Genomic DNA, 72,089 nt, shown 5'->3' with positions numbered 1-72,089 from the left:
ACTTTCCGGTGCCTGGGTAATAGAAACCTGCAGTGCAGAGCATAGGTAGATGGGGGTGGGATGAAGCAAAGCGCGCTCCATGTGCTTTTCTCTGCAATCAGACCTCTGCTATGGGCTATACAGGTATGTATAGATTTTCTTTTTTGTACCCTGTATTGCCATAGTAGAGGTCTGATAACCCTGAGGGGGTGACACATTCCCTTTAAGCCAGAGTTATCAAGCAGTTACAGGGGAAACAGTGACCTCCTGTGACCGGAGATTAGTTCTGCAGACAACAATATTTTCAATTGTACATTACTAATACAATAACACAGGAGTTGCAAATTACATGCAAACGGTTAATGGTAGGTGACGGTCAGCGGCATATTCCCCATCACCTTACATGCCACCCCACTAGAGGCTGGCGTCCTCAACAACTCTCCCCATACAAATTCATCTTGTGGATAACACTGTGGAGGTATACCAGCATTGCACCTGGCCGTCCTGTGCAGAGTCGTAGGACAAGGAACGTAGGGCACATTTATTGGAAGAGGGGCTGCTGGCTGTGCAACTCCCTCACCAGGTGGCAAGTCTGCATCGGCCGTGGTCCCCGTTGGTGTTTAGACAGGGACAACCCACCATTCTTCATCTAAGGAGGGTACTATTACAGTCAAAATACGGGTAGGCACCTCCTTCTCGGCCAGGGGCTCTTCAAAAGTGCAGCGTCTTAACATGTTACAGTTAAGGTTCCGCGAGGGTCCCCCAGTCCCTACTGGCTCTACCTCAAACCGGAGTGGCAGAGTCCATCCTCCTCTTCACCGTATATGGGACCACCTCGGGCCACCTCCCACTGCCTCTGCCTCAGTTTGTGACTCACTGGATCTCTCTCGGACCTCCGGTCTTTACATTTTTGGCGTAGTCGTCAGGATCCAGTGCTTGTCATGGACAGAGGCGAGGGAAGAAATGACTCTGCCGCACCAGGAGCCCCCCGCTGGTAGCGGACCCCTGGCAGCCGCGGCGACTTTGGGAGGGAATGTGCCAGTAGGAGCTTTACTCCAGCACATGCCGAAATACGACGGGCGTAACATAGTGTTGCAGGATTGGGCTGAGAGGGTCCGGAGTATTCTGCCGAGCTGAAGGAGCTAAAGCTGGAGGTATCTAAACTGAGAGCTGGGCCTGTCCCTACTCCCACGGAAGGGCCACCCGCCGCGTCCTCTGGAATGGTGGTTCCACAGTCTGCCAAGTCATCCTCCTCGAATGATTCAAGCTCTCATCCACAAGGAGCAGTCACCTGCTGGAGGTGTGGGCGTCAGGGACACATCTAGATGTCTGCAGCCCTGGAGCCTCCTTTGCCGGCATTAAACTCCCAGCCGCTGCTGTGAGAGGGCGAGCAGCAGCGGCCCACCCCCCACAAAGCCCTCGACAGGATGAACAAGATTTGCTCGCATGCAGTCCAGTGCCGGAAGCAGAGTTTGAAGGGCGGAAGATGAGATGCTTGGTTGACACGGGATCCGAATGTACCGTAATGCCCTTACAGGTGTACGAGAGGCACTTCCGTCAACTACTGGTTCCCAAGGACGGCTGAGCGATACGACTTACAACCGCTAACAATGGCCAACTGACCGTGAAGGTGATCATGTGGATGCAACTGAAAATGTTTGGTCAAGAGCTGGGTCAGAAAGGAATTGTGCTGGAGGACCACCCTCCTAGAAGAGGGATGGAGGTGACACTTGGAATGAATGTTCTACGAGATTTAAATCATCAGATGTATGCCAGTGAGGGACCCCGATACTGGGCTCATGCTACCCAACATTGACCCACACAGAGAATGTTACACCGTCTAGTGCTGAGCTGCGATCTCCTGAAAAGTGGGGTGCCTGGTCCGAGTGCCAACGCGGACCACGATCTCGCTAGCGCCCCGACAAGAACTCTTAATGCTACCGGTGGGGGTTGTGCAGAGACTAAATGGGCTTGAACTACTACTCGAACCAGCCCCAGAAGTCCTCATTAACCAAGGCGCATGTGGCCCGGTCTCTGGCGATTGTGAAGAATGGTCGGGTGCCGGTCAGATGTATCAACGTTTTAGAAGAGGCTGTTACAATTCCTGCTGGGACCATTCTGGCTGAACTGTTCATGCCGGCGGGGAAGGTGCCTGACAAGGCAGTGTTTGAACTGCGCCCAGATGAACAATCTTCCTGGACATACGTGATCGAAGTAGGCCGGACCGAACCTCCTACGAAACAATGGAATGGTCGTGTGATCATGGACCAGATGGGATTAGATCGTGAGAAACTGACCCCCGTGCAATTGGAGCAGCTGGAGAGGATCTTGTGGGAACATCAAGAGACCTTTTTGTAACATGCGGAGGACTTCGGTTGTTCCCAGACGATTGAGCATGAGATTCGCATGGGGGATACCCCTCCTATTAGGGAACGTTATCGTCAAATTCAACCGACACTCTATCAAGAGGTGAAGGGCATGGTGGCCAGTATGCTTGACAACCAAGTGATCCGAGAGCCAGAGTCCCTGGGCGGCCCTGTGGTCTTGGTACGGAAGAAGGATGGGACCTTTCGGTTTTGTATGGACTATCGCAAATTGAATGCTCACGCGGTGCAGGACGCATATCCATTACCTCGCATAGAAGAGTCTCTGTCGGCATTGGGTCGGGCCAAATATTTCTCGACGTTCAATTTAGCAAGTGGCTATTGGCAGGTACCAATGGCCGAAAAAGATCAGGCCAAGACGGCGTTTGTCTTACCAATGGGGCTCTATGAATTCCACCGGATGCCCTTCGGGCCCACTAACTCCCCGTGAACTTTCCAATGCCTGATGGAACATTGTTTAGGCAATCTGAATTTTGAATCAGTCCTGATATATCTAGATGACATTGTGGTGTTCGGGACCTCATTTGAAGACCATCTTGAGAAGTTACGTCAAGTTCTCTGGCGGCTCAGTTGCTGCGGCCTAAAAATATAACCAAAGAAGTGCCAACTGTTACAGAGTCAGATTGAGTATTTAGGCAACGTGGTGACTCCGGGCGGGGTGCTGCCCACGACCAGTAAGGTCATAGTCATGCAGGAGTAGCCACCTCCCCATACCCTGCGAGAGGTTCGGGCCTTCTTGGGTTTAGCGGGGTACAATTGGCAATTTGTACCTAAGTTTTCACAAGTAGTGAGTCCCCTGAATGAGCTTTTAAGAGGGATGGCGCAGGGCCCCCAAAATCGGGGACCCCAGCAGCAAAAGACATTTGAGGAGGTGAAGGCCGCCCTAACGAGTGCTCCATTGCTGGCGTATGTCTGGTTTGATGCTCCTTTCCTGTTATACACCGATGGCAGTCTGCATGGGCTGGGGGCGGTACTAGCACAAGTGCAGGATGGTCACAAGCGAGTAATCGCCTATGGCAGCAGGTCTTGAAGAGACACTGAACGCAACCCAGCTAACTACAGCTCATTTCGCCTAGAGCTACTGGCCATGGTGTGGGCGATGACCGAAAGCTTTGCCAAGTATTTAACAGGAGCTAAGGTGCTAGTCATGACTGATAATAACCCTCTGGCTCACCTAGAAAATGCAAAAGTGGGAGCGTTGGAGCGGCGGTGGGTTGCTCGCTTTGCTAAGTTTAATTATCGAATTAAGTTTCGCTCTGAGCAGGAAAACGGAAATGCGGATGCACTGTCAAGGGTGCCCCTTGGGTCCTCGGGGGAAAATGTTGATGACCAGCTTGAGGACACTGAAACCCCTGACTTGTGGCAGGTACCTATCTTCTGAAGTGTGGTACGTTCAAGTGGGGTGGCATCAGGAATGCCGTGTGTTCTGGGAAAAACACCCTCGGATTGGGCGATAGACCAGAACGAGTGCACAGACATTACACTAGTGCACACTTGGGTACCAAATGGAGTCTGGCCGCGTGCAGAGGACAAGACTCAACTGTCCGCGGAAGGAATAAAACTACTGTGACAGTGGGATAAGTTGTGTGTGGAACAGTGCCTCTTGTATCGTAAGGTGTACCTGCCATCTGAGCTGCAGCATCGGTACCAGCTAGTAATCCCTATGGGGATGGGTCAAGTGGTTGCTCACGAGACGCATGAGAAGGTGAGTGAAAAGACACTCCAGTGGCTACAGCGAGTCCTCTATTGTCTTGAATTGGGAGGGATGGTGACAGAAGTGTGTTGGCAGTGTCGGGTCTGTGGGCTCAGGAAGAGTCCTGAGCAGTGGGCACCCGCACAGTCTATTAAGACTTCCGCTCCCTTAGAGCTTGCTCATGATTGACTAGGTCCTGATAGGATACTCAATGTCTGGGTATTCCTATTGATTGGTAATGACAGACCACTTCACTAAGTATGCTGTGGTGCCGACAAGAGATCAGAAGGCGGAGTCGGAGGCTGAGGCCGTGTGACATTTTATCCAGGTGTTTGGGTGTCCGCAAAGAATTAACTCGGATCAAGGGGCATGTTTCCAGGGGATGTTGATGAAGGAGCTGTACCAGCTGTATGGCATTGCACCGTTGAGAACGACACCTTACCATCCCCAAGGTAACAGAGCTTGTGAGCGCCTTAATCGGACTCTGTTGCAGATGTTGAGGATGTTAGTGGGTAAACAGCAGGGACGCTGGCCTGAGTATCTCCCCGAATTGATGTGGGCCTACAATAATAGAGTGCACAGCACTACTGGCTACTCACCACACATATTGATGTTCGGGAGGCCAGGGCGGGACATTAAGGATTTGAGCATGCCAGGTCCCCTCTCCAATCCCCCTCGGACCGCATCAGAATGGGTTTGAGAACATCGGTGGCGACTAAGAGTGGTGCATCAGGTGGTGGGTGGTCGACTCATGCACAGGATGACTTTGAGTGGGGAGGTGTGTCAAGGACACCAACCTCTAGTGGGGTGGCATGTGAGAGTGTGACCTGTAATAGCAGCAGGAGAGCATTAGGACCCTGTGGGTTTTGCCTGGCTGAGCAGAGAGCAGGGGCAAACTGGGAGACCCTGTGTGCTGTGAAGCAGACTGCTGTGTGAGACACAGTAAGCAGAGTCTGAGGAGAAATGTGAGGATTGAACTTCGGTGAGACTCTCTCCACAAGCTTTCCTGTCGGGGTTGTTAACCCTTGTCCCTAGGGAAGCAGTGTCCCTGCTTAAGAATGAGTGCTGAGCTGGGGAAAGCTGTGTGGCTCTTTGGAGTTTTGTGGCAGTCCATGTGGCGTGGACTAGGGACTTTGTGTTGAACGGGCTAAGTGGCAAGGATTCGGAAAGAGATAAAGGATACCATCTCTGTGACGGAGCGCGTGGTCGGTGACCTGGGAAACAGTGAGTGACCGGGAGAGGAGAGACAGGGTCCGGTGCCATTCACATTGAAAGGATACTGACAAGCCTGGTGAAGAGTTCTTCCCGGACCATAACCAAAGGCTACAGGACTAAAGTCCCCGGCATGTGGCCTTGGCATCAGCAGACAAGACAAAAAAAATTTGTTTTTATTTGGCACCAAAGTTTTTCGGGACTAGCTGCAGCCACCGTGAATCACAGGCCTGTGAGAGACCACATCTGAGGTTAACGGTACCGTAACTTTAAGATACCCGGGTATCCCTATACTAGGGGTATAAGAGCAATCGGTGTAGTATCATGTATTGTTATTGTTAATTTTGGTAGGTTTGTACTCAGTGTGCCTTTTCAGGGATTCCCATAGAACACCCTCACTAGATTGACACTGTGTTTAGTTAAAATTGTTCCAGATCTTTAGCGTAACTCACATAACCTGGGAACCTTGGGATTGGCACATTGATTTCAGCTTTTGCCGAGTGTGTGTAACTAGTAGAGACAGTGTCCTAGGTAAAACCTGAGACTGATTCATTCAATACTGAATCGTAGTCTAACTCCTGTTTCAGTAAAGAAAGTGTTGTTTATTTCTGTCTCTGTCTCAGTTTGTGACTCACTCGATCTCTCTCGGTCATTACATGTGCACGCTCCCACTGTAATCCTCATGGTGGGCCTGAGCTCAGGAGTTACCGACCCCTGTCTGGTCGCTGTGTCGTTGCAGAGATGAGCCTGCCTGGATGATGGCTGTTTGACCAAGGGATGACAAGTTTCTAATCGTAGACTTGCATGGACTTGCCGGAGGGCCTTCCGGGTGCTTCATGGATGTTGGATCCCGGGGATTTGGGCTCAGCGGATGGCGCTTGGTGGAGAAGTCACATGTCCTCCTTCTTCCAGTTCTCACCTCGCTATCCTAAAATGGCCACCGAACCAACTCGTTTCAGTCAGGCACTTCCTTCCAATTGTCTACACTGCCCCCTGGCCTGGGGCTCTGTCTGGTTCTGCCCAAAATGTAGTTCACACCAGCAGAACAGAGTCCATTTAACATAACTCAAGTCTTTGCCAGCAGAATAGCTGTTTCTATTTCTCCTCACAGAACCCATTACCTGTCTCTCAATAAAAATCCTGCACAAACCAGTTTAAGCCAGTCATCAAGCAGGTGCAGGGGAAACAATGACCTCCTGTGGCCGCAAGCTAGTACTGCAGACAGCAATATTGTCAATTGTACATCTATATGTATAATCCTCTTATCCCGTCTGTCTGTCTTTCTGTCCAGGAAATCCCGCATCGCTGATTGGTCCGGCCGCGGCCAATCAGCGACGTGGGATTTCAGAAAAATATGGTGGCCGTTAGCGGCTCATCTGCAGGACGGAGGTCAGCGGCGATGCAGCAGGGAGATGACCGGCGCTAGCCGCTCATCTCCCCGCTGCTGGCAGCACAAGTACCCCGACAGGCGGCGCCGCTCACCTCCATGCAGCTAACGTCGGGAGATCAGCGGCTTGGCCCGCTGATCTCCGGAGGGCAAGTGTGAACGGAGGACCGGGGAGCGGCGCCACCGGTCAGGATACTTCTGCGAGTCGCCGCTCATCTCCCGCCTTCTCGCAGCGGAAGTAGCCGCACAGGCAGCGCCGCTCCCCGGTCCTCACTAATACGACGCTGATTGGTCGCGGTCGACATCCGCGACCAATCAGCGATATGGGCGGCAAATTTAAACCACGCTCTGCTGATTGGTCGCGGTGGCCGGCCGCAACCAATCAGCGATTTTGGTGCCAAATTTAAACGCCGCTCTGCTGATCAGCGAGATTAGCGTCAAATTTCAATAACGCTCTGCTGATTGGTCGCGGCCGCCATTACACATGCAAACGGTTAATGGTAGGTGGCGGTCAGCAGCATATTCCTCATCACCTCACACATGGCTCTGCTCCCCGCACATTACACACTCGGCTCCGCTCCGCACATTACACACTCGGCTCCGCTCCGTCCTCCTCTATAATACTATACATCATCCAGCACAGCAGAGTCCTGCAGACACTGAGCAGAGAACCCTGGAGCTCCGCCCCTGATCATGTGACTGATCACATGACGGTGACGTCACACAGGTCCTGGCAGCACACGGCGGTGCCGGCTCTGCAGGTGGAGGTGTGTGTGACTCTACATAGTATATAGGGGAGAGAGAGCGACAGATCCTACACTGTATATGGGGGAGAGAGAGCGACAGACCCTGCACTACACATGGGGGAGAGAGAGCGACAGACCCCGCACTACACATGGGGGAGAGAGAGCGACAGACCCCGCACTACACATGGGGGAGAGAGAGTGACAGACCCCGCACTACACATGGAGGAGAGAGAGCGACAGACCCTGCACTACACATGGAGGAGAGAGAGCGACAGACCCCGCACTACACATGGATGAGAGAGAGCGACAGACCCCGCACTACACATGGGGGAGAGAGAGCGACAGACCCCGCACTACACATGGGGGAGAGAGAGCGACAGACCCCGCACTACACATGGGGGAGAGAGAGCGACAGACCCCGCACTACACATGGGGGAGAGAGAGCGACAGACCCCGCACTACACATGGGGGAGAGAGAGCGACAGACCCCGCACTACACATGGGGGAGAGAGAGCGACAGACCCCGCACTACACATGGGGGAGAGAGAGCGACAGACCCCGCACTACACATGGGGGAGAGAGAGCGACAGACCCCGCACTACACATGGAGGAGAGCGAGCGACAGATCCCGCACTACACATGGAGGAGAGAGAGCGACAGACCCCACACTACACATGGGGGAGAGAGAGCGACAGACCCCGCACTACACATGGGGGAGAGAGAGCGACAGACCCCGCACTACACATGGGGGAGAGAGAGCGACAGACCCCGCACTACACATGGAGGAGAGAGAGCGACAGCCCCCGCACTACACATGGAGGAGAGAGAGCGACAGACCCTGCACTACACATGGAGGAGAGAGAGCGACAGACCCTGCACTACACATGAAGGAGAGAGAGAGCGACAGACCCTGCACTACACATGAAGGAGAGAGAGAGCGACAGACCCTGCACTACACATGGAGGAGAGAGAGCGACAGCCCCCGCACTACACATGGAGGAGAGAGAGCGACAGCCCCCGCACTACACATGGAGGAGAGAGAGCGACAGACCCTGCACTACACATGGAGGAGAGAGAGCGACAGACCCCGCACTACACGTGGGGAACAGAGAGCGACAGACCCCGCACTACACGTGGGGAACAGAGAGCGACAGACCCCGCACTACACGTGGGGAACAGAGAGCGACAGACCCCGCACTACACGTGGGGAACAGAGAGCGACAGACCCCGCACTACACGTGGGGAACAGAGAGCGACAGACCCCGCACTACACGTGGGGAACAGAGAGCGACAGACCCCGCACTACACGTGGGGAACAGAGCGACAGACCCCGCACTACACGTGGGGAACAGAGAGCGACAGACCCCGCACTACACGTGGGGAACAGAGAGCGACAGACCCCGCACTACACGTGGGGAACAGAGAGCGACAGACCCCGCACTACACGTGGGGAACAGAGAGCGACAGACCCCGCACTACACGTGGGGAACAGAGAGCGACAGACCCCGCACTACACGTGGGGAACAGAGAGCGACAGACCCCGCACTACACGTGGGGAACAGAGAGCGACAGACCCCGCACTACACGTGGGGAACAGAGAGCGACAGACCCCGCACTACACGTGGGGAACAGAGAGCGACAGACCCCGCACTACACGTGGGGAACAGAGAGCGACAGACCCCGCACTACACGTGGGGAACAGAGAGCGACAGACCCCGCACTACACGTGGGGAACAGAGAGCGACAGACCCCGCACTACACGTGGGGAACAGAGAGCGACAGACCCCGCACTACACGTGGGGAACAGAGAGCGACAGACCCCGCACTACACGTGGGGAACAGAGAGCGACAGACCCCGCACTACACGTGGGGAACAGAGAGCGACAGACCCCGCACTACACGTGGGGAACAGAGAGCGACAGACCCCGCACTACACGTGGGGAACAGAGAGCGACAGACCCCGCACTACACGTGGGGAACAGAGAGCGACAGACCCCGCACTACACGTGGGGAACAGAGAGCGACAGACCCCGCACTACACGTGGGGAACAGAGAGCGACAGACCCCGGACTACACGTGGGGAACAGAGAGCGACAGACCCCGCACTACACGTGGGGAACAGAGAGCGACAGACCCCGCACTACACGTGGGGAACAGAGAGCGACAGACCCCGCACTACACGTGGGGAACAGAGAGCGACAGACCCCGCACTACACGTGGGGAACAGAGAGCGACAGACCCCGCACTACACGTGGGGGAGAGAGAGCGACAGACCCCGCACTACACGTGGGGGAGAGAGAGCGACAGACCCCGCACTACACGTGGGGGAGAGAGAGCGACAGACCCCGCACTACACGTGGGGGAGAGAGAGCGACAGACCCCGCACTACACGTGGGGGAGAGAGAGCGACAGACCCCGCACTACACGTGGGGGAGAGAGAGCGACAGACCCCGCACTACACGTGGAGGAGAGAGAGCGACAGACCCCGCACTACACGTGGAGGAGAGAGAGCGACAGACCCCGCACTACACGTGGAGGAGAGAGAGCGACAGACCCCGCACTACACGTGGGGGAGAGAGAGCGACAGACCCCGCACTACACGTGGGGGAGAGAGAGCGACAGACCCCGCACTACACGTGGGGGAGAGAGAGCGACAGACCCCGCACTACACGTGGGGGAGAGAGAGCGACAGACCCCGCACTACACGTGGGGGAGAGAGAGCGACAGACCCCGCACTACACGTGGAGGAGAGAGAGCGACAGATCCCGCACTACACGTGGAGGAGAGAGAGCGACAGATCCCGCACTACACGTGGAGGAGAGAGAGCGACAGATCCCGCACTACACGTGGAGGAGAGAGAGCGACAGACCCCGCACTACACATGGAGGAGAGAGAGCGACAGACCCCGCACTACACATGGAGGAGAGCGACAGACCCCGCACTACACATAGGGAGAGAGAGCGACAGACCCTGCACTGTATATGGGGGAGAGAGCGACAGACCCTGCACTGTATATGGGGGAGAGAGCGACAGACCCTGCACTACACATGGAGGAGAGAGAGCGACAAACCCCGCACTCCACATGGGGGGGGGGGGGTAGAGAGGGCGCAACAGACCCCGCACTAGACATGGGGGGGGGGAGAGAGCGCGACAGACCCCGCACTAGACATGGGGGGGGGGGGGAGAGCGCGACAGACCCCGCACTAGGCATGGAGTTTAGGTAAACAGTGACACTATAAATAAAACTATAAATTCCAGTATATATACAACTAGCTATTGAACCCGTTCTACGCCCGGGTGGCGAGCATTTTTATTGGTATATGGTCTCCCATGCTGGTATGTGCTGCTCCCCTCCTGATATTTGTGCTGCCCCCATCCTGTCCCCACCATCCTATCCCGGTGTGCGTGGCTCCCCTCATCCCCAAACTCGGTGTGCGTGCCCCCCCCCCCTCATCCCCAATCCCGGTATGCGTGGCTCCCCTCATCCCCAAACCCGGTGTGCGTGCCCCCCCCCTCATCCCCAATCCCGGTATGCGTGGCTCCCCTCATCCCCAATCCCGGTATGCGTGGCTCCCCTCATCCCCAATCCCGGTATGCGTGGCTCCCCTCATCCCCAATCCCGGTATGCGTGGCTCCCCTCATCCCCAATCCCGGTATGCGTGGCTCCCCTCATCCCCAATCCCGGTATGCGTGGCTCCCCTCATCCCCAATCCCGGTATGCGTGGCTCCCCTCATCCCCAATCCCGGTATGCGTGGCTCCCCTCATCCCCAATCCCGGTATGCTTGGCTCCCCTCATCCCCAATCCCGGTGTGCGTGGCTCCCCTCATCCCCAATCCCGGTGTGCGTGGCTCCCCTCATCCCCAATCCCGGTGTGCGTGGCTCCCCTCATCCCCAATCCCGGTGTGCGTGGCTCCCCTCATCCCCAATCCCGGTGTGCGTGGCTCCCCTCATCCCCAATCCCGGTGTGCGTGGCTCCCCTCATCCCCAATCCCGGTGTGCGTGGCTCCCCTCACCCCCCCAATCCCGGTGTGCGTGGCTCCCCTCACCCCCCCAATCCCGGTGTGCGTGGCACCCCTCACCCCCCCAATCCCGGTGTGCGTGGCACCCCTCACCCCCCCAATCCCGGTGTGCGTGGCACCCCTCACCCCCCCAATCCCGGTGTGCGTGGTACCTCTCACCCCACAATCCTGGTATATGCATGGTCCCCTCACCCCACAATCCTGGTATATGCATGGTCCCCTCACCCCACAATCCTGGTATGTGTGGCCCCCTTATCCCTTTCACACTGTACACACATACAAAAAAAAAAATAAACAGTTATACTCACCTTTCTTCTCTGTGCTCCAGCGCTGCAGCGTCCTGTTCTGCCGGAGGCCAGGGGTGGAGTGCGGTGCCTGAGCACCACGCTGTCCGGCGCCATTTTGCTGAAGACACACTGTAAATGTGGCGCCAGATAGCGCTATGTGCACGCGCTGGTCAGACGCCTTCACTCCGCCCCCGGTCTCCGGCCAGAAGAGAGGCGCCGCGGCAACGCTCCTCCCGGTCAGGTAAGTATGGCGCCGGAGATCGCGGGATGCGTTGTGTCTACGCATCCCGCGATCTCCGGCGTCATACACCTCCTCTTACCTGTAACGTCTGGATGCCTGCTTCTGTCCGGAGCCAGACTGCGCGTCGCGCATGCGCAGTCTATCGAGGCTTCAGACAGAGGGACGCATCCCCGGTTATATTATAGATAGTCATTCTTTCTTAGCAGATCAGAAAGTCTCGGTCTCTTGGAGTTCTGTCTGCTCCTCTGTGTTATGAATCTATAGAAGACTTCTTACTTTATCACACATTACAGATTAGCAGATAATATAATAACCGCAATAACAGTCATCAGTTTTTCTGTTAGTCTATTTCATAAATCTCCCTGTTTGTGATTGATTTTCCTCTCTGTTAAAACAACACCGAAGACAAATGTTTTTTTCTAAGTGTTGGAATAATGATTATTATTGTATATTGCAACAACTACTATTTCCTACTGTTTAATAGTGCAGGAGCTTCTGTCTCCAGTGTTATATTGCCAGTAAAGCAGTGTTAATAAAAGTCAGTTCCAGCTCTCTGTGTGTAGCTGCAGCACATATCACTTTCACTTTGCAAGCCGACAAGATGCTAAGATCCTAAGCTATAAGAAATACCAGTTGTAAGCTGTGTTATCTTTGTTCCTGAATTAATATATATTCACTGTGGAACAACTGGACAGAAAAAACACTTTGGTAAATCCTGCGACTCTCCAACACTGAAACATCTCATCATCTTTATAATAAAGGATCTTCTGTTGTTTTTTTTTTATATTTTTTTTTTTTCCTGACTGACCCAAGAATGATGAATAAGGACAAAGATAAGATTATGGAGAAGATATTAAACCTCACCCTGGAGATAATCTTCCATCTTACCGGAGAGGTGAGAGGTTGTGATGTCATCACATGACATCATTATCTATGGGAATAACAGGTGATATGACCGGAGAGGTGAGAGGTTGTGATGTCATCACATGACATCATTATCTATGGGAATAACAGGTGATATGACCGGAGAGGTGAGAGGTTCTGATGTCATCACATGACATCATTATCTATGGGAATAACAGGTGATGTGACCGGAGAGGTGAGAGGTTCTGATGTCATCACATGACATCATTATCTATGGGAATAACAGGTGATATGACCGGAGAGGTGAGAGGTTCTGATGTCATCACATGACATCATTTTCTATGTGAATAACAGGTGATATGACCGGAGAGGTGAGAGGTTGTGATGTCATCACATGACATCATTATCTATGGGAATAACAGGTGATGTGACCGGAGAGGTGAGAGGTTCTGATGTCATCACATGACATCATTATTTATGGGAATAACAGGTGATGTGACCGGAGAGGTGAGAGGTTCTGATGTCATCACATGACATCATTATCTATGGGAATAACAGGTGATATGACAGGAGAGGTGAGAGGTTGTGATGTCATCACATGACGTCATTATCTATGGGAATAACAGGTGATATGACCGGAGAGGTGAGAGGTTGTGATGTCATCACATGACATCATTATCTATGGGAATAACAGGTGATATGACCGGAGAGGTGATGGACTCTGGAAATGTCTGTAGTGATATTATTAATGTCTCCACACTCAGGATTACACAGTAGTGAAGAAGACCTCTAGTGATTGCTGTCAGGCCCCTCTGTCTGAAGGACGGGGAGGACCCCTGAGCCCAATCCCGGGGCCTCCACCTCACCCCCGGATACATGAGGACATCAATGACCAGAAGATCCTAGAACTCACCCACAAGATGATTGAGCTGCTGACTGGAGAGGTGACACTGCTGGGACATTATACAGGACGGCACTGGAGGATTCTGGGTGATGACGGTATCATTGTGTGTGTCAGGTTCCTATAAGGTGTCAGGACGTCACCGTCTATTTCTCCATGGAGGAGTGGGAGTATCTAGAAGGACACAAGGATCGGTACAAGGAGGTGATGATGGAGGAGCACCGGCCCCGCACATCACCAGGTAATAGACAGGACTAAATCCACACGGCCTATAATTCTCTGTATGTAATAATGATGTCAGTCCTGTCTGTGTCTCCTGCAGGTCTCTCCAGTAAGAGGACAACCCCAGAGAGATGTCCCGCTCCTCCTCCTGCACAGGACCATCAGGTAGATGGAGATCTCCCCTATGATGTGTAGACGGCTGTGACCTCCTTGTGTTCAGTCTTGTCTTCTCCTCCAGTATTAGATGTTTTATACTTGTGTAATGAGAGCGGTGGAGACGGCAGGATCACAGCTGACCACAGACATGGCCGGATCTTCTCACCATTATTCCCGGGGACTTCTCCAATCATCGGGGACTTTTACAATATTTGTTTTGCAGCTTTTGGATCGGGATAAAGATCTGAACAATATTAATGCTCCAGAGAGAAATGTGAGGGGCGATCAGCGGTGTAAAGAGGAGACTCCTACAGATAATCGCTCAGGTGAGTAGTGACCACGGAATAAGAAAAGAAGAGAAGTCACAGATCCTATCGTCTTAGTCCTCTCCCCCCACCTATCGTCTTAGTCCTCTCCCCCCACCTCCGTCATAGTCATCGTGCAACTCATCCTGCAGTCCGGAGCTTTAATTTACCAGTGAAAACCAGATTTTAATGTTATATGGTTTAAAATTTTCAATATCCTGTTCTATTCTTTTGACAGATGATTCTGGTATTATACAGAATACAAACGAAGAGCATCCCATTATCCCAGATATACCCCCAGCGCTTCCCACCCAAGATCTGTCATCTGATGCTTTTAAACATGACCTATCTATCGCTTCACTGCAGAATGTTGAGCAAACTGAAAGCTACATGAAGGGTGTTCAACACCAAAGAGCTGGCAAAGGGGAGAAGCCATACTCATGTTCAGAATGTGGGAAATGTTTTACTCTGAAATCACAGCTTGATAACCATGAAAGAATTCACACAGAAGAGAAGCCATTTTCTTGCACCATATGTGAAAAGTGTTTTATACAAAATTCAACTCTAATAGTACATCAGAGAACTCACACCGGAAAACCATTTTCATGTCCAGAATGTGGAAAATGTTTTATCCACAAATCAAAGCTTTTTAAACATAAAAGAACTCACACCGGGGAGAAGCCGTTTTCTTGTTCAGAATGTGGGAAATGTTTTGTTCACAAATTTGCTTTTGTTAGACATCTGAGAATTCACACAGGGGAGAAACCATTTTTATGTTTAGAATGTGGGAAATGTTATAGCAGTAAATCACTTCTTGCTGAACATCTAAGAATTCACACAGGAGAGAAGCCATTTTCATGTTCTGAATGTGCAAAGTGTTTTATTCGGAAATCACAGCTTACTGCACATATAAAAACTCACACAGGGGAGAAGCCGTATTCATGTTCAGAATGTGGGAAATGCTTTACCCAGAAATCAGATCTTCTTAGACATCAAATAATTCACACAGGGGAGAAGCCATTTTCTTGTACCATATGTGGGAAGTGTTTTAACCAAAAATCAGTTTTAATTGTACACCAGAGAATTCACACAGGAAAACCATTTTCATGCCCAGATTGTGGAAAATGCTTTAGCAACAAATCAAATCTTCTTAGCCATCAAAATACTCATACAGGGAAAAAGTCATTTTCATGTTCAGAATGTAGGAAATGTTTTAATCGGAAATCACAGCTTACTGTACATCTAAAATCTCACACTGGAGAGAAGCCATTTTCTTGTTCAGAATGTGGGAAATGTTTTACCCAAAAATCAGATCTTCTTAGACATCAAATAATTCACACAGGGGAGAAGCCATTTTCATGTTCAGAATGTGGGAAGTGTTTTAACCAAAAGTCAGCTCTAAATGTACATCAGAAAATTCACACAGGAAAACCATTTTCATGCCCAGATTGTGGAAAATGCTTTATCAACAGATCAAATCTTCTTAACCATCAAAATACTCACACAGGGGAGAAACCATTTTCATGTTCCGAATGTGAGAAATGTTTTAATCGGAAATCCCAGCTTACATTACATCTAAAATGTCACACAGGGGAGAAGCCTTTTTCTTGTTCAGAATGTGGGAAATGTTTTGTTCACAAATTTGCTTTAGTTAGACATCTGAGAATTCACACAGGGTAGAATCCGTTTTCAAGAAGGGGGCTGGAGGCAAGGAACCTAGATGGAAGCCCCACATGACCGAGAGGGGACAGGAGGGTGTAATTTGAAATAAAAGGATAGGGATTGGATATAGGTTGAGGTGCGGGCATTTGAGGGGGGAGGGGGGTAGATAAAACAGAAAGGGTGGGAAGAAAGCATTGGAAAAAGTCCCAGAGACAAAAACATTGGAGAACGTCCTTTTGTGTGAAGACACTTACCAAGAAGATGGAAACTGTGGATTCCTTGATCAACAGACTGAGGGAGGCTGCCAGATCCAGAAGTGGAGGGTGGCTGGAGTCCCAGCTGTCCGGATTGCTGGGGAGTTATGGGGCAGAAGCGCCTCCGTCGGGGGCCAGCAGGAGAACGAGGCCCCCCGTTAGGCTTTCTCCGGACACGGTTAGTGCGGGCAGCAGGCGCAGGCCGCGGAGCCCCTCAGGGGACCCTGCGTCCGGCGAGCGTGTTGTCGGAACACCCCATCAGCGTGCTCGCCGCGGCAGGAATCCGCCTAGCCGCCCTGCGGGCTCCATCTGCAGTGTGTCGCAGTCCTCAACTGAAAGACCCTGGTCGGCTGTGGTGCGGCCTGCTCCGGTGTCACGCCACAATACCAGGGCCCAGGCTGCGCCGGAAGCAAGGCCCACGATGCAGCCACGTCAGCTTCCGGTGGGCGGGACATCACCGTAAGTGCTAGCAACGTCACTTCCGGAACCGGCTTCATGTGACGGGGCTACTCAGGAAGTCATCGACGGAGAAATGAAGACGCCCCCAGTGCAAGAAAAGGCGCCAATTCAAAGCGCCGGGACCACATAGGACACGGAGTGGGGGGCAGCAGCAGAAGGACCATTCGCACGGCAGGTACACTTGGTGATGCTCCAGTCGGGGTGCCTGCTAGAAACATCGGGACAGGGAAGCAGCAGCGGAATTTCACGGGCAGGCAGCAGCAATTTGAAGATCTGCTGCCTGGCTTGATGCAACACATTCAAGGCGGTGGAGCGGCGGGCATTAGCACTGGGAACTTGGAACACGACAGGCCGGACACGGGAGTCAGGGTCTGGAAATCGAGGAAGGTCACGGACGGCAGGAAGGACCAGAGCCAGGATTGACGGAGGTCAAGCAGCGGAGACGGTGGCGAGTGCTGAGGTCCCCCCTGGTGACGAGGAGGCCAGGGGCGCGGGCCTTGCGCTGCAGCAGGAGTCGGACGGATCGGAGAGTGGGGAGGATCTAGGTGAATCCAGGCGTCGTCAGGACACAGGAATTTCGGCTGGCAGGTACACAGCACTTGCGCAGCTGGGTGAGTTTGCTTCTATGTCTTGTTTGTCGCCCACTGGGTCATTACTGTATGAGGGAGTTAATAGGCGGTTGGCGGGGCCCAGCGGGCAAAATATTAGGGCAGGTTGCGGGTCAGACATAATGGGTCTTAGAGACATTTTGTTTAATATGTCACAATTCTTGGCTAGAATAGATAGTGGGGGAGTTTATCAGGGTGGATTGGCACCCGCGGCAGCGGTGCCTAGTCAACCGGTGTCTTTGCAGGCGGGAAGCGAGACGGGCAGGTCTGGGGTCAGTGCGGACGTTATACCTTCTGGGGTATCGGTTTGTGTGCAGACGGAGAAGGATAAGGCGGATAGTGTTAGACTGGACGATAGGGTATAAGGGGAAGTTTATGTGTGCTTTGAGGGACCGTTGGGGGCACACCTAAAAAAAGAGGTAAAGGAAAAAATTTGGCGGGATGAGTATGTAGAGATTTTTTCCCTTCTTCCATTGGAAAAGTTTAACCTGGATAAGGGAAAAATGGATGAGAGTAAAAAAGAGGAGGAGGAGAAGCGTAGGTGGAGGTTGATTCCTCAGACGTTTGTAAATTGGTTACAGGCTTTCGCAATATTGGCTAGTGTTATTGGGGAGAAAGCTCCTGATAATTGCTCAAGCTTATTCTGCTACCTTGATGCTATTGGGGAGGCTCATAGGACTTATGGGGGTCAGGCGTGGTTAAGATATGATGAGCAATTTCAGCAGAGAAAATCAGTTCGACCGGAGATCAGATGGGATCAGAAAGACATTGGGTTGTGGTTGAGGGTTATGGCCCCAGTGAGGTATGGGCAGACCTTTCACGGGAGCAACAGTAGCGGGAATCAATCAGCGGGACATGGGGGAGGTAGTCAGGGGGCGCAAAACATTAAAAAGGAAGCGGGAACTTGCTGGCAATTTAATGACGGCCAATGCAAGTATGGGAACTCCTGTAAATTCAAGCATGTGTGCTCCCATTGTAATGGAAGTTCACATGGAGCATCAAAATGCTTTAAGAGAGGAAAAGGAAAGCCGTCAGTGGTTACCGGTCAAGGGGGTTACTCCGGTGAGGGTTCACGCGATGGCCCCCTTTCTAAATAGGTATCCGGATCAGTTGAAGGCTAAAGTTATTGAGGATGGGTTTTTGGATGGTTTAAAGCCCCCGTCTCACATAGCGATATCGCTAGCGAGATCGCTGCTGAGTCAAGGTTTTGGTGACGCAACAGCAACCTCACCAGCGATGTCGCTATGTGTGACACTTTGCAACGATCAGGCCCCTGCTGTGAGGTCGCTGATCGCTGCAAAGTGTCCTGGACCATTTTTTGGTCGTTGGCCTCCTGCTGGCCGGCACACATCGCTGTGTGTGACCAGCGGGACCAACGATCAGGCTGGTATCCATGGTAAACATCGGGTTACTAGGGGCACGCGCGCACTTAGTAACCCGCTGTTTACCATGGATACCACTCTGCTACGGTGCGCGGGAGGTTACCGCTCACCTTAGCAGAGTCGTATCCATGATAAACATCGGGTTACTAAGTGCGCGTATGCCCCTAGTAACCCGATGTTTATCATGGATACGACTCTGCTAAGGTGAACGGTAACCTCCCGCGCACGGTAGCAGAGTGGTATCCATGGTAAACAGCGGGTTACTAGGGGCACACGCGCACTTAGTAACCCGATGTTTATCATGGTTACGAGCCTGCTCCTGCTTCAGCAGCAGGCTGGTAACCGGGAGCAGGACATCGTGGAACGATTCTTTCCACGATATCGCTGCTCCCCTGATCGCTGGTGAGCCTGCCTGTTTGACAGCTCACCAGCGATGTATTAGCGACGCAGCAACGATCCCTGACAGGTCATATCGTTGTCGGGATCGCTGCTGCATCGCTTAGTGTGACGGGGCCTTTAGAATACCTGCTCCTGATCATGTAGTCCCTTTTTTGGTTAAAAATTTAATGTCGGCTTACCGTTATCCAGAGGTGGTTAGGACGAAGTTAGCTAAAGAGGTGGAATTGGGCAGGATGGCGCGACCGTTTCAGGAATTGCCTAGCAACAAGGTGATTATTTCGCCGTTAGGAGTGGTGCCCAAGAAAGAGCTGAATAAGTTTCGCTTGATTCAGCATTTGTCATACCCTAAAGGGCTTTCAGTGAATGATGGCATTGTGCAGGAGTTGTGTTCGGTCGAATATACATCTTTTCATGCGGCAGCACAATGGGTACGGAGGTATGGGCCAGGCTCGTTGCTAGCTAAGACTGATATTGAGTCTGCTTTTAGGTTGTTGCCAGTTCACCTGGATAGCATCCCATTGTTGGGATGTTTTTGGGAAGGGGAATATTATGTTGATAGATGTTTGCCAATGGGTTGTTCAATTTCGTGTTCTTTGTGTGAAACTTTCAGTAGTTTTTTAGAATGGGTAGTGAAGGACCTGGCTTCTGTTAAGTCGGTCATTCATTATTTGGACGACTTCTTGTTTATAGGTCCCCCGCAATCAGTGTTGTGTAGGAATTTGTTAGGTACTATGGAGTGAGTGGCAGAGCATTTTGGCGTACCTTTGGCAGTAGAAAAGACGGAAGGCCCTTGCACAACCCTAAGTTTCCTGGGCATTGTAATTGATACTGAACGGATGGAGTGTCGGTTACCAGATGATAAATTGAGTTTGCTTAAACAGGAGGTCGATAGGATCGGGAGATTGCGCAAGGTGACACTGAAGGAGTTACAGTCATTGTTAGGGCGTTTGAATTTTGCGGGCAGGATTATGCCAATGGGCAGAATATTTTGTCGCAGGTTGGCTGGAGCGACAGCAGGAGTGCGGGCTCCGCATCATTTTATTCGCTTAAATAAAGAACACAAGGAGGATCTGAAGGTTTGGAAGTTGTTTCTGCAAAATTATAACGGAAGATCGTTAATACAGGAGGAGTTTTTGAGCAGTTATGATTGTGAGATATTTACGGATGCTGCAGGAGGTGCTGGTTATGGGGCATACTGGAAAGGACGGTGGAGTGTAGGTGAGTGGCCGAATATGTGGAAAGAGAGGGGTCTTACGAGGAACTTGGCATTTTTGGAGTTGTTTCCTATTGTTGTGGCGGTGAATATTTGGGGGGAGTGTTTTGCCAACAGGAGAATTCGGTTTCACTGCGATAACATGGGAGCAGTATCGGTCATCAACAGTTTGTCGGCCTCGTCGCCACCTGTGATTAGGTTGCTGAGGGAACTTGTACTTTGTTGTCTTAAGTTGAACGCTTGGATTACAGCAGTCCATGTGCCTGGTGTAAAAAATTCCATAGCAGATGCCTTGTCTCGTTTTCAGTGGGATCGTTTTCGGGCACTAACACCAGAGGCAGAGGACGTGGGTCAAGAATGCCCTTCGCGGTTGTGGCAGATGGTTATGGAGGAGCGGGACGGTTAATACAAGAGTCTTATCACAAGGCAGACCTGGGCATCATATGAGGCATCGTGGCGAGTATGGAAAAGTTGGATCCGGGAGTGGGGTGGAGTGGAGAGTGAGGTAGATAGAGAGACGGCGGTGTTGTTTCTGCTGGGAAGGGCGGCGGAGAGCAGATGGTCGGTTTCAAAAGTTGGCAAGTTTGTGGCAGGATTAGCATTTGGTTTTAAATTGCTGGGTATGAAGGATGTTACGAAGGCCTTTTTGGTGAAGCAAGCTTTGAAGGGCTTTAGGAGAGGAGGTAAAGTGTTGGATAAACGTAGGCCGGTAACCTTTAGTATCTTGGAACGTTTGGGTTTGGTAATGGATAAGATTTGTTGTTCATTTTTTGAAGCCGCATTGTTTAGATTGGCTTTTGCATTGGCATTTTTTGGTGCGCTAAGGGTTGCTGAATTGGTGGCATCAAGCAGAAATAAGGTTGGGGGTTTGTTTGCTGAGGATATGAGCGGTCGAGATGGGGGCATTGAATTTTGGATAAGACGGGGGAAGACAGATCAATTGGGTAGAGGAAAACGTGTGGTCTTGGGTGAGGTTAAGGGATCTTTGGTTTGTCCTAGGTCATGTTTAGTGGCTTACTGGCAGGTTTGGTCAGGGAGGAAGGGCCCATTATTGTGTCATGAAAATGGTGAATTTTTATCACGTTTCCAGTTTATAGCGGTGTTTAAGGTATTGCTGAGTTGGGCCTTAACTCTGAGGTATATGGGTCACATTCCTTCAGAATTGGCGTGGCTTCGGAGGCGGATGGTTTGGGGTTAGGCAAGGAAGTGATAAAACGCATTGGGAGATGGAGTTCCGATCGATACCTATCTTATGTAAGGAATTAGGCATTCGGTCTAATGTAATTTTTCTTTTTGGATTTAAATATTTTTGGTTGTCTTGTTGCAGGTCGAGTCCCGTTGTTAGCGTGGATTATGGGGCACTCTTTTGTCCACTGGGGGGCGCTGCGGGCGGACGTGAGGCCCGACGGTAGGCAATTGGGCTTCAGCCGAGAGCAAGTCGTGGTTCGGTGGTTGGGTTTCCGAGGGATGGTGTGGAGAAGAGTACTGCCAGAGTTCCATAAAGCAGCTCGTTTGGATCGGGCACCGGATATTTTAGTGGTGCACATGGGAGGGAATGATTTGGGGGCTCGACCAGTCAGGGAATTGATGAGGGACATTAAAATTGATCTTTTAAGGCTATGGACATCATTTCCTGAGGTGTTGACTGTTTGGTCTGAAGTGGTGCCCAGAAAAAAATGGAGGGAGGCCAGATCATTGAAGGGAATTAATAGGGCACGTATAAAGTTGAACAGAGCCATATCAGCTTTTGTTAACAGGAATGGGGGAGTAAGCGTACGACATCTTGATCTGGAAGCGGGAGTTGGAGAATTTTGGGCAAAGGATGGCGTGCATTTGAATGATATAGGCATCGATTTATGGGCACTGGCCATACAGGGGGGGACTGGAAGGGCTTTGGCGGTGTTGGGGCGCTCACGAGCCTGAGGTGGTCAGGGCTGTTCGTTTGAGGGGGGGGGGGGTTGGGGTTCTTGGAGTTGGCACGGAAGTGTCGGTAAAAAAAAAGGAGATTATAAAGTTACAGGCATTGGCTTGATTAAGTGGGGTGATCTGGCATTTTGGTTTTGGGGGCTCTGGACGGGGTTTTTACCCTGGGAGCTTTTGGTGCCCTTGAGCTGGTGTGGTACGGCTGAGGGTAACATGGTGGTTCAAGTACTGTTTGGTTTATGCCAGATCAATTTTTAACTCCAAGAACCCTTACCCTTGTATTATAATGTTTATATGTTAATATTGTTGTTTGTTAATAAAACGGCCGCTGTGGCCAAATTTATCCAAAGAGAAAATTACAGGTGAGGTGTTTTATTTGGTATGGGTGAAAAAGGGAGGGGGGATGTGAACAATGGAACCCGGGTTGGCCGTACACGGTCATGTACTTTGTGGAAAGTGTTTTAAGAGAAAGTCACTTGTGATTGCACATCAAAGAATTCACACCAAAAAACACATATCCAACAGTCAAATCTCTTTAGACATCATGGAACTCACAGGGAAGCAGACATTTTTATAATTGTTTCAGTCATGTCCCAAGAAGGACAACATCTACAAGGAGTTTGTATGTTTTCCCCGTGTCTATGTGGGTTTCCTCTCACACTCCAAAGACCTACTAATAGCGAGTGTAGATTGTGAACCCCGATGGGGACAGTGATGTCTGATTGTGACTCATCGGTATAAGTAGATGATCGGTTTTGTGCTTTAACACTTCACTGTTCATGTATGTATTGGAAATAAGGGATTCATGGTATTAAGAGCTAATAACATGCGCTCAACTGTTGATAACATTATCGGGTGGTAAAGGAGCTCTTAAATGGGATTTTCTTTAGTGCGAAGAGAAAAAAAGTCATCAGGATAAAAAAGTTTGAAATAGGGAGACAGAGCCCGTCACACACATTAACCCCTTTGCGACCTTGTAAGTAATAGTATGTAGCTGTGCCCTGGGCCTTATGGACCAGCTATGTAGTATTACGCGAATTGCGATCACGCCCGCACACAAGCGCGGTGCTATGTGCACCGCTCCCGGCACATTAACCCCCGCAATGCTGCAATCAAAGTCGATCACAGCATTGCGGTGGCAAGGGGAGGTGATCGCTATACTCACCTCTCCTGCCGGCGTCCAACGATGTCTGCGGCGGCTTCCGGATGTTGCGATGACGACCCGATGTCGTCATGACAACATCCGGGTCACCAGGAGGCAGGACGTTACTTTGGTCATGCGCAGTGCATGACCAAAGTAATGTCTCCCTGTGTGCAGCGCTGACAGGCTGCATGGCATAGGGAGCTGCTGCTCTCTATGCCATGCAGGCTAGGGTTGGGGCTAGAGTTAGGATTATATTAGGGTTGGGATTTTTTTCAAAAGTAAAAAAAGAAAAGAAAGACAATATGGCGACCAGTGTTGAGCGCAAGTGCTCGCTACTTGAGTTTGCATCGGGTGCTTGGGTATGCACTGAGTATCGCGGGTGCTTGAGTGACCTGCTTGAGTCTCTGCCCCATATGCTTCGCGGCCAAAAAAAACGTTGCTGGAATTGCCTGCCATGCACGAGTGATCCCCGCATGTTTTTTTTTTGGGTGTCTAACAACTGTGAAACATGCGGGGCAGGGACTCGAGCATGTCACTCAAGCACCCGCGATACATGGTGCATACCTGAGTACCCGATGCAAACTCAAGTAGCGAACACTTGCGCTCAAGACTAATGACAACTTATTCAATGTGATGATCTAATGTTATCAAATTCTGTCGTACCTCTGGGTTCAACATGTACACTATACCCCTTGATAAAATCCTTGAGGGGTCTAGTTTCCAAAATGGAGTCAATTGTGGGGAGGTTTCCACTATTTAGACACATCAGGGGCTCTCCAAACGCGACATGGCGTCCGCTCTTGATACCAGCCAATTTTGCGTTCAAAAAGTCACACAGTGCTCCTTCCCTTCTGAACCCTGATGTGTGCCCAAACAGTGTATTTTCCCCACATATGGAGTATTGGCGTACTCAGAAGAAATTTCAAAACAGTTTTTAGGTTCCATTTTCTCCTCTTACCCTTGTGAAAATAAAAAATTTGAGGCTAAAAGATCATTTTTGTAGAAAAAGTTAGATTTTTTTTATTTTCATGGCTTCATGTTCTAAACTTCTGTGAAGCACCTGGGGGTTAAGGGTGCTCACCACACATCTAGATAAGTTCCCTGAGGGGTCTAGTTTCCAAAATGGTGTCACTTGTGGGGGGGGGGGGTTTCCACTGTTTAGGCACATCAGCGGCTCTCCAAACGCAACATGGCGTCCGCTAATTATTCAAGCAAATTTTACATTCAAAAAGTTAAATGGCGCTCCTTCCCTTCTGAGCCCTGCCGTGCGCCCAAGCAGTGTTTTTTCCCCACAGATGGGGTATCTGCTTACTCAGGAGAAATTGCACAACAAGTTGCATGGTGCAATTACTCTTGTTACCCTTATGAAAATGCAAAACTGGGGGCTGAAAAACATTTTTGTGGGAAAAATGTGAAAATTTTATTTTTACGGCTCCATGTTATAAACTTCTGTGAAGCACCTGGGGGTTCAAGATGCTCACCATACATCTAGATAAGTTCCCTGAGGGGTCCAGTTTACAAAATGGTATGGGGGGTTTCCACTGGTTAGGCACATCAAGGGCTCTCTAAACGCAACATGGCGTCCGCTAATTATTCAAGCAAATTTTACATTCAAAAAGTCAAATGGTGCTCCTTCCCTTCTGAGCCCTGCAATGCGCCCGAACAGTGTTTTTTCCCCACCTATGGGGTATCTGCGTGCTCAGGGGAAATTGCTCAACAAATTTTGGGGTCCATTTTTTCCTGATACCCCTGCAAAAATAAAAAAAATTGGGGTCTAAATTAACATATTTGTGAAAAAAGTTAAATGTTCATTTTTTTCTTCCCTATTCCAAAAATTCCTGTGAAGCACCTGAAGGGTTAATAAACTTCTTGAGTGTGGTTTTGAGCACCGTGAGGGGTGCAGTTTTTAGAATGGTGTCACTATTTTCTGTCATAAAGGCCCCTCAGTCACTTCATATGTGATGTGGTCCCTAAAAAAATGGTTTTGTAAGTTTTGTTGGAAAAATGAGAAATCGCTGATCAACTTTTAACCCTTATAGCGCACTAATAAAAAAAAATTGGGGTTCCAAAATTGTGCTGATGTAAAGTAGACATGTGGGAAATGTTATTTATTAACTATTTTGTGTAACATATCTCTCTGATTTAACGGAATAAAAATTAAAATTTTGAAAATTGTGAAATTTTCGGGTGCGGCTATCATGGCGAAGTTTGGGATGAACCTTCTGTAGTATCCCACGATTCCTAAAAAGGCTCTAATCTGCTTCTTTGACAATGGTCTCGGCAAAGTTTGAATTGCTTCCACTTTAGTGATTTGATGTTTGATCTCGCCTCTACCCACTACATATCCCAGGTATTTGGCTTCTTCTTTCCCCATGGCACATTTATTTTTGGATTTATTGAAAACCCCGCCTTACTTAGAGCATCAAACACCGCCTGGACCTTTTCCAGATGACATTCCCAGTCTGGGCTGAAGATTACAATATCGTCCAGATATGCCGCGGCGTATTTCTTATGGGGCGCAAGGATTCAATCCATGGCTCTCTGGAAGGTGGCAGGGACCCCCTGCAGTCCAAATGGCATCTGGACATATTGGAAGCATCCGTCCGGCGTAGAAAACACAATCTTCTCGGCTCCCTGTTACATGGGGATCTGCCATTATATTTTGTAAAATCCAAGGTGGTAATGTACCTTGCTGGTCCAAGCTCATCGACGCGCGGCATCGGATATGCGTCAAATTTGGAGACCTCATTCAATTTCCGATAGTCATTACAGAATCTCCATTCGCCATCGGGTTTTGGGACCAGGACAATCGGGCTTGACCAACCCCTCTTGGATTCCTCAATGACCCCGAGTTTCAGCATACGACTCACTTCTTTGAAGATCAACTCTTGTTGGGCTTCAGGTTCACCTGCACATGTGACTCCGTCAGAACCTCGTATTCTATGACCTTTGTGCACTCCGGCAATTCCGAGAACAGATACCTGTTCTTCTGCAGCAAGTCCCGACACTACTGTTTTTGGGCCTTCGTCAGCATCTCCGCTATTGTGACTCCTCCAACCTCGCCTTCTGGTTTGACCAGCAAGCACGGAGCTTCAACAAGCTCTGTCTTGCCACGGCTTGATGAGATTCACGTGGTAGATCTGGTATGGCTTGCGTCGTCCTGGTTGATGAATCTTATAATTCACTTCACCAACCTTTTCCCGCACCTCATACTTCCCTTGCACTTGGCCAAGAACTTACTTTCCATGGTAGGAATCAGTACTAGGACTCTGTCACCAGCATTGAACTGCCGCACTCTGGCTGACCGATTGTAGATCCTGGCCTGCGCCTCTTGTGCCTGAAGGAGATGTACTTTTACAATGGGCATCACTTTTGCAATCCTCTCCTGCATCAGGGCGATGACGCTCCTGTTGGGTGTGACCTCAGCTTCCCAGGTTTCCTTTGCTACATCCAGGAGACCCCGTGGATGTCGGCCATACAGGAGTTCAAATGGCGAGAACCCAGTAGAGGCCTGTGGAACCTCTCCGATTGAGAACAACAGATACGGCAGTAGACAGGCCCAGTCTCCGCCGACCTTTTCTATGGCCTTCCTCAGCATATGCTTCAGAGATTTTTTGAACCTCTCCACGGGGCTATCTGTCTGAGGATGGTATATTGATGTTCTCAGTTGGGAGATTTGCAGTGCCTAACACAATTCCGTCATCACCTTACACATAAAGGGTGTTCCCTGGTCGGTCAGGATCTCCCTTGGTAACCCTGTCTGGGAGAAAACATGGACTAACTCGCGAGCTATACTCTTGCTGGAGGAGTTTCTAAGAGGGATCGCTTCAGGATAGTGAGTGGTATAGTCCAAGATGACCAATATACATTGATGCCCACGAGCAGATTTAACCAGGGAACTGACCAAGTCCATAGCAATTCTCTCCAACGGGACTTCAATGATGGCTAATGGCACGACTGGACTTTGAAAGTGAGAGGTGGGGGAGATTAACTGGCACGTAAAGCAGGCCTGCAATACTTTAAGATTTCCCGTTGTCATCCAGGCCAATAGAACCTCTGTACGATCCGTTCCTGCGTTTTTTCCATTCCCAGATGTCCTGCCAAGGCATATGAATGGGCCATGTCCAACACCCTCCATCTATAGGGTCCCGGCACCAATAACTGTTCCACAAGCTCCTCCCTAGCTTTTGTAACACAGTACAACAACTCCCCACTCAACATGAAATAGGGAAATCTTGTTTCAGCCCCCGACTCCTGTGCAATCCCTTTTATGACCGTGACATTGTTAAAGGCTCCCCTATGTTGGGCAGACCCAAAATTCTCACTGGTCACCCCCAACTCCGGAATGTCAGAATCAGGGGACACTATCTCCTTATCCCCTACAAGAACACAAAAGGGAAATCCGTCTGACTTTGGGTGTGGTGATACCTCTTCAGGGTTAACTGGCTTCTTATCCGAGCCAGCGAACCCTGAACCCTTCCCCCACGGATCCCAAAACAAATAAAAGTCTCGGCCAATAATAATGGGGTGCAACAAGTCTTGGGTGACGCCAACCTCGTGGGACTCAGTAACGTGTGCCGTTTCAATTTCCACTCTGGCCATGGGGTATTTCTTAGCATCACTGTGAATGCATCTTATTCCAACCTTCTTTCCTGGGATCAGTTGGACAGGAAGTGTGGCCTTCACAAGGGACACCAGACTCCCGGAGTCGCTCTACCATCTGCGCAGGCTTAGAGGACTCCGGCTTTAGCCATTTTGGACCAGGTGCAAAAGGTCAAACATTTGGGAGCGAGGGTGGTTGTCCCAATGAAACGCCCAGTGGTGGACCTGCTGTGCCCTGACAGACATAGTCACCCCCAAGCGCGCCAGAATTCTGGTTTTGAATTTGCCATACTCCTTGTCATCCTGCAAAGATAGGTCATAGTAAGCTTTCTGGGGCTCTCGGGTATGGCGCCAGCACCTCTGCCCACTGCTCTGGCGGAAGTTTTTCCCTCTCGGCAACCCTTTCAAACACAGTGAGGAAGGCCTCTATGTCACCCCCCCGGGGTAATTTTCTTCAGGGCTCTCCTTACCGCCTTCCAGATGCAAAAATCGTCCACTGACCTTGTTGGAGCTGTCGCTGTGCAAAGGATCACCTCTGCAAGTACCTCGATCTGCTGCTGCTGCTGTTAACGATGCTGATCCTGTTTCTGCTGCTTCTGGAGCTGGATTTGCTGCATCAGCAGTTTAGCGGTCTTTTGTTGTGCCATTTGTTGCTATGATTATGCTAAGATTAGGTGAAATGGTGAGATGTATAGGGATGAACGAACCCAAAAGCTAGTGTCCAGTACCGTACCCCAAACTTGGACATTTTACTGTATGTCCAGTATCCTGTTCGAGGTTCGACAGTCTAATAAAGCTTGTTGAAAGGCTGCTGCCCAGCCAATCAACAAGCTGTTAGACTGTGGGCACTCCCGGAGCCGCACATTACACGCAAGGCTCCGCTCCACACACATTACACACGCGGCTCCGCTCTGCACATTACACACACGACTCCGCTCCGCACATTACACACTCGGCTCCGCACATTACACACTCGGCTCCGCACATTACACACACGGCTCCGCTCCGCATATTACACACTCGGCTCCGCTCCACACATTACACGCTCGGCTCCGCTCCGCACATTACACGCTCGGTTCCGCTCCCCACATTACACGCTCGGTTCCGCTCCCCACATTACACACACGGCTCCGCTCCGCACATTACACACACGGCTCCGCTCCGCACATTACACACACGGCTCCGCTCCGCACATTACACACACGGCTCCGCTCCCCACATTACACACACGGCTCCGCTCCCCACATTACACACACGGCTCCGCACATTACACACTCAGCTCCACACATTACACACACGGCTCCGCTCCGCACATTACACGCTCGGCTCCGCTCCGCACATTACACGCTCGGCTCCGCTCCGCACCTTACACGCTCGGCTCCGCTCCGCACATTACACGCTCGGTTCCGCTCCCCACATTACACACACGGCTCCGCTCCCCACATTACAAACACGGCTCCGCTCCCCACATTACACACACGGCTCCGCTCCGCACATTACACACACGGCTCCGCTCCCCACATTACACACACGGCTCCGCTCCTCACATTACACACACGGCTCCGCACATTACACGCTCGGCTCCGCTCCCCACATTACACACACGGCTCCGCTCCCCACATTACAAACACGGCTCCGCTCCCCACATTACACACACGGCTCCGCTCCGCACATTACACACACGGCTCCGCTCCCCACATTACACACACGGCTCCGCTCCTCACATTACACACACGGCTCCGCACATTACACGCTCGGCTCCGCTCCGCACATTACACGCTCGGCTCCGCACCGCACATTACACACATGGCTCCGCACATTACACACTTGGCTCCGCTCCGCACATTACACACTCGGCTCCGCTCCGCACATTACACACACGGCTCCGCTCCCCACATTACACACTCGGCTCCGCTCCGCACATTACACACACTGCTCCGCTCCCCACATTACACACACGGCTCCGCTCCGCACATTACACACACGGCTCCGCTCCCCACATTACACACACGGCTCCGCTCCTCACATTACACGCTCGGCTCCGCACGTTACACACTCGGCTCCACTCCGCACATTACACACTCGGCTCCGCTCCCCACATTACACACACGGCTCCGCTCCGCACATTACACACACGGCTCCGCTCCCCACAACACATTACACACACGGCTCCGCTCCCCACATTACACACACGGCTCCGCACATTACACGCTCGGCTCCGCACGTTACACACTCGGCTCCGCTCCCCACATTACACACACGGCTCCGCACATTACACACTCGGCTCCACTCCGCACATTACACACTCGGCTCCGCTCCGCACATTACACACACGGCTCCGCACATTACACGCTCGGCTCCGCTCCGCACATTACACGCTCGGCTCCGCACATTACACACTCGGCTCCGCTCCCCACATTACACACTCGGCTCCGCTCCGCACATTACACACTCGGTTTTGCTCCGCACCTTACACGCTCGGCTCCGCGCCGCACATTACACGCTCGGTTCCGCTCCCCACATTACACGCTCGGCTCTACTCCGCACATTACACACTCGGCTCCGCACATTACACGCTCGGCTCCGCTCCCCACATTACACACACGGCTCCGCTCCCCACATTACACACACGGCTCCGCTCCCCACATTACACACACGGCTCCGCTCCCCACATTACACACACGGCTCCGCACATTACACGCTCCACTCCGCACATTACACGCTCGGCTCCGCACATTACAAACACGGCTCCGCACATTACACACTCGGCTCCGCTCCGCACATTACACGCTCGGTTCCGCTCCCCACATTACACACACGGCTCCGCTCCCCACATTACAAACACGGCTCCGCTCCCCACATTACACACACGGCTCCGCTCCGCACATTACACACACGGCTCCGCTCCCCACATTACACACACGGCTCCGCTCCTCACATTACACACACGGCTCCGCACATTACACGCTCGGCTCCGCTCCCCACATTACACACACGGCTCCGCTCCCCACATTACAAACACGGCTCCGCTCCCCACATTACACACACGGCTCCGCTCCGCACATTACACACACGGCTCCGCTCCCCACATTACACACACGGCTCCGCTCCTCACATTACACACACGGCTCCGCACATTACACGCTCGGCTCCGCTCCGCACATTACACACATGGCTCCGCACATTACACACTTGGCTCCGCTCCGCACATTACACACTCGGCTCCGCTCCGCACATTACACACACGGCTCCGCTCCGCACATTACACACACGGCTCCGCTCCCCACATTACACACTCGGCTCCGCTCCGCACATTACACACTCTGCTCCGCTCCGCACATTACACACACTGCTCCGCTCCCCACATTACACACACGGCTCCGCTCCGCACATTACACACACGGCTCCGCTCCCCACATTACACACACGGCTCCGCTCCTCACATTACACGCTCGGCTCCGCACGTTACACACTCGGCTCCACTCCGCACATTACACACTCGGCTCCGCTCCGCACATTACACACTCGGCTCCGCTCCCCACATTACACACACGGCTCCGCTCCGCACATTACACACACGGCTCCGCTCCCCACAACACATTACACACACGGCTCCGCTCCCCACATTACACACACGGCTCCGCACATTACACGCTCGGCTCCGCACGTTACACACTCGGCTCCGCTCCCCACATTACACACACGGCTCCGCACATTACACACTCGGCTCCACTCCGCACATTACACACTCGGCTCCGCTCCGCACATTACACACACGGCTCCGCACATTACACGCTCGGCTCCGCTCCGCACATTACACGCTCGGCTCCGCACATTACACACTCGGCTCCGCTCCCCACATTACACACTCGGCTCCGCTCCGCACATTACACACTCGGCTCCGCTCCGCACATTACACACTCGGTTTTGCTCCGCACCTTACACGCTCGGCTCCGCGCCGCACATTACACGCTCGGTTCCGCTCCCCACATTACACGCTCGGCTCTACTCCGCACATTACACACTCGGCTCCGCACATTACACGCTCGGCTCCGCTCCCCACATTACACACACGGCTCCGCTCCCCACATTACACACACGGCTCCGCTCCCCACATTACACACACGGCTCCGCTCCCCACATTACACACACGGCTCCGCACATTACACGCTCCACTCCGCACATTACACGCTCGGCTCCGCACATTACAAACACGGCTCCGCACATTACACACTCGGCTCCGCTCCGCACATTACACACACGGCTCCGCTCCCCACATTACACACACGGCTCCGCTCCGCACATTACACACACGGCTCCGCTCCCCACAACACATTACACACACGGCTCCGCTCCCCACATTACACACACGGCTCCGCACATTACACGCTCGGCTCTGCTCCGCACATTACACGCTCGGCTCCGCACGTTACACACTCGGCTCCGCTCCGCACATTACACACTCGGCTCTGCTCCGCACATTACACACTCGGCTCCGCTCCGCACATTACACACTCGGCTCCGCTCCCCACATTACACACACGGCTCCGCACATTACACGCTCGGCTCCGCACGTTACACACTCGGCTCCACTCCGCACATTACACACACGGCTCCGCACATTACACGCTCGACTCCGCTCCGCACATTACACACTCGGTTTTGCTCTGCACCTTACACGCTCGGCTCCGCGCCGCACATTACACGCTCGGCTCTACTCCGCACATTACACACTCGGCTCCGCACATTACACGCTCGGCTCCGCTCCCCACATTACACACACGGCTCCGCTCCCCACATTACACACACGGCTCCGCTCCCCACATTACACACACGGCTCCGCTCCTCACATTACACACACGGCTCCGCACGTTACACGCTCGGCTCCGCACGTTACACACTCGGCTCCGCTCATCACATTACACACACGGCTCCACACATTACACACTCGGCTCCGCTCCGCACATTAGACACTCGGCTCCGCTCCGCACATTACACACACTGCTCCGCTCCTCACATTACACACACGGCTCCGCTCCGCACATTACACACACGGCTCCGCTCCCCACATTACACACACGGCTCCGCTCCGCACATTACACACACGGCTCCGCTCCCCACATTACACACACGGCTCCGCTCCTCACATTACACGCTCGGCTCCGCACGTTACACACTCGGCTCCACTCCGCACATTACACACTCAGCTCCGCTCCGCACATTACACACTCGGCTCCGCTCCCCACATTACACACACGGCTCCGCTCCGCACATTACACACACGGCTCCGCTCCCCACAACACATTACACACACGGCTCCGCTCCCCACATTACACACACGGCTCCGCACATTACACGCTCGGCTCCGCACGTTACACACTCGGCTCCGCTCCCCACATTACACACACGGCTCCGCACATTACACACTCGGCTCCACTCCGCACATTACACACTCGGCTCCGCTCCGCACATTACACACACGGCTCCGCACATTACACGCTCGGCTCCGCTCCGCACATTACACGCTCGGCTCCGCACATTACACACTCGGCTCAGCTCCCCACATTACACACTCGTCTCCGCTCCGCACATTACACACTCGGTTTTGCTCCGCACCTTACACGCTCGGCTCCGCGCCGCACATTACACGCTCGGTTCCGCTCCCCACATTACACGCTCGGCTCTACTCCGCACATTACACACTCGGCTCCGCACATTACATGCTCGGCTCCGCTCCCCACATTACACACACGGCTCCGCTCCCCACATTACACACACGGCTCCGCTCCCCACATTACACACACGGCTCCGCACATTACACGCTCGGCTCCGCACATTACACGCTCGGCTCCGCACATTACAAACACGGCTCCGCACATTACACACTCTGCTCCGCTCCGCACATTACACACACGGCTCCGCTCCCCACATTACACACACGGCTCCGCTCCCCACAACACATTACACACACGGCTCCGCTCCCCACATTACACACACGGCTCCGCACATTACACGCTCGGCTCCGCTCCGCACATTACGCGCTCGGCTCCGCACGTTACACACTCGGCTCCGCACATTACACACTCGGCTCCGCACATTACACACTCGGCTCTGCTCCGCACATTACACACTCGGCTCCGCTCCGCACATTACACACTCGGCTCCGCTCCCCACATTACACACACGGCTCCGCACATTACACGCTCGGCTCCGCACGTTACACACTCGGCTCCACTCCGCACATTACACACACGGCTCCGCACATTACACGCTCCGCTCCGCACATTACATGCTCGGCTCCGCACGTTACACACTCGGCTCCGCTCCGCACATTACACACTCGGCTCCGCTCCGCACATTACACGCTCGGCTCCGCACGTTACACACTCGGCTCCACTCCGCACATTACACACACGGCTCCGCACATTACACGCTCCGCTCCGCACATTACACGCTCGACTCCGCTCCGCACATTACACACTCGGTTTTGCTCTGCACCTTACACGCTCGGCTCCGCGCCGCACATTACACGCTCGGCTCTACTCCGCACATTACACACTCGGCTCCGCACATTACACGCTCGGCTCCGCTCCCCACATTACACACACGGCTCCGCTCCCCACATTACACACACGGCTCCGCTCCCCACATTACACACACGGCTCCGCTCCTCACATTACACACACGGCTCCGCACGTTACACGCTCGGCTCGGCTCCGCACGTTACACACTCGGCTCCGCTCATCACATTACACACACGGCTCCACACATTACACACTCGGCTCCGCTCCGCACATTAGACACTCGGCTCCGCTCCGCACATTACACACACTGCTCCGCTCCTCACATTACACACACGGCTCCGCTCCGCACATTACACACACGGCTCCGCTCCCCACATTACACACTCGGCTCCGCTCCGCACATTACACACTCGACTCCGCTCCGCACATTACACGCACTGCTCCGCTCCCCACATTACACACACGGCTCCGCTCCGCACATTACACACACGGCTCCGCTCCCCACATTACACACACGGCTCCGCTCCTCACATTACACACACGGCTCCGCACATTACACGCTCCGCTCCGCACATTACACGCTCGGCTCCGCACGTTACACACTCGGCTCCGCACGTTACACACACGGCTCCGCACATTACACACTCGGCTCCGCTCCGCACATTACACACTCGCCTCCGCTCCCCACATTACACACACGGCTTCGCTCCCCACATTACACACACGGCTCCGCTCCGCACATTACACACACGGCTCCGCTCCCCACATTACACACACGGCTCCGCACATTACACGCTCGGCTCCGCTCATTACACGCTCGGCTCCGCACGTTACACACTCGGCTCCGCACATTACACACTCGGCTCCGCTCCGCACATTACACACTCGGCTCTGCTCCGCACATTACACACTCGGCTCCGCTCCGCACATTACACACTCGGCTCCGCTCCGCACATTACACACTCGGCTCCGCTCCCCACATTACACGCTCGGCTCCGCACGTTACACACTCGGCTCCACTCCGCACATTACACACACGGCTCCGCACATTACACGCTCCGCTCCGCACATTACACGCTCGGCTCCGCACGTTACACACTCGGCTCCGCTCCGCACATTACACACACGGCTCCGCACATTACACACTCGGCTCCGCTCCGCACATTACACGCTCGGCTCCGCACGTTACACACTCGGCTCCACTCCGCACATTACACACACGGCTCCGCACATTACACGCTCGGCTCCGCACGTTACACACACGGCTCCGCACATTACACGCTCCGCTCCGCACATTACACACTCGGCTCCGCTCCGCACATTACACACTCGGCTCCGCTCCGCACATTACACACACGGCTCCGCTCCCCACAACACATTACACACACGGCTCCGCTCCCCACATTACACACACGGTTCCGCACATTACACGCTCGGCTCCGCTCCGCACATTACACGCTCAGCTCCGCACGTTACACACTCGGCTCCGCACATTACACACTCGGCTCCGCTCCGCACATTACACACTCGGCTCTGTCCGCACATTACACACTCGGCTCCGCTCCGCACATTACACACACGGCTCCGCTCCCCACATTACACACACGGCTCCGCACGTTACACACTCGGCTCCACTCCGCACATTACACGCTCCGCTCCGCACATTACACACTCGGCTCCGCTCATTACACACTCGACTCCGCTCCGCACATTACACACTCGGCTCCGCTCCGCACATTACACGCTCGGCTCCGCTCCGCACATTACACGCTCGGCTCCGCTCCGCACATTACACGCTCGGCTCCGCTCCGCACATTACACGCTCGGCTCCGCTCCGCACATTACACACTCGGTTTTGCTCCGCACATTACACGCTCGGCTCCGCTCCGCACATTACACACTCGGCTCCGCTCCGCACATTACACACTCGGCTCCGCTCCGCACATTACACACACGGCTCCGCTCCCCACATTACACACACGGCTCCGCACATTACACGCTCGGCTCCGCTCATTACACGCTCGGCTCCGCACGTTACACACTCGGCTCCGCACATTACACACTCGGCTCCGCTCCGCACATTACACACTCGGCTCTGCTCCGCACATTACACACTCGGCTCCGCTCCGCACATTACACACTCGGCTCCGCTCCGCACATTACACACTCGGCTCCGCTCCCCACATTACACGCTCGGCTCCGCACGTTACACACTCGGCTCCACTCCGCACATTACACACACGGCTCCGCACATTACACGCTCCGCTCCGCACATTACACGCTCGGCTCCGCACGTTACACACTCGGCTCCGCTCCGCACATTACACACACGGCTCCGCACATTACACACTCGGCTTCGCTCCGCCCATTACACACTCGGCTCCGCTCCGCACATTACACGCTCGGCTCCGCACGTTACACACTCGGCTCCACTCCGCACATTACACACACGGCTCCGCACATTACACGCTCGGCTCCGCACATTACACGCTCCGCTCCGCACATTACACACTCGGCTCCGCTCCGCACATTACACACTCGGCTCCGCTCCGCACATTACACACACGGCTCCGCTCCCCACAACACATTACACACACGGCTCCGCTCCCCACATTACACACACGGTTCCGCACATTACACGCTCGGCTCCGCTCCGCACATTACACGCTCAGCTCCGCACGTTACACACTCGGCTCCGCACATTACACACTCGGCTCCGCTCCGCACATTACACACTCGGCTCTGTCCGCACATTACACACTCGGCTCCGCTCCGCACATTACACACACGGCTCCGCTCCCCACATTACACACACGGCTCCGCTCCCCACATTACACACACGGCTCCGCACGTTACACACTCGGCTCCACTCCGCACATTACACGCTCCGCTCCGCACATTACACACTCGGCTCCGCTCATTACACACTCGACTCCGCTCCGCACATTACACACTCGGCTCCGCTCCGCACATTACACGCTCGGCTCCGCTCCGCACATTACACGCTCGGCTCCGCTCCGCACATTACACGCTCGGCTCCGCTCCGCACATTACACGCTCGGCTCCGCTCCGCACATTACACGCTCGGCTCCGCTCCGCACATTACACGCTCGGCTCCGCTCCGCACATTACACACTCGGTTTTGCTCCGCACATTACACGCTCGGCTCCGCTCCGCACATTACACACTCGGCTCCGCTCCGCACATTACACACTCGGCTCCGCTCCGCACATTACACACTTGGCTCCGCTCCGCACATTACACACTCGGCTCCGCTCCGCACATTACACACTCGGCTCGGCTCCGCACATTACACACTCGGCTCTGCTCCGCACATTACACACTCGGCTCCGCACATTACACACTCGGCTCGGCTCCGCACATTACACACTCGGCTCCGCTCCGCACATTACACACTCGGCTCCGCTCCGCACATTACACGCTCGGCTCCGCTCCGTACATTACACGCTCGGCTCCGCTCCGCACATTACACGCTCGGCTCCGCTCCGTACATTACACGCTCGGCTCCGCTCCCCACATTACACGCTCGGCTCCGCTCCGCACATTACACACTCGGCTCCGCACATTACACACTCGGCTCGGCTCCGCACATTACACACTCGGCTCCGCTCCGCACATTACACACTCGGCTCCGCACATTACACACTCGGCTCCGCTCCGCACATTACACACTCGGCTCCGCTCCGCACATTACACACTCGGCTCCGCTCCGCACATTACACACTCGGCTCTGCTCCGTCCTCCTCTATAATACTATACATCATCCAGCACAGCAGAGTCCTGCAGACACTGAGCAGAGAACCCTGGAGCTCCGCCCCTGATCATGTGACTGATCACATGACGGTGACGTCACACAGGTCCTGGCAGCACACGGCGGTGCGGGCTCTGCAGGTGGAGGTGTGTGTGTGTGACCCTACACTGTATATGGGGGAGAGAGAGTGACAGACCCCTCACTACACATGGGGGAGAGAGAGCGATAGACCGTGCACTACACATGGAGGAGAGAGAGTGACAGACCACGCACTACACATGGAGGAGAGAGAGCGACAGACCCTGCACTACACATGAGGGAGAGAGAGCGACAGACCCTGCACTACACATGGAGGAGAGAGAGCGACAGACCCCGCACTACACATGGAGGAGAGAGAGCGACAGACCCTGCACTACACATGGAGGAGAGAGAGCGACAGACCCCGCACTACACATGGGGGAGAGAGAGCGACAGACCCCGCACTACACATGGAGGAGAGAGAGTGACAGACCCTGCACTACACATGGAGGAGAGAGAGCGACAGACCCCGCACTACACATGGAGGAGAGAGAGCGACAGACCCCGCACTACACATGGGAGAGAGAGCGACAGACCCTGCACATGGAGGAGAGAGCGACAGACCCCGCACTACACATGGAGGAGAGAGAGCGACAGACCCCGCGCTACACATGGGGCAGAGAGAGCGACAGACCCCTCGCTACACATGGAGGAGAGAGAGCGACAGACCCCGCACTACACATGGGGGAGAGAGAGCGACAGACCCCGCACTACACATGGAGGAGGGAGAGCGACAGACCCCGCACTACACATGGGGGAGAGAGAGCGACAGACCCCGCACTACACATGGGGGAGAGAGAGCGACAGACCCCGCACTACACATGGGGGAGAGAGAGCGACAGACCCCGCACTACACATGGAGGAGAGAGAGCGACAGACCCCGCACTACACATGGAGGAGAGAGAGCGACAGACCCTGCACTACACATGGGGGAGAGAGAGTGACAGACCCTGCGCTACACATGGAGGAGAGAGAGCAACAGACCCTGCACTACACATGGAGGAGAGAGCGACAGACCCTGCGCTACACCTGGAGGAGAGAGAGCGACAGACCCTGCGCTACACCTGGAGGAGAGAGAGCGACAGACCCTGCGCTACACCTGGAGGAGAGAGAGCGACAGACCCTGCGCTACACCTGGAGGAGAGAGAGCGACAGACCCTGCGCTACACCTGGAGGAGAGAGAGCGACAGACCCTGCACTACACATGGAGGAGGGAGAGCGACAGACCCTGCACTACACATGGAGGACAGAGAGCGACAGACCCTGCACTACACATGGGGGAGAGAGAGCGACAGACCCCCCCACTACACATGGAGGAGAGAGAGCGACAGACCCTGCACTACACATGGGGGAGAGAGAGCGACAGACCCTGCACTACACATGGGGGAGAGAGAGCGACAGAGCTCACAATCCACATACAGTTAGGTCCATATATATTTGGACAGAGACATTTTTCTAATTTTGGTTCTAGACATTACCACAATGAATTTTAAACAAAACAATTCAGATGCAGTTGAAGTTCAGACTTTCAGCTTTCATTTGAGGGTGTCCACATTAAAATTGCATGAAGGGTTTAGGAGTTTCAGCTCCTTAACATGTGCCACCCTGTTTTTAAAGGGACCAAAAGTAATTGGACAATTGACTCCAAGGCTATTTCATGGACAGGTGTGGGCAATCCCTTCATTATGTCATTCTCAATTAAGCAGATAAAAGGCCTGGAGTTGATTTGAGGTGTGGTGCTTGCATTTGGAAGGTTTTGCTATGAAGTAAACATGCGGTCAAAGGAGCTCTGCATGCAGGTGAAACAAGCCATCCTTAAGCTGCAAAAACAGAAGGAAAAAAAACATCCTAGAAATTGCTACAATATTAGGAGTGGCAAAATCTACAGTTTGGTACATCCTGAGAAAGAAAGCACTGGTGAACTCATCAATGCAAAAAGACCTGGGCGTCCACGGAAGACAACAGTGGTGGATGATCGCAGAATAATCTCCATGGTGAAGAGAAACCCCTTCACAGCAGCCAACCAAGTGAACAACACTCTCCAGGAGGTAGGTGTATCAATATCCAAATCTACCATAAAGAGAAGACTGCATGAAAGTAAATACAGAGGGTTCACTGCACGGTGCAAGCCACTCATAAGCATCAAGAAGAAAAAGCCTAGACTGGACTTTGCTAAAAAACATCTAAAAAAGCCAGCACAGTTTTGGAAGAACATTCTTTGGACAGATGAAACCAAGATCAACCTGTACCAGAATGATGGAAAGAGAAAAGTATGACGAAGGCGTGGTACAGCTCATGATCCAAAGCATACCACATCATCTGTAAAACACGGCGGAGGCAGTGTGATGGCTTGAGCATGCATGGCTGCCAGTGACACTGGGTCACTAGTGTTTATTGATGATGTGACACAGGACAGAAGCAGCCGAATGAATTCTGATGTATTCAGAGCCATACTGTGTGCTCAGATCCAGCCAAATGCAGCCAAACTGATTGGTCGTCGTTTCATACTACAGATGGACAATGACCCAAAACATAAAGCCAAAGCAATCCAGGAGTTTATTAAAGCAAAGAAGTGGAATATTCTTGAATGGCCAAGTCAGTCACCTGATCTCAACCCAATTGAGCATGCATTTCACTTGTTAAAGACTAAACTTCAGACAGAAAGGCCCACAAACAAACAGCAACTGAAAACCACCGCAGTGAAGGCCTGGCCGAGCATCAAAAAGGAGGAAAAACAGCGTCTGGTGATGTCCATGAGTTCAAGACTTCAGGCAGTCATTGCCAACAAAGGGTTTTCAACCAAGTACTAGACATGAACATTTTATTTACAATTATTTAATCTGTCCAATTACTTTTGGTCCCTTCTAAAAACAGGGTGGCACATGTTAAGGAGCTGAAACTCCTAAACCCTTCATCCAATTTTAATGTGGATACCCTCAAATGAAAGCTGAAAGTCTGAACTTCAACTGCATCTGAATTGTTTTGTTTAAAATTCATTGTGGTAATGTCTAGAACCAAAATTAGAAAAATGTTGTCTCTGTCCAAATATATATGGACCTAACTGTAGACGTCTCCATTAATGACCCGGCGCTGTCAGTGCAGGGAGGAATCTTTCTATTACAGGACATTGTTGCAGTCTCTTGATGGCAGCGCTGTCTCTTTCCTTTGTTGTGTGCAGTATCGGTGCAGGACATGGACACGATGCGACATATACTGAGTGGAGGGATAGAAGTGTCCGGGGGGTTTTGTATCAGGGTCCGGAGGTTGTACGTTATTAATATTCTCCATGTGACATAATATCCTGTATGATCAGTAACATTGTGCCTTATTATATAGTTCTGTGGTTTCCGGTGTGACTTTGTGTAGATCTTTAGTTCTCAGAATGCCTGACCTGGATTACACAGGACGTGCTGTCACTTGTAGTTCTGCAGCAGAAGTAGAGCAGGGTCAGTTGTGCTGTCCTGACCCCGGCGGCCTCCACATTACCGGTTATGTCCCCCCTCTAATGTCTCATGTCCGTCAGGTTTATGATTAACTCCTTTATAGCCAGACAATTCTAGGACTGATGGAGAAAGTGTTTGAGTCCCCCATCTCCGCAGTCGCCTCTTCTGATCCTGTTTTACTAACGAGATCGAGCCCGGCGCTCGTCTACAAAGTGATCGAGATAAAAAACACAAGATGGGAACAAAATGAGCAAATACTTTGCTGTAAGAAAGGACGTGATAGTGATAGTGTGTATAAGTAACCCGACGTAGAAACCACTGTGATCAAAACAGCGTAAAACCCACCGCGACCGCGAGAAGGTCCCCAATCAGGATGTCCTATTCTCTAATATTAAAACCTCACCTAGTGTCAAACGACACCAATGTAGATGGGGGAGGGGAGGAGGCGGGGGAGGGGGATACACAGGGAATTCCAGTATATATGCAATAAACATTGTGTCTCGGCCTCTTGGAGTTCTGTCTGCTCCTCTGTGTTATGAATCTGCACAAGACATATTTTATCACACATTACAGATTAGCAGATAATATAATGAGCCGAACAACAGTCATCAGTTTTTCTGTTAGTCTATTTCATAAATCTCCCACTTTGTGACTCTGATTGCTTTCTCTCAGTGTTAAAGACAAATGTTTTTAAAAAAGAAAACAAAAAAAAAATTAACACTTTGTAAATTCCCCGGCACTTCCACACTTTTGTTGCTTTTTTTTAACATCTCATTTTCTTTATAATAAAGGATCTTCTGTTGTGACCCATGAAAGATGAATAAGGACAGAGACAAGATGGCGGAGAGGATAATAAACCTCACCCTGGAGATAATCTTCCATCTTACCAGAGAGGTGAGAGGTTGTGATGTCATCACATGACATCATTATCTATGGGAATAACAGAGGATATGATCGGAGAGGTGAGAGGTTGTGATGTCATCATTATCTATGGGAATAACAGGTGATATGACCGGAGAGGTGAGAGGTTCTGATGTCATCACATCACATCATTATCTATAGGAATAACAGAGGATATGATCGGAGAGGTGAGAGGTTGTGATGTCATCATTATCTATGGGAATAACAGGTGATATGACCGGAGAGGTGAGAGGTTCTGATGTCATCACATGACATCATTATCACAGATGATATGACCGGAGAGGTGAGAGGTTGTGATGTCATCACATGACATCATTATCTATGGGAATAACAGGTGATATGATCGGAGAGGTGATGGACTCTGGAAATGTCTGTAGTGATATTATTAATGTCTCCACACTCAGGATTACACAGTAGTGATGAAGACCTCTAGTGATCCCTGTCAGGCCCCTGTGTCTGAAGGACGGGGAGGAACCCTGAGCCCAATCCCGGGGCCTCCACCTCACCCCCGGATACATGAGGACATCAATGACCAGAAGATCCTAGAACTCACCAACAAGATGATTGAGCTGCTGACTGGAGAGGTGACACTGCTGGGAATGCTGGGACATTATACCGGACGGCACTGAAGGATTCTGGGTGATGACGGCATCATTGTGTGTGTCAGGTTCCTATAAGTTGTCAGGACGTCACCGTCTATTTCTCCATGGAGGAGTGGGAGTATCTAGAAGGACACAAGGATCGGTACCAGGAGGTGATGATGGAGTAGCACCGGCCCCGCACATCACCAGGTAATAGACAGGACTAAATCCACACGGCCTATAATTCTCTGTATGTAATAATGATGTCAGTCCTGTCTGTGTCTCCTGCAGGTCTCTCCAGTAAGAGGACAACCCCAGAGAGATGTCCCGCTCCTCCTCCTGCACAGGACCATCAGGTAGATGGAGATCTCCCCTATGATGTGTAGACGGCTGTGACCTCCTTGTGTTCAGTCTTGTCTTCTCCTCCAGTATTAGATGTTTTATACTTGTGTAATGAGAGCGGTGGAGACGGCAGGATCACAGCTGATCACAGACATGTCCGGATCTTCTCACCATTATTCCCGGGGACTTCTCCAATCATCGGGGACTTTTACAATATTTGTTTTGCAGCTTTTGGATCCGGATAAAGATCTGAACAATATTAATGCTCCAGAGAGAAATGTGAGGGGCGATCAGCGGTGTAAAGAGGAGACTCCTACAGATAACCGCCCAGGTGAGTGGTGACCGCGGGATAAGAAGAGAAGTCACAGATTCCTCTCTGTCACCGAATACAAATTTTTTTTATGCTCTTCGCTCTATCCGGTTTTCAGTAGTGTATTTTCCCTTCCTCCTTCACCCGTCATAAAAATACAAATTAAATATCAAAGAATCTGTGATACCGGTGCAGGCGATAACATGGGGTGTGCAGTTATATTATAGATGAAAAATCCAGCTGGAGATGAATTCTGCCCGTGTGAACGAGGTCTAGATCAGTTTCCTATTATCCGCTATCAGTACTGATGAGGTAAAGGTATTTGCCAAATTTAGGGACTAAGAAACCATTAGCTCCTATTAACCTCAGTGTGTGACAGAATATAGAACATGGAGACGTCCCCCCAAATAACAGGAGAGGATGGGAGATTACAGCTCTGAGTGTCAGTAATGCAGCTCACCTGGGACTCGCGAGAGACAGAGATGGTAGATCGTCATTATCACATAACAAACCTCATAGTTACATGAAAGACAAGTGTCATCTCTTAGATATAACCCATTGTGTCCTGGTAGGATGTCTGGGGCTCAGCAATTTAATCATATAGGGAAAATACACTGCTCAAAAAAATAAAGGTAACACTGAAATACCACATCCTAGATCTGAATGAATGAAATATTCTCATTGAATACTTTGTTCTGTACAAAGTTGAATGTGCTGACAACAAAATCACACAAAAATCATCAATGGAAATCACATTTATTAACCAATGGAGGCCTGGATTTGGAGTCACCCCCAAAATTAAAGTGGAAAAACACTACAGGCTGATCCAACTTTGATGTAATGTCCTTAAAACAAGTCAAAATGAGGCTGAGTATTGTGTGTGGCCTCCACGTGCCTGTATGACCTCCCTACAACGCCTGGGCATGCTCCTGATGAGGCTGAGTATTGTGTGTGGCCTCCACGTGCCTGTATGACCTCCCTACAACGCCTGGGCATGCTCCTGATGAGGCTCAGTATTGTGTGTGGCCTCCACGTGCCTGTATGACCTCCCTACAATGCCTGGGCATGCTCCTGATGAGGTTGAGTATTGTGTGTGGCCTCCACGTGCCTATATGACCTCCCTACAATGCCTGGGCATGCTCCTGATGAGGCTGAGTATTGTGTGTAGCCTCCACGTGCCTGTATGACCTCCCTACAACGCCTGGGCATGCTCCTGATGAGGTTGAGTATTGTGTGTGGCCTCCACGTGCCTGTATGACCTCCCTACAACGCCTGGGCATGCTCCTGATGAGGCTGAGTATTGTGTGTAGCCTCCACGTGCCTGTATGACCTCCCTACAACGCCTGGGCATGCTCCTGATGAGGTTGCGGATGGTCTCCTGTGGGATCTCCTCCCAGACCTGGACTAAATCATCCGCCAACTCCTGTACAGTCTGTGCTGCAACGTGACGTTGGTGGATGGAGCGAGACACGATGTCCCAGATGTGCTCAATCGGATTCAGGTCTGGGGAACGGGCGGCCAGTCAATAGCTTCAATGCCTTCATCTTGCAGGAACTGCTGACACACTCCAGCCACATGAGGTCTGGCATTGTCCTGCATTAGGAGGAACCCAGGGCCAACCGCACCAGCATATGGTCTCACAAGGGGTCTGAGGATCTCATCTCGGTACCTAATGGCAGTCAGGCTACCTCTGGCAAGCACATGGAGGGCTGTGCGGCCCTCCAAAGAAATGCCACCCCACACCATTACTGACCCACTGCCAAACCTGTCATGCTCAAGGATGTTGCAGGCAGCAGATCGCTCTCCACCGCGTCTCCAGACTCTGTCACGTCTGTCACATGTGCTCAGTGTGAACCTGCTTTCATCTGTGAAGAGCACAGGGCACCAGTGGCAACTTTGCCAATCCTGATGTTCTGTGGCAAATGCCAAGCGTCCTGCACAGTGTTGGGCTGTGAGCACAACCCCCATCTCTGGACGTTGGGCCCTCATACCACCCTAATGGAGTCGGTTTCTAACCGTTTGTGCAGACACATACCCATTTGTGGCCTGCTGGAGGTCATTTTGCAGGGCTCTGGCAGTGCTCCTCCTGTTCCTCCTTGCACAAAGGCGGAGGTAGCGGTCCTTCTGCTGGGTTATTGCCCTCCTACGGTCCCCTCCACGTCTCCTGGTGTACTGGCCTGTCTCCTGGTAGCGCCTCCAGCCTCTGGACACTACGCTGACAGACACAGCAAACCTTCTTGCCACAGCTCGCATTGATGTGCCATCTTGGATGAGCTGCACTACCTGAGCAACTTCTGTGGGTTGTAGAGTCTGTCTCGTGCTACCACGAGTGTGAAAGCACAACCAACATTCAAAAGTGACCAAAACATCAGCCAGAAAGCATTGGTACTGAGATGTGGTCTGTGGTCCCCACCTGCAGAAGCACTCCTTTATTGAGGGTGTCTTGATAATTGCCAATAGTTTCCATCTATTGTCTATTCCATTTGCACAATAGCATGTGAAATTAATTGTCAATCAGTGTTGCTTCCTAAGTGGACAGTTTGATTTCACAGAAGTTTGATTTACTTGGAGTTATATTCTGTTGTTTAAGTGTTCCCTTTATTTTTTTGAGCAGTGTATATATTCTTGTACCAATTTAATCATGAAATTCTTGAACGATTGTTCCACTAAAGTAATTTCATCAGGGAAATGTGCAGGATACGAGTTTAAATATAGGGAAAAGGATAAAATATTTCTATATATTTTTTTTGGGGGGGAGAAAAATTTACAGGTTTTATTTTTTTTTTCACAAGGCGCTAAAATATCTGCTTGGTTGTACATTTCTGTTGCGGATTCTGCCATCCGTATAGAATCTTTAGACACTCTTAAAGTCTTATTCCTCTTATGTCGCCTTCTATAAGGTAGATATGGATATTATTCTTCTGGTATCTTGTATGAGATTCTGGATATATTCAATATTATTAATTGTCTGTGTGATTTCAATTTTGCATTTTTGAAGAGTCGTATTGGTAATAAGATCATCGTTATCTGGGCACTGCAAGTGATCCTGCAGTCAGTGGTCTGAGTTTACCAGTGATTACCAGGTTTTAATGTTATATGGGTTAAAATTTACAAAATGTGTATTATTCTTTTGACAGATTATTCTAGTATTATACAGAATACATATGAAGAGCATCCCGTTATCCCAGATATACCCCCAGCGCTTCCCACCCAAGATCTGTCATCTGATGCTCTTAAACAAGTCCTATCTCCTGCTTCACCACCGAATGTGGAGCAAAATAAAAGTCACACGAAGGGTGTTCAACACCAAAGAGCTGGCAAAGGGGAGAAGCCATACTCATGTTCAGAATGTGGGAAATGTTTTACTCGGAAATCATATCTTGATAACCATATAAGAATTCACACAGGGGAGAAGCCTTTTTCTTGTACCATATGTGGAAAGTGTTTTAGACAAAATTCAGCTCTATTTATACATCAGAGAACTCACACTGGAAAACCATTTTCATGTCCAGAATGTGAGGAACGTTTTATCAATAAATCAAATCTTTTTCAACATCAGAAAACTCACACAGGGGAGAAGTCGTACTCCTGTTCAGAATGTGGGAAATCTTATACTCAGAAATCTCCGCTTGTTGCACATTTAAAAACTCACACAGGGGAGAAGACGTACTCATGTTCAGAATGTGAGAAATGCTTTACCCAGAAATCACATCTTCTTAGACATCAAAGAATTCACAAAGGGGAGAAGCCGTACTCATGTCCAGAATGTACAAAATGTTATACTGAGAAATCAGTGCTTGCTGCACATATAAAAACTCACACAGGGGTGAAGCCATATTCATGTCCAGAATGTACAAAATGTTATACTTATAAATCACAGCTTGCTGCACATATAAAAACTCACACAGGGGTGAAGCCGTATTCATGTTCAGAATGTGAGAAATATTTTAATCGGAAATCCCAGTTTATATTACATCAAAAATCTCACACTGGGGAGAAGCCATTCTCATGTCCAGAATGTGGAAAATATTATACTGAGAAATCACTATTTATTTCACATATGAAAACTCACACAGGGGAGAAACCATTTTCATGTTCAGAATGTGGGAAATGTTTTACCCGGAAATCATCTCTTGAAAACCATGAAAGAATTCACACAGAGGAGAAGCCATTTTCTTGTACCATATGTGGAAAGTGTTTTAGAGATAATTCAACTCTAATTGTACATCGGAGAACTCACACCGGAAAACCATTTTCATGTTCAGAATGTGAGAAATGTTTTATTCGGAAATCCCACCTTACTGTACATCTAAAATCTCACACCGGGGAGAAGCCATTCTCTTGTTCAGAATGTGGGAAATGTTTTGTTCACAAATTCGCTTTTATTAGACATCTGAGAATTCACACAAAGTAGAATCCATTTTCATGTAATCTATGTGGAAAGTGTTTTAAGCAAAAGTTACTTGTAATTGCACATCAAAAAAAAACTTACACCGAAAAAAATATATCCAGCTGCCAATTTTTTTTATAGACATCATAGAATTCACACACAGAGAAGCTGATGTTTTTTTTTAATTGTTTCAGTCAAATCCCATGAAGGACAACATCTACACGGAGTTTGTATGTTCTCCCCGTGTTTGCGTCTGTTTTCTCCCACACTCCAAAGACCTACTAATAGGGTGTGCAGATTGTGAGCCCTCATGGGGACAGTGATGTCTGATTGTAACTAAGGGATCGGTTTTGTGCTTCTAACACTTTACTGTTCATCTACAGTGGTGGGAAAAAGTGTTCGTTCCCTTCCTGATTTTTTATTCTTTTGCATGTTTGTCACTTAAATGTTTCAGATCACAAAACAAATTTAAATATTAGACAAAGATAACACAAGTAAATAAAAAAAATCAGTTTATAAATGAAGTTCTTTATTATTAAGGGAAAAAGAAATCCAAACCTACAGGGCCCTTTATGAAAATGTGATTGCCCCCTAAACCTAATAACTGGTTGGGCAATTAGCAGCAACAACTGCAATCAAGCGTTTGCGATAACTGGCAATGATTTTTTTACAACGCTTTGGAGGAATTTTGGCCGCTCATCTTTGCAAAAATCCACAGCATCTCTTAACGGATTAAGGTGGGACTTTAACTAGGCTACTCCAAAGTCTTAATTTTGTTTCTCTTAAGCCATTTAAAGGTGGACTTGCTGGTTTGTTTTTGACAAAGCTGTAGCTTCAGGTCACGAACAGATAGCCGGACATTCTCCTTTAGGATTTTTGGTAGGCAGCAGAATTCATTGTTCCATTTACCACAGCAAGTCTTCCAGGTCCTGAAGCAGCAAAACAGCCCCAGACCATCACACTACCACCACCATGTTTTACTGTTGGTATGATGTTCCTTTTCTGAAATGTTGTGTTACTTCTACGCCAGATCTAATGGGACATACACCTTCCAAAAACTTAAACTTTTGTCTTGTCAGTCCACAGAGTATTCTCCCAAAAGTGTTATGTTCATTTTGCTCAGCAGTAGTTTTCGTCTTGAAACTCTGCCATACATACCATTATTGCCCAGTCTCTTTCTTATGGTGGAGTCATGAACACTGACCTTAACTGAGCCAAGTGAGACCTGCAGTTAATAATATTTTTATTTATATAGCGCCAACATATTCCACAGCTCTTTACAATTCAGACAATTTCCAGACATTATCGGCACTGTGCCCATTGGGGCTCACAATCTACATTCCCTATCAGTATGTCTTTGGAGTGTGGGAGAAAACCGGATAACCCGGGATAAACCCACGCAAACATGGGGAGAACATACAAACTCCTTGCAGATATTGTCCTTCGTGGGATTTGAACCCAGGACCCCAGCGCTGCAAGGCTGCAGTGCTAACCACTGATGCACTGTGCTGCCCTGTTGTTTGGATGTTCTTGTGGGGTCTATTGTGACCTCCTGGATGCGTCGTCGCTGCGTTCTTGGGGTAATTTTGGTCTGGGAAGTTTCACCACTGGTCCATGTTTTCTCCATTTGTGGATCGCTGGCATCTTAAAGCCTTAGAAATGGTTTTATAACCTTTTCCTGACTGATAGATCTCAATTACTTTGTTTCTCATTTGTTCCTAAATTTCTTTGGGTCGCAGCATGATGTCTAACTTTTGAGGATCTTATCGTCTACTTCAATTTGTCAGGCAGGTCCTATTTAAGTGATTTCTTGATAGAGAACAAGTGTGGCAGTAATCAGGCCTGTGTGTGGCTAGGGAAACTGAACCCAGCTTCCCCAAGACGTGATAAACCACAGTTAATTTATGTCTTGTGTGAGCTCTTCTGAATGGAACCCCGCCCACAACATTAAGCCATGCCCAGATGCCAGTTTCCAGAGCTGAAATCTCAGAGAGATCTTGATGTGACATCACAAGAAGTCAGGAGATTCTCAGGCAGAGATCAGATGATCAGAAGAGCAGATCAAGGTACAGACGGATTTGAGAAAGCAAAGTATTTTTTTTTTTCATATTGCAGACCTCTTCATCTCCGAAAGCAAAGTATTTACAAAAGAGCTCATCTATTGCAGTTAATTCACATGAAAAGTGTAAAGTTGTGACCAACCCCTTTTATAGAATATTTTGAATATTGTTCCTCTGTTATGGTCATTTCAAACAACATGTTCTCATTTAATAGTATTGGTGACGTTAGAGACAGACTCCGCTGATCTCTCCTTCATTAAATGGAAGTTAATACATTTTCAATATTCAGATTAAACTCTTTCTTGTCAGCCTGTGTGATGATTTCTGGGGTTTTGTTAATATATTTGTGCAACTACACAACATATTAAGAAAAACAGTGATTTAGCACAGACTTCTAGTTTGTAACTGAAGGACAAGTGGTCATCATGAGAACAGTATGTCACGGACATGTCGCGCACAATGTGGGAAAGATAAGTGCAACACGAAGGGAAGGGGGAGGAAGCCCAGACACTAGGGAAAGGGGGAGTGGAGACCCCTAGGCAGATCTAATAACACCCTGCCTCCCCTTCTGTCCCTATATTGGTTCCACACCAATCGCCAAACAGGAAACCTAAACCCTGTATATCCTTAGAGCTAGGCCCTGGATAGGAAAGGGGGGATGAGCACTGGTTAGTCCCCACTATAAACTAAAGACAACAAGGGAGACAAACAGAGGGGGAGAAACTTACCTCTCTGGAGTCTGCTCAAGCTAACACCAAACGTCCTCCAAGGCACCAGAGAGGAAGTAAGCCGACTGCTAAAGCTCGAAGCGTTCACAACAGAAGATGTGAATATGATCGGCACCTCCCTGGAGCAAACAAAGTATTTAAACATCCTAGGGTGTGTCAAACAGAGCAGGAGGGAGGTTGCTTCTGAGTCCTAAAGTAAGGATTAAGAAGGCGTCTGCAATGCAAAACTAAGTGACTGTCTGTAGCATTTGACACACCCATGACAGGCCATTTCTCCCCGCTTTATATAGCACATGAAGAGATCACAGTTAAATAGATGAAATGTTTTCAGTCTCAGTGTGACCTCAGGCTTCTCCTCTTAGCCTGGATCACCCCTTTCATTTGAGATGGGTAAGGCTATGTGCCCACTATGCAGAAATGCTCCGGATTTTTTCCTGAGCGTTTCTGCATCTCCCTGGCAGAAAAAAACGCATGCGGATTGTACATGTGGATTGTACATGTGGATTGTACATGCACTTTCCTGCCAGGGACATGCGGATGTGAAGCGTTCTTCACTTGCATTTCCGCATGCGGGTTGTCAAGCGCTTTCCAAGCGATTTTAGCATCACTTGGAAAGTGCTTGTCAACTTGGTCACACTATATAAATCCATGCAAACAGCATGGATTTATATAGTGTGACCCGAGAGAATGTCAAAAAAGAAAAAATAAACCTATACTTACCTTCCGATGGCCCCCGAGACTTGCTGCGCTCCTGTGCTGGCTGCCGGCAGATCGCGGTACACTGCACTGAAGGACCTGCCATCACATGACTGACGTCAGCGCAGGTCCTTCAGTCCTGCGCGATCTGTAGGCAAGCACAGGGAAGGAGTCCGGGGGCCGTCGGAAGGTGAATATAATCTTTATTTTTTATTTTATTCTTTTTTTTACAGCTTTTAGGGTACCTGGGTGAGAGTCTCCTGTCCTCTACACCCGGGTACCATCCGCACATTAGAATGCGCCAATTACGCAAGTACAGATGCAGTCTTGCGGAATTGGCGCGTTCTAATGCAAGTCAATGGCTGCGAAAACGCAGCGCTTCCGCAAAATAATTGGTAGTGCTGCGTTTTTTTCCGCAATGATAATCCGCAGCGCAAATTTCCGCAGCATGTGCACAGCACATGCGGATTATCATTGGGGGACATGGCAGACCTTCTACCATGCGTCTTTTAAGCGTTTCTGCAGCGTTTTTGCCGCTGTGGAAACGCTTAAAAAATGCATCGTGGGCACACAGCCTTATAGAGGAATTTCTGCTGGCAGCCCAGTAAAATATTACATTTAATTAACTGGGATCTGTTTATGTGGTTTATAAAATATATGATGCAAGCAAAATGCCAAAGTGGAGGGCACAGTGTGCAGGGGCATTTGCCCCATGTAGTTCAATCACACTCCCATCACCCACATTTTATCCATAACAATAATGGCCAATTGCCTTTAGATACAGAGCACTGCTGCAAATTCTGCTTCTGTGTATTTATACCATTGTCACTATTTCACATGCAAATATGCAGTTAATAGCGTTCTGAAGCGATGTGACCAGTGCACTGAGTCCCGCTGCCAGCAATAATTATACTTTATTCCCCTCAGTTGCCTCAGGCTTTCCGCCATAGCATGGCTTTATGGCTGTAACCACATCCTAGCGCTCAGCATTAGGCAAGATTCACACGGTACCGGAAATATCCGTGTGTCCGTGTGCCACATCAGGATCACACAGACCGGCGCCTGGGAATCCGTGTACAGTTAGCGCTGTTCCCAAGCACAGGGTGCTGAACACTGCTCTCTCAATGTCCCTGTGTAAAAATAAGAATAAAATAATAAAATCCTTATACTCACCTGTCCGGAGATGTCCCCCCCTGTAATCCTCCGACCGCTGAAGTCGAGGAGCCGGGTAGAATGAGCCGCTCCAGCGAGTGGGCCCCGGAGCTGTGCTGAGCTCAGGAGCAGTGTCCTGTCACTCACTGAGCGCAGCTCCGGAGTAGCTCATTCTCCCATCAGCGGTCAGAGGATTGCAGCGGGGGACATCTCCGGACAGGTGAGTCTATGGATTTTATTATTTTATTCTTATTTTTACACAGGGACACAGCAAGAGCTGACCCTACTACCACCATCATTGTCCCTGCTGGTGCTGATCGCAGGGACAATCGGCGCTTGGGAACAGTGCTAACTGTGGCGCTGGTTCCCAGGCGCCGGTACGTGTCACACAGATGTCATCCGTGTGGGATGTTTTGCGGACCATGCATCCACAAAAAAAACGGACATGTCAGCGTGTGGAGCACATGGACACACAGTCTGTGGAAACACACAGACATGTGCACAGACCCATTCATTTGAATGGGTCTGCGTGTGTCAGTGTCTCCAGTACGTGTGGAAACTGTCACCTGTTATATACTCCTGTCACCTGTTATATACTCCTGTCAGGTATATATTATTGGAGGCAGCAGAATCTATGGGCTCCTGTCAGGTATATATTATTGGAGGCAGCAGAATGTATGGGCTCCTGTCAGGTATATATTATTGGAGGCAGCAGAATCTATGGGCTCCTGTCAGGTATATATTATTGGAGGCAGCAGAATCTATGGGCTCCTGTCAGGTATATATTATTGGAGGCAGCAGAATGTATGGGCTCCTGTCAGGTATATATTATTGGAGGCAGCAGAATGTATGGGCTCCTGTCAGGTATATATTATTGGAGGCAGCAGAATCTATGGGCTCCTCTCAGGTATATATTATTGGAGGCAGCAGAATGTATGGGCTCCTGTCAGGTATATATTATTGGAGGCAGCAGAATCTATGGGCTCCTGTCAGGTATATATTATTGGAGGCAGCAGAATCTATGGGCTCCTGTCAGGTATATATTATTGGAGGCAGCAGAATGTATGGGCTCCTGTCAGGTATATATTATTGGAGGCAGCAGAATCTATGGGCTCCTGTCAGGTATATATTATTGGAGGCAGCAGAATGTATGGGCTCCTGTCAGGTATATATTATTGGAGGCAGCAGAATGTATGGGCTCCTGTCAGGTATATATTATTGGAGGCAGCAGAATGTATGGACTCCTGTCAGGTATATATTATTGGAGGCAGCAGAATCTATGGGCTCCTGTCAGGTATATATTATTGGAGGCAGCAGAATCTATGGGCTCCTGTCAGGTATATATTATTGGAGGCAGCAGAATCTATGGGCTCCTGTCAGGTATATATTATTGGAGGCAGCAGAATCTATGGGCTCCTATCAGGTATATATTATTGGAGGCAGGAGAATGTGTGGGCTCCTGTCAGGTATATATTATTGGAGGCAGGAGAATCTGTGGGCTCCTGTCAGGTATATATTATTGGAGGCAGGAGAATGTATGGGCTCCTGTCAGGTATATATTATTGGAGGCAGGAGAATCTATGGGCTCCTGTCAGGTATATATTATTGGAGGCAGGAGAATGTATGGGCGCCTGTCAGGTATATATTATTGGAGGCAGGAGAATGTATGGGCGCCTGTCAGGTATATATTATTGGAGGCAGGAGAATGTATGGGCTCCTGTCAGGTATAAATTATTGGAGCCAGCAGAATGTATGGGCTCCTGTCAGGTATATATTATTGGAGGCAGCAGAATGTATGGGCTCCTGTCAGATATATATTATTGGAGCCAGCAGAATCTATGGGCTCCTGTCAGGTATATATTAATGGAGGCAGCAGAATGTATGGGCTCCTGTCAGGTATATATTAATGGAGGCAGCAGAATATATGGGCTCCTGTCAGGTATATATTATTGGAGGCAGGAGAATGTATGGGCTCCTGTCAGGTATATATTATTGGAGGCAGGAGAATGTATGGGCTCCTGTCAGGTATATATTATTGGAGGCAGGAGAATGTATGGGCTCCTGTCAGGTATATATTAATGGAGGCAGCAGAATGTATGGGCTCTGTCAGGTATATATTATTGGAGGCAGCAGAATGTATGGGCTCCTGTCAGGTATATATTATTGGAGGCAGCAGAATGTATGGGCTCTGTCAGGTATATATTATTGGAGGCAGCAGAATGTATGGGCTCTGTCAGGTATATATTATTGGAGGCAGCAGAATGTATGGGCTCCTGTCAGGTATATATTATTGGAGGCAGCAGAATCTATGGGCTCCTGTCAGGTATATATTAATGGAGGCAGCAGAATGTATGGGCTCCTGTCAGGTATATATTAATGGAGGCAGCAGAATGTATGGGCTCCTGTCAGGTATATATTATTGGAGGCAGCAGAATCTATGGGCTCCGGTCAGGTATATAGTATTGGAGGCAGCAGAATCTATGGGCTCCTGTCAGGTATATATTATTGGAGGCAGCAGAATGTATGGGCTCCTGTCAGGTATATATTATTGGAGGCAGCAGAATGTATGGGCTCCTATCAGGTATATATTATTGGAGGCAGAAGAATCTATGGGCTCCTGTCAGGTATATATTATTGGAGGCAGCAGAATGTATGGGCTCCTGTCAGGTATATATTATTGGAGGCAGCAGAATGTATGGGCTCCTGTCAGGTATATATTATTGGAGGCAGCAGAATGTATGGGCTCCTGTCAGGTATATATTATTGGAGGCAGGAGAATGTATGGGCTCCTGTCAGGTATATATTATTGGAGGCAGCAGAATGTATGGGCTCCTGTCAGGTATATATTATTGGAGGCAGCAGAATCTATGGGCTCCTGTCAGGTATATATTTTTGGAGGCAGCAGAATCTATGGGCTCCTATCAGGTATATATTTTTGGAGGCAGCAGAATGTGTGGGCTCCTGTCAGGTATATATTATTGGAGGCAGGAGAATCTATGGGCTCCTGTCAGGTATATATTATTGGAGGCAGGAGAATGTATGGGCGCCTGTCAGGTATATATTATTGGAGGCAGGAGAATGTATGGGCTCCTGTCAGGTATATATTATTGGAGGCAGGAGAATCTATGGGCTCCTGTCAGGTATATATTATTGGAGGCAGGAGAATGTATGGGCGCCTGTCAGGTATATATTATTGGAGGCAGGAGAATGTATGGGCTCCTGTCAGGTATAAATTATTGCAGCGAGCAGAATGTATGGGCTCCTGTCAGGTATATATTATTGGAGGCAGCAGAATGTATGGGCTCCTGTCAGGTATATATTATTGGAGCCAGCAGAATCTATGGGCTCCTGTCAGGTATATATTAATGGAGGCAGCAGAATGTATGGGCTCCTGTCAGGTATATATTAATGGAGGCAGCAGAATGTATGGGCTCCTGTCAGGTATATATTATTGGAGGCAGGAGAATGTATGGGCTCCTGTCAGGTATATATTATTGGAGGCAGCAGAATGTATGGGCTCCTGTCAGGTATATATTATTGGGGGCAGCAGAATGTATGGGCTCCTGTCAGGTATATATTATTGGAGGCAGCAGAATGTATGGGCTCCTGTCAGGTATATATTATTGGGGGCAGCAGAATGTATGGGCTCCTGTCAGGTATATATTATTGGAGGCAGGAGAATGTATGGGCTCCTGTCAGGTATATATTATTGGAGGCAGCAGAATGTATGGGCTCCTGTCAGGTATATATTATTGGGGGCAGCAGAATGTATGGGCTCCTGTCAGATATATATTATTGGAGGCCGCAGAATATATGGGCTCCTGTCAGGTATATATTATTGGAGGCAGGAGAATGTATGGGCTCCTATCAGGTATATATTATTGGAGGCAGGAGAATGTATGGGCTCCTGTCAGATATATATTATTGGAGGCAGGAGAATGTATGGGCTCCTGTCAGGTATATATTATTGGGGGCAGCAGAATGTATGGGCTCCTGTCAGGTATATATTATTGGGGGCAGCAGAATGTATGGGCTCCTGTCAGGTATATATTATTGGAGGCAGCAGAATGTATGGGCTCCTGTCAGGTATATATTATTGGAGGCAGCAGAATGTATGGGCTCCGGTCAGGTATATATTATTGGAGGCAGCAGAATGTATGGGCTCCTGTCAGGTATATATTATTGGAGGCAGGAGAATGTATGGGCTCCTGTCAGGTATATATTATTGGGGGCAGCAGAATGTATGGGCTCCTGTCAGGTATATATTATTGGGGGCAGCAGAATGTATGGGCTCCTGTCAGGTATATATTATTGGAGGCAGCAGAATGTATGGGCTCCTGTCAGATATATATTTTTGGAGGCAGCAGAATGTATGGGCTCCGGTCAGGTATATATTATTGGAGGCAGCAGAATGTATGGGCTCCGGTCAGGTATATATTATTGGAGGCAGCAGAATGTATGGGCTCCTGTCAGGTATATATTATTGGAGGCAGGAGAATCTATGGGCTCCTGTCAGGCATATATTATTGGAGGCAGGAGAATCTATGGGCCCCTGTCAGGTATATATTATTGGAGGCAGCAGAATGTATGGGCTCCTGTCAGGTATATATTATTGGAGGCAGCAGAATCTATGGGCTCCTGTCAGGTATATATTATTGGAGGCAGCAGAATGGATGGGCTCCTGTCAGGTATATATTATTGGAGGCAGGAGAATCTATGGGCTCCTATCAGGTATATATTATTGGAGGCAGGAGAATGTATGGGCTCCTATCAGGTATATATTATTGGAGGCAGGAGAATGTATGGGCTCCTGTCAGGTATATATTATTGGAGGCAGGAGAATGTATGGGCTCCTGTCAGGTATATATTATTGGAGGCAGGAGAATGTATGGGCTCCTGTCGGGTATATATTATTGGAGGCAGCAGAATGTATGGGCTCCTGTCGGGCATATATTATTGGAGGCAGGAGAATGTATGGGCTCCTGTCGGGTATATATTATTGGAGGCAGGAGAATGTATGGGCTCCTGTCGGGTATATATTATTGGAGGCAGCAGAATGTATGGGCTCCTGTCGGGTATATATTATTGGAGGCAGTAGAATGTATGGGCTCCTGTCCGGTATATATTATTGGAGGCAGTAGAATGTATGGGCTCCTGTCCGGTATATATTATTGGAGGCAGGAGAATGTATGGGCTCCTTTCGGGTATATATTATTGGAGGCAGCAGAATGTATGGGCTCCTGTCGGGTATATATTATTGGAGGCAGGAGAATGTATGGGCTCCTGTCAGGTATATATTATTGGAGGCAGGAGAATGTATGGGCTCCTGTCAGGTGTATATTATTGGAGGTAGGAGAATGTATGGGCTCCTGTCAGGTATATAGTATTGGAGGCAGGAGAATCTATGAGCTCCTGTCAGGTATATATTATTGGAGGCAGGAGAATGTATGGGCTCCTGTCAGGTATATATTATTGGAGGCAGCAGAATCTATGGGCTCCTGTCAGGTATATATTATTGGAGGCAGGAGAATGTATGGGCTCCTGTCAGGTATATATTATTGGAGGCAGCAGAATCTATGGGCTCCTGTCAGGTATATATTATTGGAGGCAGGAGAATGTATGGGCTCCTGTCAGGTACATATTATTGGAGGCAGCAGAATGTATGGGCTCCTGTCGGGTACATATTATTGGAGGCAGGTGAATGTATGGGGTCCTGTCGGGTATATATTATTGGAGGCAGGAGAATGTATGGGCTCCTGTCAGGTATATATTATTGGAGGCAGCAGAATGTATGGGCTCCTGTCGGGTATATATTATTGGAGGCAGCAAAATGTATGGGCTCCTGTCAGGTATATATTATTGGAGGCAGGAGAATGTATGGGCTCCTGTCAGGTATATATTATTGGAGGCAGGAGAATGTATGGGCTCCTGTCAGATATATATTATTGGAGGCAGGAGAATGTATGGGCTCCTGTCAGGTATATATTATTGGAGGCAGGAGAATGTATGGGCTCCTGTCAGGTATATATTATTGGAGGCAGGAGAATCTATGGTCTCCTGTCAGGTATATATTACTGGAGGCAGGAGAATGTATGGGCTCCTGTCGGGTATATATTATTGGAGGCAGGAGAATGTATGGGCTCCTGTCAGGTATATATTATTGGAGGCAGCAGAATCTATGGGCTCCTGTCGGGTATATATTATTGGAGGCAGCAGAATCTATGGGCTCCTGTCAGGTATATATTATTGGAGGCAGGAGAATGTATGGGCTCCTGTCAGGTATATATTGTTGGAGGCAGGAGAATCTATGGGCTCCTGTCAGGTATATATTATTGGAGGCAGCAGAATCCATGGGCTCCTGTCAGGTATATATTATTGGAGGCAGCAGAGTGTATGGGCTCCTGTCAGGTATATATTATTGGAGGCAGGAGAATGTATGGGCTCCTGTCAGGTATATATTATTGGAGGCAGCAGAATCTATGGGCTCCTGTCAGGTATATATTATTGGAGGCAGCAGAATCTATGGTGTCCTGTCAGGTATATATTACTGGAGGCAGGAGAATGTATGGGCTCCTGTCAGGTATATATTATTGGAGGCAGCAGAATCTATGGGCTCCTGTCGGGTATATATTATTGGAGGCAGCAGAATCTATGGGCTCCTGTCAGGTATATATTATTGGAGGCAGGAGAATGTATGGGCTCCTGTCAGGTATATATTGTTGGAGGCAGGAGAATCTATGGGCTCCTGTTAGGTATATATTATTGGAGGCAGCAGAATCTATGGGCTCCTGTCAGGTATATATTATTGGAGGCAGCAGAGTGTATGGGCTCCTGTCAGGTATATATTATTGGAGGCAGCAGAGTGTATGGGCTCCTGTCAGGTATATATTATTGGAGGCAGGAGAATATATGGGCTCCTGTCAGGTATATATTATTGGAGGCAGCAGAGTGTATGGGCTCCTGTCAGGTATATATTATTGGAGGCAGCAGAGTGTATGGGCTCCTGTCAGGTATATATTATTGGAGGCACAGAATGTATGGGCTCCTGTCAGGTATATATTATTGGAGGCAGCAGAGTGTATGGGCTCCTGTCAGGTATATATTATTGGAGGCAGGAGAATATATGGGCTCCTGTCAGGTATATATTATTGGAGGCACAGAATGTATGGGCTCCTGTCGGGTATATATTATTGGAGGCAGCAGAATCTATGGGCTCCTGTCAGGTATATATTATTGGAGGCAGGAGAATGTATGGGCTCCTGTCAGGTATATATTGTTGGAGGCAGGAGAATCTATGGGCTCCTGTCAGGTATATATTATTGGAGGCATCAGAATCTATGGGCTCCTGTCAGGTATATATTATTGGAGGCAGCAGAGTGTATGGGCTCCTGTCAGGTATATATTATTGGAGGCAGCAGAGTGTATGGGCTCCTGTCAGGTATATATTATTGGAGGCAGGAGAATATATGGGCTCCTGTCAGGTATATATTATTGGAGGCAGCAGAGTGTATGGGCTCCTGTCAGGTATATATTATTGGAGGCAGCAGAGTGTATGGGCTCCTGTCAGGTATATAATATTGGAGGCACAGAATGTATGGGCTCCTGTCAGGTATATATTATTGGAGGCAGCAGAGTGTATGGGCTCCTGTCAGGTATATATTATTGGAGGCATGAGAATATATGGGCTCCTGTCAGGTATATATTATTGTAGGCACAGAATATATGGGCTCCTGTCAGGTATATATTATTAGAGGCAGCAGAATGTATGGGCTCCTGTCAGGTTTTTATTACTGGAGGCAGGAGAATGTATGGGCTCCTGTCAGGTATATATTATTGGAGGCAGCAGAGTGTATGGGCTCCTGTCAGGTATATATTATTGGAGGCAGGAGAATGTATAGGCTCCTGTCAGGTATATATTATTGGAGGCACAGAATGTATGGTCTCCTGTCAGGTATATATTATTAGAGGCAGCAGAATGTATGGGCTCCTGTCAGGTTTTTATTACTGGAGGCAGGAGAATGTATGGGCTCCTGTCAGGTATATATTATTGGAGGCAGGAGAATCTATGGGCTCCTGCCAGGTATATATTATTGGAGGCAGCAGAATCTATGGGCTCCTGTCAGGTATATATTATTGGAGGCAGGAGAATGTATGGGCTCCTGTCAGGTATATATTATTAGAGGCAGCAGAATGTATGGGCTCCTGTCAGGTATATATTATTGGAGGCAGGAGAATGTATGGGCTCCTGTCAGGTATATATTATTGGAGGCAGCAGAATCTATGGGCTCCTGTCAGGTATATATTATTGGAGGCTGGAGAATGTATGGGCTCCTGTCAGGTATATATTATTGGAGGCAGGAGAATGTATGGGCTCCTGTCAGGTATATATTATTGGAGGCTGGAGAATGTATGGGCTCCTGTCAGGTATATATTATTGGAGGCTGGAGAATGTATGGGCTCCTGTCAGGTATATATTATTGGAGGCAGGAGAATGTATGGGCTCCTGTCAGGTATATATTATTGGAGGCAGAGGAATCTATGGGCTCCTGTCAGGTATATATTATTGGAGGCAGCAGAATCTATGGGCTCCTGTCAGGTATATAGTATTGGAGGCAGCAGAATGTATGGGCTCCTGTCAGGTATATATTATTGGAGGCAGGAGAATGTATGGGCTCCTGTCAGGTATATATTATTGGAGGCAGGAGAATGTATGGGCTCCTGTCAGGTATATATTATTGGAGCCAGCAGAATGTATGGGCTCCTGTCAGGTATATATTATTGGAGACAGGAAAATGTATGGGGTCCTGTCAGGTATATATTATTGGAGGCAGCAGAATCTATGGTGTCCTGTCAGGTATATATTATTGGAGGCAGGAGAATGTACGGGCTCCTGTCAGGTATATATTATTGGAGGCAGCAGAATGTATGGGCTCCTGTCGGGTATATATTATTGGAGGCAGGAGAATGTATGGGCTCCTGTCAAGTATATATTATTGGAGGTAGGAGAATGTATGGGCTCCTGTCAGGTATATAGTATTGGGGGCAGCAGAATCTATGGGCTCCTGTCAGGTATATATTATTGGAGGCAGGAGAATGTATGGGCTCCTGTCAGGTATATATTATTGGAGGCAGCAGAATGTATTGGCTCCTGTCGGGTATATATTATTGGAGGCAGCAGAATGTATGGGCTCCTGTCGGGTATATATTATTGGAGGCAGCAGAATGTATGGGCTCCTGTCAGGTATATATTATTGGAGGCAGCAGAATGTATGGGCTCCTGTCAGGTATATACTATTGGAGGCAGGAGAATGTATGGGCTCCTGTCAGGTATATACTATTGGAGGCAGCAGAATGTATGGGCTCCTGTCGGGTATATATTATTGGAGGCAGCAGAATCTATGGGCTCCTGTCAGGTATATATTATTGGAGGCAGGAGAATGTATGGGCTCCTGTCAGGTATATATTATTGGAGGCAGGAGAATGTATGGGCTCCTGTCAGGTACATATTATTGGAGGCAGGAGAATGTATGGGCTCCTGTCAGGTATATATTATTGGAGGAAGAGGAATCTATGGGCTCCTGTCAGGTATATATTATTGGAGGCAGCAGAATCTATGGGCTCCTGTCAGGTATATATTATTGGAGGCAGCAGAATGTATGGGCTCCTGTCAGGTATATATTATTGGAGGCAGCAGAGTGTATGGGCTCCTGTCAGGTATATATTATTGGAGGCAGGAGAATATATGGGCTCCTGTCAGGTATATATTATTGGAGGCACAGAATGTATGGGCTCCTGTCAGGTATATATTATTAGAGGCAGCAGAATGTATGGGCTCCTGTCAGGTTTTTATTACTGGAGGCAGGAGAATGTATGGGCTCCTGTCAGGTATATATTATTGGAGGCAGCAGAGTGTATGGGCTCCTGTCAGGTATATATTATTGGAGGCAGCAGAGTGTATGGGCTCCTGTCAGGTATATATTATTGGAGGCAGCAGAGTGTATGGGCTCCTGTCAGGTATATATTATTGGAGGCAGGAGAATATATGGGCTCCTGTCAGGTATATATTATTGGAGGCAGCAGAGTGTATGGGCTCCTGTCAGGTATATATTATTGGAGGCAGCAGAGTGTATGGGCTCCTGTCAGGTATATATTATTGGAGGCACAGAATGTATGGGCGTATGGGATCCTGTCGGGTATATATTATTGGAGGCAGCAGAATGTATGGGCTCCTGTCAGGTATATATTATTGGAGGCAGCAGAATGTATGGGCTCCTGTCAGGTATATACTATTGGAGGCAGGAGAATGTATGGGCTCCTGTCAGGTATATACTATTGGAGGCAGCAGAATGTATGGGCTCCTGTCGGGTATATATTATTGGAGGCAGCAGAATCTATGGGCTCCTGTCAGGTATATATTATTGGAGGCAGGAGAATGTATGGGCTCCTGTCAGGTATATATTATTGGAGGCAGGAGAATGTATGGGCTCCTGTCAGGTACATATTATTGGAGGCAGGAGAATGTATGGGCTCCTGTCAGGTATATATTATTGGAGGCAGAGGAATCTATGGGCTCCTGTCAGGTATATATTATTGGAGGCAGCAGAATCTATGGGCTCCTGTCAGGTATATATTATTGGAGGCAGCAGAATGTATGGGCTCCTGTCAGGTATATATTATTGGAGGCAGCAGAGTGTATGGGCTCCTGTCAGGTATATATTATTGGAGGCAGGAGAATATATGGGCTCCTGTCAGGTATATATTATTGGAGGCACAGAATGTATGGGCTCCTGTCAGGTATATATTATTAGAGGCAGCAGAATGTATGGGCTCCTGTCAGGTTTTTATTACTGGAGGCAGGAGAATGTATGGGCTCCTGTCAGGTATATATTATTGGAGGCAGCAGAGTGTATGGGCTCCTGTCAGGTATATATTATTGGAGGCAGCAGAGTGTATGGGCTCCTGTCAGGTATATATTATTGGAGGCAGCAGAGTGTATGGGCTCCTATCAGGTATATATTATTGGAGGCAGGAGAATATATGGGCTCCTGTCAGGTATATATTATTGGAGGCAGCAGAGTGTATGGGCTCCTGTCAGGTATATATTATTGGAGGCAGCAGAGTGTATGGGCTCCTGTCAGGTATATATTATTGGAGGCACAGAATGTATGGGCGTATGGGCTCCTGTCAGGTATATATTATTGGAGGCAGGAGAATATATGGGCTCCTGTCAGGTATATATTATTGGAGGCACAGAATGTATGGGCTCCTGTCAGGTATATATTATTGAAGGCAGCAGAATCTATGGGCTCCTGTCGGGTATATATTATTGGAGGCAGCAGAATCTATGGGCTCCTGTCAGGTATATATTATTGGAGGCAGGAGAATGTATGGGCTCCTGTCAGGTATATATTGTTGGAGGCAGGAGAATCTATGGGCTCCTGTCAGGTATATATTATTGGAGGCAGCAGAATCTATGGGCTCCTGTCAGGTATATATTATTGGAGGCAGCAGAGTGTATGGGCTCCTGTCAGGTATATATTATTGGAGGCAGCAGAGTGTATGGGCTCCTGTCAGTTATATATTATTGGAGGCAGGAGAATATATGGGCTCCTGTCAGGTATATATTATTGGAGGCAGCAGAGTGTATGGGCTCCTGTCAGGTATATATTATTGGAGGCAGCAGAGTGTATGGGCTCCTGTCAGGTATATATTATTGGAGGCACAGAATGTATGGGCTCCTGTCAGGTATATATTATTGGAGGCAGCAGAGTGTATGGGCTCCTGTCAGGTATATATTATTGGAGGCAGGAGAATATATGGGCTCCTGTCAGGTATATATTATTGGAGGCACAGAATGTATGGGCTCCTGTCAGGTATATATTATTAGAGGCAGCAGAATGTATGGGCTCCTGTCAGGTTTTTATTACTGGAGGCAGGAGAATGTATGGGCTCCTGTCAGGTATATATTATTGGAGGCAGCAGAGTGTATGGGCTCCTGTCAGGTATATATTATTGGAGGCACAGAATGTATGGTCTCCTGTCAGGTATATATTATTAGAGGCAGCAGAATGTGTGGGCTCCTGTCAGGTTTTTATTACTGGAGGCAGGAGAATGTATGGGCTCCTGTCAGGTATATATTATTGGAGGCAGGAGAATCTATGGGCTCCTGCCAGGTATATATTATTGGAGGCAGCAGAATCTATGGGCTCCTGTCAGGTATATATTATTGGAGGCAGGAGAATGTATGGGCTCCTGTCAGGTATATATTATTGGAGGCAGCAGAATGTATGGGCTCCTGTCAGGTATATATTATTGGAGGCAGGAGAATGTATGGGCTCCTGTCAGGTATATATTATTGGAGGCAGCAGAATCTATGGGCTCCTGTCAGGTATATATTATTGGAGGCTGGAGAATGTATGGGCTCCTGTCAGGTATATATTATTGGAGGCAGGAGAATGTATGGGCTCCTGTCAGGTATATATTATTGGAGGCTGGAGAATGTATGGGCTCCTGTCAGGTATATATTATTGGAGGCAGCAGAGTGTATGGGCTCCTGTCAGGTATATATTATTGGAGGCAGGAGAATGTATGGGCTCCTGTCAGGTATATATTATTGGAGGCAGCAGAATCTATGGGCTCCTGTCAGGTATATATTATTGGAGGCAGCAGAATCTATGGTGTCCTGTCAGGTATATATTACTGGAGGCAGGAGAATGTATGGGCTCCTGTCAGGTATATATTATTCGAGGCAGCAGAATCTATGGGCTCCTGTCGGGTATATATTATTGGAGGCAGCAGAATCTATGGGCTCCTGTCAGGTATATATTATTGGAGGCAGGAGAATGTATGGGCTCCTGTCAGGTATATATTGTTGGAGGCAGGAGAATCTATGGGCTCCTGTCAGGTATATATTATTGGAGGCAGCAGAATCTATGGGCTCCTGTCAGGTATATATTATTGGAGGCAGCAGAGTGTATGGGCTCCTGTCAGGTATATATTATTGGAGGCAGCAGAGTGTATGGGCTCCTGTCAGGTATATATTATTGGAGGCAGGAGAATATATGGGCTCCTGTCAGGTATATATTATTGGAGGCAGGAGAGTGTATGGGCTCCTGTCAGGTATATATTATTGGAGGCAGCAGAGTGTATGGGCTCCTGTCAGGTATATATTATTGGAGGCACAGAATGTATGGGCTCCTGTCAGGTATATATTATTGGAGGCAGGAGAATATATGGGCTCCTGTCAGGTATATATTATTGGAGGCAGCAGAGTGTATGGGCTCCTGTCAGGTATATATTATTGGAGGCAGCAGAGTGTATGGGCTCCTGTCAGGTATATATTATTGGAGGCACAGAATGTATGGGCTCCTGTCAGGTATATATTATTGGAGGCAGCAGAGTGTATGGGCTCCTGTCAGGTATATATTATTGGAGGCAGGAGAATATATGGGCTCCTGTCAGGTATATATTATTGGAGGCACAGAATGTATGGGCTCCTGTCAGGTATATATTATTGGAGGCAGCAGAATCTATGGGCTCCTGTCGGGTATATATTATTGGAGGCAGCAGAATCTATGGGCTCCTGTCAGGTATATATTGTTGAAGGCAGGAGAATCTATGGGCTCCTGTCAGGTATATATTATTGGAGGCAGCAGAATCTATGGGCTCCTGTCAGGTATATATTATTGGAGGCAGCAGAGTGTATGGGCTCCTGTCAGGTATATATTATTGGAGGCAGCAGAGTGTATGGGCTCCTGTCAGTTATATATTATTGGAGGCAGGAGAATATATGGGCTCCTGTCAGGTATATATTATTGGAGGCAGCAGAGTGTATGGGCTCCTGTCAGGTATATATTATTGGAGGCAGCAGAGTGTATGGGCTCCTGTCAGGTATATATTATTGGAGGCACAGAATGTATGGGCTCCTGTCAGGTATATATTATTGGAGGCAGCAGAGTGTATGGGCTCCTGTCAGGTATATATTATTGGAGGCAGGAGAATATATGGGCTCCTGTCAGGTATATATTATTGGAGGCACAGAATGTATGGGCTCCTGTCAGGTATATATTATTAGAGGCAGCAGAATGTATGGGCTCCTGTCAGGTTTTTATTACTGGAGGCAGGAGAATGTATGGGCTCCTGTCAGGTATATATTATTGGAGGCAGCAGAGTGTATGGGCTCCTGTCAGGTATATATTATTGGAGGCACAGAATGTATGGTCTCCTGTCAGGTATATATTATTAGAGGCAGCAGAATGTATGGGCTCCTGTCAGGTATATATTGTTGGAGGCAGGAGAATCTATGGGCTCCTGCCAGGTATATATTATTGGAGGCAGCAGAATCTATGGGCTCCTGTCAGGTATATATTATTGGAGGCAGGAGAATGTATGGGCTCCTGTCAGGTTTTTATTACTGGAGGCAGGAGAATGTATGGGCTCCTGTCAGGTATATATTATTGGAGGCAGGAGAATCTATGGGCACCTGCCAGGTATATATTATTGGAGGCAGCAGAATCTATGGGCTCCTGTCAGGTATATATTATTTGAGGCAGGAGAATGTATGGGCTCCTGTCAGGTATATATTATTGGAGGCAGCAGAATGTATGGGCTCCTTTCAGGTATATATTATTGGAGGCAGGAGAATGTATGGGTTCCTGTCAGGTATATATTATTGGAGGCAGCAGAATCTATGGGCTCCTGTCAGGTATATATTATTGGAGGCTGGAGAATGTATGGGCTCCTGTCAGGTATATATTATTGGAGGCAGGAGAATGTATGGGCTCCTGTCAGGTATATATTATTGGAGGCTGGAGAATGTATGGGCTCCTGTCAGGTATATATTATTGGAGGCAGGAGAATGTATGGGCTCCTGTCAGGTATATATTATTGGAGGCAGCAGAATCTATGGGCTCCTGTCAGGTATATATTATTGGAGGCAGCAGAATCTATGGTGTCCTGTCAGGTATATATTACTGGAGGCAGGAGAATGTATGGGCTCCTGTCAGGTATATATTATTGGAAGCAGCAGAATCTATGGGCTCCTGTCGGGTATATATTATTGGAGGCAGCAGAATCTATGGGCTCCTGTCAGGTATATATTATTGGAGGCAGGAGAATGTATGGGCTCCTGTCAGGTATATATTGTTGGAGGCAGGAGAATCTATGGGCTCCTGTCAGGTATATATTATTGGAGGCAGCAGAATCTATGGGCTCCTGTCAGGAATATATTATTGGAGGCAGCAGAGTGTATGGGCTCCTGTCAGGTATATATTATTGGAGGCAGCAGAGTGTATGGGCTCCTGTCAGGTATATATTATTGGAGGCAGGAGAATATATGGGCTCCTGTCAGGTATATATTATTGGAGGCAGGAGAGTGTATGGGCTCCTGTCAGGTATATATTATTGGAGGCAGCAGAGTGTATGGGCTCCTGTCAGGTATATATTATTGGAGGCACAGAATGTATGGGCTCCTGTCAGGTATATATTATTGGAGGCAGCAGAGTGTATGGGCTCCTGTCAGGTATATATTATTGGAGGCAGGAGAATATATGGGCTCCTGTCAGGTATATATTATTGGAGGCACAGAATGTATGGGCTCCTGTCAGGTATATATTATTGGAGGCAGCAGAATCTATGGGCTCCTGTCGGGTATATATTATTGGAGGCAGCAGAATCTATGGGCTCCTGTCAGGTATATATTATTGGAGGCAGGAGAATGTATGGGCTCCTGTCAGGTATATATTGTTGGAGGCAGGAGAATCTATGGGCTCCTGTCAGGTATATATTATTGGAGGCAGCAGAATCTATGGGCTCCTGTCAGGTATATATTATTGGAGGCAGCAGAGTGTATGGGCTCCTGTCAGGTATATATTATTGGAGGCAGCAGAGTGTATGGGCTCCTGTCAGGTATATATTATTGGAGGCAGCAGAGTGTATGGGCTCCTGTCAGGTATATATTATTGGAGGCAGGAGAATATATGGGCTCCTGTCAGGTATATATTATTGGAGGCAGCAGAGTGTATGGGCTCCTGTCAGGTATATATTATTGGAGGCAGCAGAGTGTATGAGCTCCTGTCAGGTATATATTATTGGAGGCACAGAATGTATGGGCTCCTGTCAGGTATATATTATTGGAGGCAGCAGAGTGTATGGGCTCCTGTCAGGTATATATTATTGGAGGCATAAGAATATATGGGCTCCTGTCAGGTATATATTATTGGAGGCACAGAATATATGGGCTCCTGTCAGGTATATATTGTTAGAGGCAGCAGAATGTATGGGCTCCTGTCAGGTTTTTATTACTGGAGGAAGGAGAATGTATGGGCTCCTGTCAGGTATATATTATTGGAGGCAGCAGAGTGTATGGGCTCCTGTCAGGTATATATTATTGGAGGCACAGAATGTATGGTCTCCTGTCAGGTATATATTATTAGAGGCAGCAGAATGTATGGGCTCCTGTCAGGTTTTTATTACTGGAGGCAGGAGAATGTATGGGCTCCTGTCAGGTATATATTATTGGAGGCAGGAGAATCTATGGGCTCCTGCCAAGTATATATTATTGGAGGCAGCAGAATCTATGGGCTCCTGTCAGGTATATATTATTGGAGGCAGGAGAATGTATGGGCTCCTGTCAGGTATATATTATTGGAGGCAGCAGAATGTATGGGCTCCTGTCAGGTATATATTATTGGAGGCAGGAGAATGTATGGGCTCCTGTCAGGTATATATTATTGGAGGCAGCAGAATCTATGGGCTCCTGTCAGGTATATATTATTGGAGGCTGGAGAATGTATGGGCTCCTGTCAGGTATATATTATTGGAGGCAGGAGAATGTATGGGCTCCTGTCAGGTATATATTATTGGAGGCTGGAGAATGTATGGGCTCCTGTCAGGTATATATTTTTGGAGGCAGCAGAGTGTATGGGCTCCTGTCAGGTATATATTACTGGAGGCAGGAGAATGTATGGGCTCCTGTCAGGTATATATTATTGGAGGCAGCAGAATCTATGGGCTCCTGTCGGGTATATATTATTGGAGGCAGCAGAATCTATGGGCTCCTGTCAGGTATATATTATTGGAGGCAGGAGAATGTATGGGCTCCTGTCAGGTATATATTGTTGGAGGCAGGAGAATCTATGGGCTCCTGTCAGGTATATATTATTGGAGGCAGCAGAATCTATGGGCTCCTGTCAGGTATATATTATTGGAGGCAGCAGAGTGTATGGGCTCCTGTCAGGTATATATTATTGGAGGCAGCAGAGTGTATGGGCTCCTGTCAGGTATATATTATTGGAGGCAGGAGAATATATGGGCTCCTGTCAGGTATATATTATTGGAGGCAGGAGAGTGTATGGGCTCCTGTCAGGTATGTATTATTGGAGGCAGCAGAGTGTATGGGCTCCTGTCAGGTATATATTATTGGAGGCATGAGAATATATGGGCTCCTGTCAGGTATATATTATTAGAGGCTGGAGAATGTATGGGCTCCTGTCAGGTATATATTATTGGAGGCAGCAGAATCTATGGGCTCCTGTCAGGTATATAGTATTGGAGGCAGCAGAATGTATGGGCTCCTGTCAGGTATATATTATTGGAGGCAGGAGAATGTATGGGCTCCTGTCAGGTATATATTATTGGAGGCAGGAGAATGTATGGGCTCCTGTCAGGTATATATTATTGGAGCCAGCAGAATGTATGGGCTCCTGTCAGGTATATATTATTGGAGACAGGAAAATGTATGGGGTCCTGTCAGGTATATATTATTGGAGGCAGCAGAATCTATGGGCTCCTGTCAGGTATATAGTATTGGAGGCAGCAGAATCTATGGGCTCCTGTCAGGTATATAGTATTGGAGGCAGCAGAATGTATGGGCTCCTGTCAGGTATATATTATTGGAGGCAGGAGAATGTATGGGCTCCTGTCAGGTATATATTATTGGAGGCAGGAGAATGTATGGGCTCCTGTCAGGTATATATTATTGGAGCCAGCAGAATGTATGGGCTCCTGTCAGGTATATATTATTGGAGACAGGAAAATGTATGGGGTCCTGTCAGGTATATATTATTGGAGGCAGCAGAATCTATGGTGTCCTGTCAGGTATATATTATTGGAGGCAGGAGAATGTATGGGCTCCTGTCAGGTATATATTATTGGAGGCAGCAGAATGTATGGGCTCCTGTCGGGTATATATTATTGGAGGCAGGAGAATGTATGGGCTCCTGTCAAGTATATATTATTGGAGGTAGGAGAATGTATGGGCTCCTGTCAGGTATATAGTATTGGGGGCAGCAGAATCTATGGGCTCCTGTCAGGTATATATTATTGGAGGCAGGAGAATGTATGGGCTCCTGTCAGGTATATATTATTGGAGGCAGCAGAATGTATGGGCTCCTGTCGGGTATATATTATTGGAGGCAGCAGAATGTATGGGCTCCTGTCGGGTATATATTATTGGAGGCAGCAGAATGTATGGGCTCCTGTCGGGTATATATTATTGGAGGCAGCAGAATGTATGGGCTCCTGTCAGGTATATATATATTGGAGGCAGGAGAATGTATGGGCTCCTGTCAGGTATATACTATTGGAGGCAGCAGAATGTATGGGCTCCTGTCGGGTATATATTATTGGAGGCAGCAGAATCTATGGGCTCCTGTCAGGTATATATTATTGGAGGCAGGAGAATGTATGGGCTCCTGTCAGGTATATATTATTGGAGGCAGGAGAATGTATGGGCTCCTGTCAGGTACATATTATTGGAGGCAGGAGAATGTATGGGCTCCTGTCAAGTATATATTATTGGAGGTAGGAGAATGTATGGGCTCCTGTCAGGTATATATTATTGGAGGCAGGAGAATGTATGGGTTCCTGTCAGGTATATATTATTGGAGGCAGGAGAATGTATGTGCTCCTGTCAGGTATATATTATTGGAGGCAGGAGAATGTATGGGCTCCTATCAGGTATATATTATTGGAGGCAGGAGAATGTATGGGCTCCTGTCAGGTATATATTATTGGAGGCAGGAGAATGTATGGGCTCCTGTCAGGTATAT

At 49.2% G+C, this 72,089-nt stretch overlaps 1 protein-coding gene and 1 pseudogene across 1 annotated transcript; both read left to right on the top strand.

The window, feature by feature from the left end:
* Positions 1-12,766: 12,766 nt before the first annotated feature.
* Positions 12,767-51,050, top strand: LOC141274535 (uncharacterized; annotated as a pseudogene).
* Positions 38,330-43,531, top strand: LOC141272185 (oocyte zinc finger protein XlCOF29-like). The gene is made up of 3 exons (XM_073682577.1): positions 38,330-38,485; positions 42,652-42,754; positions 43,186-43,531. The coding sequence occupies exons 2-3, from the start codon at positions 42,677-42,679 to the stop codon at positions 43,408-43,410; spliced, it is 303 nt and encodes a 100-aa protein (XP_073538678.1). The 5' UTR covers positions 38,330-38,485; positions 42,652-42,676; the 3' UTR covers positions 43,411-43,531.
* Positions 51,051-72,089: the final 21,039 nt, after the last annotated feature.

Source organism: Phyllobates terribilis, unplaced genomic scaffold (genome assembly GCF_046119375.1).
Source record: "Phyllobates terribilis strain yellow unplaced genomic scaffold, ASM4611937v1 Scaffold_1__5_contigs__length_1240528914, whole genome shotgun sequence".
Lineage (NCBI taxonomy): Eukaryota > Metazoa > Chordata > Amphibia > Anura > Dendrobatidae > Phyllobates > Phyllobates terribilis.
The sequence above is the reverse complement of the archived record's forward strand: the minus strand, read 5'-3'. Positions and strand labels throughout refer to the sequence as shown.

What these genes read in the sequence shown, in the direction of transcription:
- LOC141272185 (XM_073682577.1), top strand. Translation starts at nt 42,677, where the DNA reads ATGAATAAGGACAGAGACAAGATGGCGGAGAGGATAATAAACCTCACC. An exon ending in TCTTCCATCTTACCAGAGAG is followed by an intron (nt 42,755 to 43,185) that starts GTGAGAGGTTGT and finishes CTCCACACTCAG; the next exon opens with GATTACACAGTAGTGATGAA.